Source organism: Camellia sinensis, chromosome 5 (assembly GCF_055761805.1).
Source record: "Camellia sinensis isolate YWXY chromosome 5, ASM5576180v1, whole genome shotgun sequence".
NCBI lineage: Eukaryota > Viridiplantae > Streptophyta > Magnoliopsida > Ericales > Theaceae > Camellia > Camellia sinensis.
The window spans coordinates 138119082-138191170 of record NC_138965.1 but is presented as its reverse complement, the minus strand read 5'-3'; the positions used below and the strand labels follow the sequence as shown (position 1 = coordinate 138191170).

The following is a 72089-nucleotide window of genomic DNA, read 5'->3' as shown; positions in this document are numbered from 1 at the left end:
TTAACAGCTGTAGCTTGATTGACCTAGGTAGCTCCAGGCCTCGAATGACTTGGACAAACAACAGGAAAGGGCTGGCCAACACCATGGAAAGACTAGACCGGGCAATGAGTAATGCAGAATGGAGGACCATGTTTCCGGAAGCCATTGTTCGAGTTCTCCCTAGAACCTATTCAGATCATTCTCCACTCGTGGTCTACACCCAAGGTATGCACTCTTTCAACCCTCGCAATAGGTCTTTTAGATTTGAGGCCGCTTGGATGTCTCATCCCGGTCTCATTGAAGTTGTTAAATCTTCTTGGCATTTTATGAACAATAAACTTCTTCATGCTACTGCTGAGTTTACCCATAGAGTTAATGACTGGAATAAAGAGGTTTTTGGGAATATTTTTAAACGGAAAAGGAGGCTCCTCACAAGGATTGAGGGTATCCAAAAAGTCCTTGCTGAGCAATTCACACGTAACCTCCAACATCTTGAGACTGAGCTCATTAAGGAGTATAATGAGACCATGTTTCAGGAAGAAATGCTCTGGTTTCAGAAGTCAAGATCCAAACACATTATCCTTGATGATAAAAACACTAGATGTTTCCACATATCTACCATTAATACGCGGAGAAAACTTAAAATCAATGCCCTTAAAAATGATGACGGCACTTGGATTAGTGATACTGAGGGGGTGAAGAATATCATTCTAGATTATTTTAAGAACCTCTTTAGCAAAGGGGATAACCAGCATCTAGATCATTGGAAGAATACCACTCTTGTTAAATTCACTAAGGAAGATAATGATGGCTTCTTGAAGCCTCTATCTAACCTTGAAATTTTCCAAGCTGTGAAAGATATTGGAGCCTTTAAAGCCCCAGGGAAGGATAGAATCCCGGCCATATTCTACCATAAATATTGGAGCCTTGTTGGTAAGTCTGTCTGTGATTTTATTAATAATTGCTTTCATCATAACTCTGTCCCGGAGGAGATTAATGAGACTATCATTGTCCTTATCCCTAAGATTGATAATCTTGAAAATATTAAGCAATTTAGGCCCATTAATCTTTGTAATGTCACATATAAAATCATTTCCAAAATTATTGTGGGTAGAGTTTGGTGAGTCACAACCAATGTAGTTTCATACCTGGGAGAAGCACAACGGATAACATCATAATTACTCAGGAGATTCTTCATACTCTAAGGCATAAAAAAGGTAGGAGGGGAGGTATGATTTTCAAAATAGATTTGGAAAAGGTTTATGACCGCTTGTCCTGGGAATTCATTAGAGACACACTCATTGAGTTTAATATGAATGAAAACTAGGTAAACCTTATTATGAGTTGTGTCACTAACAACAAGTCTGTTGTCCTATGGAATGGGGAGATACTTGAAGGAATCAAAAATGAGAGAGGGCTACGACAAGGCGACCCTCTCTCTCCATATCTCTTTGTGCTTTGTATGGAAAGGCTGTCTAATATGATCAATTCTAAGGTGGATAGGGGTCAGTGGCAAGGTATTAAAGCAACCTGTAATAGTCCTCCCATCTCACATTTATTCTTCGCAGATGATCTTATCTTATTTGCCACAGCAAACCAATCTAACTGTGAAGCTATAATGGGAGTTCTCTCTGAATTTTGTGATATATTCGGGGAAAAAGTCAACTATCTTAAGTCTAAGCTATTTGTTTCACCCAATCTCTCTCGCAACATGGCACTATCTCTAAGCTTCCAAAGTGGAATCCCTTTAACTCAAAACCTTGGGAAGTACTTGGGTTCCCCAATGCTCCATGGCAGAGTCAATAGAACCTTATTTAAGGACACTATGGAGAAGTTAAAAAATAGGTTGTCAGGTTGGAAGGCTAGAAATCTCTCTCTTGCTGGAAGAACCACCCTTATCCAGTCTGTGACATCTGCAATTCCTAGCCATAATATGCAGACCATGGAGCTCCCAAGGAGGATGTGTGATGATATAGACAGACTTAATAGGAACTTCTTATGGGGTGAGACTGAATATAATAAGAAAGTCCATCTTGTCAACTGGGACAATGTCTGTAAAAGCAAGGCAGAAGGGGGGCTGGAATTAGAAAAGCTAGGGAACATAATGCAGCATTATTGACTAAACTTGGGTGGAACATGCTGCGTGATAAGAACAAATTATGGTGTAAAGTGCTCCAATCCAAGTATCTGCAGAAGAATACCTTGTTTAATTGGCCTCTCCAAAAGAGATCATCTCATGTTTGGAAGAGTATATGTAAAAATAGAGATATTTTGAAGAAAGGAGTCAAATGGAATGTGGGTAATGGTGAGAATATATCCTTGCGGTGTGACTGGTGGTGTAGTAATCAACCATTAGCTACAACTTACATTTCCCAACAAGATAATGGCCTCCAAAAAGTTAGCTCAATCCTTGATGATGAGGGTAATTGGGACATTGTTGCCTTGGACAATCTGTTAAATCCTCAAGATGTCCAGGAAATACTCAAAATCCACAGGCCTAGATTTGTCACTTACACAGATGCACCTGTTTAGGTTGGTTCCAACAGTGGCAACTTCACTACCTTATCTGCGTATAAGATCATTGCAGGCCAGGATGGGGATGGCAAGAATTGGAAATGGCTCTGGAAAATCAGGGTCCCTCAAAAATTAAAATGCATTATCTGGATCATTCTTAAAGGGAAGTTGCTTACTAACCACATGAGGCTTGTGAGGAACATGACCACATCTACGCTATGCCCTCGTTGTGGTTTAACTAGTGAAGATTTGAACCACCTCCTCAGAGAGTGCATCACATCCAAAAATATTTGGACTGAAATTAAAGATATCACCTGGTGGGAGGATAGTTGTGGTAGGCCTCTACTTGAATGGATTATCTTTAATTTAAAAAATACCAGCGAGTTTTTTGGAACAAAATGGCAAACTGTGTTTATTGCTACCCTTTGGCAAATCTGGACAGATCGTAATAAACTTGTGTTTCACAATCTAAATTCCTCCATTCAAGTCAGCCTCAAGAGCATAAGAAACTATGCTCATGAGATTGAGAAAGCTTACCATTCTGGCCTCCATCCCAGGCCTTATCAGCCTCGACTAATACATTGGCTTGGTCCCTCTGCAGGTAAGATTAAACTGAATGTTGATGGCTGTTCTAAAGGTGATCCAGGTCAAGCTGGTTATGGAGGGCTGTTGCGGGACGAAACTGGCATATGGATCTGGGGATTTTATGGAAAGTTGGGCCATTGTTCAAGTCTTGAAGCCGAACTGTGGGCTATTTATCGAGGCCTCACTATCCTTTTTCAAAAAGGCACAATCTGACTCTGAACTTGCAATCAATCAAATACAGAATGGTCCAAAATTCCAATTCTCCATACAAAGCTCTGATAGAAGATGCAAGGTTCTTTCTGAAAAGATGTGATTGCCTTCTGCGACATACACCAAGGGAGGGTAACAGATGTGCTGATAAGCTTGCAAACCTAGGTGTGGAGCAAAGTGAACATGTAGTGCTGCTAGAGGACCCACCTGAAGAGGTGAAGAATCTGGTCATAGATGATATGACTGGAGTTAGTGTAATAAGAGACTAGATCTTATCTATCTGTTGTATTTGTTCTATTTTCTATTGTTGTACTCTGAATTTCCTTTGAATCAAAAAAAAAAAAACCATTCTCTAGCCAACACCTGGCCAGGCCCATATCATCCCACAAATTTGATAATAAATTCATAGATTTATACTTATCTTTAATAAATATTTAAGATAATTACATTTTGACCTAGTTTTTTAAAATAACTATATAAATAAATTAATCCCTAATTAAATTATACTTTATCGTATACCAATAGAAAATTAATTATTTATTTTACTATCACACCCATTATTATTATTATTATTATTATTATTATTATTATTATTATTATTATTATTATTATTATTATTATTATTATTATTATTATTATTATTATCTATTTAATAATATATTATCACATACAACCATAATACTAGTATAAAATTTAAGGGACAACTTAAATTTTCGGATTGTTACACATCCCTAACTTTTATAATAATGGTAGATTAACACTATAACTCTTAGACCCTGTTTTTTTAGGAGATAGAAGTAGGATTGAGATTGAGATGGAAGTGGGACCCATTATATGTTGTGTTTGTTTTGGGAGATGAAGAGGGGATTCATAATCCCATGGGATTCGGATGGGCCTTGGGGTCCGTTTGATTTTAGAGGTAGAATGGAGGGTATTGTTAGTGAGGGGATTGTTAGTGAGGGGACTGCTAGTGAGGAAACTAAGAAAAATTGTGTTTGTTTGATAACCAATGGACTAGTAATAGTTCATGTTTGTTTTGAGAGATAAGAGTGGGATTAACCATGTAAAATTACACAAATACCTTTATTGTGTTAGTATTAAATTTAAATTTATACCAACTAATAAATGCATTATCCAATTAAACAATTCAAAAACTAAAATTAGAATTACATAATTTAAAGTAATAAAGAATTCAATTATTAATCTATTTATTTATTTATTATTATTATTATTAAAGAAACCAACCAATGGTTTCTCCAAAACCAGCCTATGGTTTTGAAAAAGGAAAATCCCATTGTGGACTTGGCCTTCTTGTGCAAAATTCTTGCTCTCTGTTTCTCTCTACCTCACGTGTCTCTCTCTTGCTCAAGCTTTGCCATTGATGATCACAACTTCAAGCTGATTGGAGCTCTATTAGTGACACGATCTCAACCTTCATATTCGTTAACAACGATGTTGACCTTCAAATTCAAGGTAAGGCGAACTCAATGTAGACCAGAGTGCTGGATCAGTCTTCTCTCTTGGTGATTTTGTTGATTTTTTATATTATTTTGTTGCTTTTGAGAACTTGTTGGATGATATTTGTAATCTGTTTGTGAATTTGTTGATCTTTTTTGTTATTATTTTTTTGATATTTGTAATTTTGGAAATTTGTTCAAAAAAATTTAAAGAATTTGAATTTTTTTCTATTTGATGATCTTTTTTGGAAAAAACTTCAAAAAAGTTTATTTCTGTTTTATGATCTCTTTTGAATTTTTTGAGTGTGGATAAAGATTTGGAGGAGGGATCTGTTTTCTCTGTTTGATGATATGATGGATAGTATGGTCATTTACATTGTAATCCCAATGGCTTCTTTTTTCAATACCAAGTCCTAGAAGGGATTGTTAATCCATTGGTTTGAGGGGATTCATAGTCCGTTCGGACTATGACTCCGGTGTAACATTGCCAAAACAAACAGGAGGTATGTACACTATTCATCATTCATAGTCCACTCCGGACTGTGAAAGAGGAAAACAAACGGGGCCTTGGTGTTGGGATTGAGATGGAGGAGGTGAAGATGATATTAGGAACTTAGTCCCATGGGATTAGGTTTTTTTTATTTGTTTTTATTTTTTATTTTTTTATTTACATGTTGGGCATTTTTTTAAACATTAATGTTTAATGTTTTTGTATTTTTTGTTAAGTAAAAATTATAATTTTATTTGTTTTAATATTTTATATTTCTTTTATAGGGTAATAATTTAACAATTCCCACATTAACAATTACTATTAAAATAAACAAAATTTTACTTAATTCTCTCACTATTAATCCATTCTATTCTTCCTCTGAAAACAAACGGACCTTAAGATTATAAATTAATCTCTCCACATCTCACCTCTTCTACCTTACCGATTTGTCATGCCTCTAATATGATTCAATGTGAAGACGAGACATTATAAACCCGTCTTGACCCCCATTACCATCGTTACGCTAGACAACTAGGCAATATGAAAGACATAAAGGTTAGATAATGGCATATCATGAAATGGGAAAATAAGTTATTGGGTATGAATCAATAGTCTAGTAGTCACACATTAGGATGTGGTGAATGGATGGTCAGGAGTTTGAATTGATGGAACAACAACCAATCTTTCGATTGTAATTTAATTATACTAACATTTGAACACTATCTTTGATAAAAATAAAATAAAATAAAATAAAAAAAGAAATGGGAAAATAATAAATGAGTAATAGTGTTGGGGTGAATACATTTGGACATTTCATTCAATTTTGTCATATTTCCCATGACGCTAGTCACTTTATCACATGAATTTTCCTCTTTATCTAGTAAACACTAATACTAATTTTACAAGCCTATTCTATGATAACATGTTACTCAAATGTAATTATCATAACATTACACTAGATAAGCTAACTAAAATTTTTTTTCCTCTTTATCTAGTAAACACTAATACTAATTTTACATGCCTATCCTATGATAACATGTTACTCAAATATAATTATCATAACATTACACTAGATAAGCTAACTAAAAAAATTAAAGTAATTAGATAATAGTCAAAAGTCACAAAAAAAATTTGGGAGGAATTTTTGGGTGGAGAGGGGTCTTCACAAATTAGATGATTTTTTTTTCCCTAAACTTAAATTTGAGGCCATAAATAATTCTAGATTTAAAATATTTTGAAGTTTTGTTTATTTATCTTTTGAGTCGATTTCAAATGATAAATTCATATGAGAGGAATGAACTCCACCAACCACCATGGTTATATTAAATTCCCCCTCCCCTTCCCCCCTCTTTGAGGGGATTGTGCCAAAACTAGCCACATTCTTCCTTCCATGTCAAGGGAAGCGAATTGATCCCGTAGCATTTTGGCATAACACAAAAAATTGGCTACAGTCAAAGACCCCAAAGCATTCAGTAACAACACCAAAATTGACCATAATCAAACACTCAACCAAACTAGGATAGGAGAAGAACAGACCGAGTAATCAGTACTCATTAATTTAGAAAGGCCAAAAGGAGAAGCACAAGCCTTCATCTCAAAGCCATGAAATCTGACATCCTTACTACCACACCATCTCACAATAGGCACCAATCTAAAGCTCCAACTATGTAGTATGTTGTATAAGTTTGACTTAAAAATTTAATGAGTTTAAAAATGTGTTTAAATTTAACTTGTTTACGTAACGAATGAATCTCGATAAATTTTAGACAAAACAAACACAAATCAATGTGAAGTAATATGGGTCATTTTATAACCCTACTAAAAATTAGATCAAAACTTTAGAACTTAAAAAAATTGAGTGATGACAAAAAAAATCTTAGCTCTAAGTAGCATGCAAGAATAGAAAAAAGTGTAAGAGTATAAAAATTGATCACAAAATTGAAGATTATTTTTTTCACATGAAATGGATTTTATCAATCTCCAACTTTTAAAAGTTGGATTTGACATAGTTCACTTCGATGGTAATGTTGGAACAATCTTCTGTGTAATGGCATAAAATTGAAACAACAAAATTAAAGTACTTACAGAATTTCGTTGCACTGGAAAATAGAACACCACAATAATGATTAAGTCGAGTGTGTAACACTCTATCCTTAAGACAGATTTGCTGCCGCACAGGTGCTCATGAATTATTGGCATCTATCTCCCATAATACAATGATCGATATCATAGATTGTAGTACCACTACAAGCAATCTATCTTGCGAACCAGAACCTGAGTTCTGCAATCTCTAAATTTCTATAAACTAATATGAAGAACAGGTACAAAAAAGAAAGAAAAATGAGAAGGAAATGGATGAATGAATCTGCTGGAAAAGATCTGTATTTATAGGCATTGTGGCACCAGTTTGGAAGGGCAGAGTTTATATACTCATACAAACTCTCTTATTATTTTTTATATAGGACAACCAAAATAAGGTAACCCACTTTTGTCTCTTCAACTTCTTATTTCACGAAATCGAAAACAACGTCAACTTCCCATTCACCTATAAATAGTTTTGATGAACCGTTTTCAGCGTGTGACTTGTTATGCAACAAGGAACACATTACCAATTGGACCCATCTCAAAAGACATGTGAGCCCCACTTAAATTTGGACTCAAAGTTAATTCAAAATAAGCTTATAAAACTAAATTTTCCAATAGGTAAGAATCAAATTAAACAACATTTAATTAGGAGTGCAGCTTGGATGGGTTAAGAGTGTTGGAAATTTTGGTTTTTATAGGCTTATTTTGGACAAACTTTCAGGCCCAAATTTGAGTGGGCCCCAAACGTTTTTTGGGGTGGGTTTGAAGAGGTGACGTGTTCCTTGCCACATGGCAAGTCACACGGTGAAGACGGTTCGTCAAAACCATTTATGAGTGAATGGGAACTTGACGTCGTTTCGGATTCGTGAAATGGACATTTAAAGAAGTAAATGTAGGTTTTCTCGAAATGGGTTGTCCTACATTGAAACTGAAAGAGAACTTATGTGTGTATATAAGTTCTAGGTGACAATACTTGGGTTGGGCCCTAAGGGGCACCCTAAGTTTGTAGAAGGGATGAATTATAGACAAAGTGAACCTTAGCCCAAACCATCACATGCGAGCGCGCCGTCGCCGCCATCTGACCGGCCAAGCCTTGTCGGGATTTTAGACAAAATTTATTTGAATTTTTTCCAAATTTCTTGAGGGAAAAATTAATTTAAATTTTGCGCCAATGTAATTTGAATTTAAAATTCAAAAACTTTTTGTGCATAATGTGTGCTTCTTTTCATATCTGAATTCCATAATAGTTCAATCAATCCGAACAGTTTTCACCCAGACAGATTCAAAACTGCCAGACGGATTCAAATCTGCCAGCAGTTATCTGTTGCACCTGTTCATTCAAAAAATCCACATGTTTAGTTTGATTTTTAGGCCTGTTCGGGTCTATATATAGTAGGCCATTTTCTAGCAGTGAGGTAATCCGAAATTCTTCATTTTTCTTCTATTTTTGCTTACTTGCATGATATAATCTTCATATTAATTCTAGGAAAAATTCAAAGAGTAAGAACACAAGTTTTTGTTTGCCGAACAAGTTGTTTGGAGTGCTATTACAATTTGTGAAGATCATTGTATCATGGGAGATAGACGCCACTTAACCATAAGCACCGTAAGGGGGCGAATCTGTCTTAAGGACAAAGTGTCACACACTCGACTTGATCTTTTTATTATTCATTTGGTTCGGTAAAAAAAATTCAGTAAGTAATTTATTTTATTTGTTTGATTTAGTTTCAATTTATTTATTTGACACAGAAGATTGTTCCAACAATCTTAAGACAGATTCGAATTGTTCTGTTTGTACAAAAATTTTCGTTTATTTCCTTTTCTCTTTCTTCTTCTTACATAAATTATTTTTTGTGGTTTTACAAAATAATATTATGGTTGGAAAACAAATAGTAGTAATATACTGTTTGATAGATAGTAGTAATATACTGTCTATTTTCTTTGACAACTAATACTAATATACTGGTGCCATTAGTAATTCAAAATATTTATTTGTAGAATTTTGTCAGAAACTAATTTTGTTTTTAGAAATAATTTCTGAGTGTTCATTAATTAAAATTATGTTTCAGTATTTTAATTATTGAAGTGTTACAAAAATTTAATTTTTTGTGTGGAATTAATTTGGTTAAATAAAATTTTATTTTATTTTCAAATTAATTGAAAATAAAAGTTACAATTCTTGTTTCTTTAATTTTTACAGAATTTAATTTTGTGGCTTTGGTTTAAATTTTTTATGTAATATAAAATTTTAATTATAATTTTGTTTTATAATTTAGAATTCATGGCTATTAAAACTGGTTAAACTAATACCCAAACAAGTCCTAGTATGGTGGCTGCAATTACTCCAACCCCTCCTGCTGTGACTGTGCCAATCAATTACGATGAGAAGCCAGAAAAGTTCGCAGGAACTGATTTTAAAAGATGGGAACAGAAAATATTGTTCTATCTTACTACTCTGAACTTGGCTCATTTTCTCTGTGAGAATGCTCCTATTCTGAGTGATGATGAAACTGACCGGCAAGTGGTTATCGCAGTCAATGCTTGGAAACATGCTGATTTTTTTTGTCGGAACTACATCTTGAACAAACTTGACAACACATTATACAACGTCTACAGTCCTAACAAAACAGCAAAGGAACTTTGGGAGTCTTTGGAGAAAAAGTACAAAACAGAAGATGTTGGTTCAAAGAAATTTGTGGTTGGCAAATTCCTAGACTTTGTGATGGTTGATTCTAAGACTGTGATCAGCCAAGTTCAAGATCTTCAACTCATTCTGCATGACATTTACACAGAAGGCATGTCTCTCAGTGAATCCTTCCAAGTTGCAGCCTTAATTGAGAAATTACCACAAGGTTGGAAGGAATTCAAGAACTACCTCAAACATAAGCGCAAAGAAATGTCTTTAGAAGAATTGATTGTGCGTTTGAGGATTGAGGAGGACAACTGCAATTCAGAGAAGGGGGCTGGAAAGCATCCAACAGAGTCAAAGGCAAATGTGGTGGAACATGCTCTAAAAGCAAAGAAACAAAATTTTTTTTGAGAAAGTTCCGCACAAGGCTCTAAAAGGGGAGGGGGGAAATAAGAAGTACAAGTTTAATGGCAAATGTTACATCTGCAACAAAAAGGGATATCGGGCCAAAGATTGCTGTAGCAAAGGCAAAAGCAAAAGAAAAACAAGTAAGAAACCTGTTCAAGCCAATAGACTGAAGTGGAAAAAATTTCCAATGGTGTCGATGTCATAAATCTTTCTGCAGTTGTTTTCGAGGCAAACCTTGTCGGAAATCTGAAGGAATGATAGGTGGACACTGGTGCTACTCGCTACATCTGTGCCGACAAAAAGATGTTCACATCTTATTCTACAGTGGACAACGGTGAACAACTTTTTATGGGCAATTCCTTGACTTCTAAAGTTGAAGGATAAAGAAAGATTATTCTGAAGATGACATCTGGAAAGGAACTCACTCTCAACAATGTGATGCATGTACCGGACATTCTCAAGAATCTTGTCTCCGGATTTTTGTTGAGTAAAAATGAGTTTAGGCTAGTTTTTGAAAGTGACAAGTTTGTACTTACCAAAAATGGGATGTATGTAGGAAAATGCTACATGTCTGATGGCCTTTTCAAAATAAATGTAATGACTGTTGTACCCTCTGTTATTAATAAAAATACATCTTCTTCTTACTTGCTTGAGTCTTCAAATTTATGACATGGTAGACTTAGACATGTTAATTATGGATCGTTGCGTAGATTAATTAATATGGAATGTTTACCTAAATTTGACATTGACTCAAATCATAAATGTAAAATTTGCGTTGAGGCAAAACTATCCAAAACTCCTTTTTATTCAATTAAAAGAAGTACGGAACCACTTGAATTAATTCATAGTGACATTTGTGATTTTAAATCAGTTCAAACTAGAGGTGGGAAAAAGCATTTTATGACTTTTATAGATGACTAAACTAGATATAGTTATGTTTATTTAATTCGAACCAAGGATAAAGCTTTGGAAACTTTCATTCAATATAAGAATGAAATTGAAAATCAACTTGGTAAGAAAGTTAAGAAACTTAAAAGTGATAGAGGTGGTGAATATGAATCACCTTTTTGTGAATTTTGTAAAGAATATGGAATAATTCATCAAACCACCGCTCCTCACTCACCTCGGCAAAATAGAATTGTTGAAAGGAAAAATAAGACTTTAAAAGAAATAATAAATTTCATGTTAGTAAGTTTTAGATTACCTCAGAACTTGTGGGGGGAAACAATACTTTCTGCTAATTATATACTTAATAAAGTACCCCAAAAGAAAGTGAATCAAACACCTTATGAAATGTGACATGGGAGAGTACCATCCTACAAATACTTAAAAGTGTGGGGGTGTTTGGCTAAAGTGGTTATTCCTAGTCCTAAAAAGACTAAGATAGGTCCTGAAACCATTGATTGCATTTTCATTGGTGATGTTATGAATAGTAGTGCATATCGATTTTTGATTCATAAGTTAGAACATTCTGAAATGCATATAAATACTATTATTGAATCTCGGAATACGTCTTTCTTTGAACATGTGTTTCCAAATAAAACTGGACAAGAGACTAATACTAATAAGAGATCTTATAATGCTATTACTAGTCATGATTAAGAACATGATCAAGAACATGAGCAAGAGATAGATCAAAATGAGGAAAAGGAACCTAGGTGTAGTAAACGTGCTAGAGTTTCAAAATCTTTTGATCCAGATTTTCTAACATTTTTGTTAGAAAATAAGCATTTAACTTTTAAAGAGGTTATGTCCAGTCCCAAGGCTCCTTTATGGAAAGAAGCTATAAATAGTGAAATTGAATCCATCTTGCAAAATCACACTTGGGAATTTGTGGACTTACCATTAGGTTGTAAACCTCTTCGGTACAAGTGGATTTTCAAAAGAAAAATGAAAGCGAATGGTTCAATTGACAGATACGAGGTAAGACTTGTGATCAAAGGGTATAGGCAAAAAGAAGGTCTTGATTATTTTGACACATACTCATCGATTACTATAATAACATCCGTTATAATGCTAATTGCAATTGCGTCCTTGTGTAATCTAGAAATTCATCAAAAGGATGTGAAAACAGCTTTCTTAAATGGTGAGTTAAATAAAGAAATTTACATGGAACAACCAGAAGAATTTTCTGTTCCAGGAAAAGAAAAGAAAGTGTGTAAATTGGTTAAATCATTATATGGTTTAAAACAAGCGCCAAAGCAATGGCATGAGAAATTTGACAAGACAGTGATGTCAAATGGATTTAAAATTAATGAGGGTGATAAATGTGTTTATATTAAAAACAAAAACAAAGGTTATGTCATTGTATGTCTTTATGTAAATGATATGCTCATCATAGGTAGTAATAATGACATGATTAAAACTACCAAAAATATGTTGAATAAACATTTTGACATGAAAGACATGGGCATTGCTGATGTAATTCTTGGTATGAAAATTACCAAAACATCAGAAGGACATGCTTTGTCACAATCTCATTACATTGAGAAAATACTTGACAAATTCAGCAAAGATGATGATCATCTTGCTAGAACACCTGTGAATGTTAATTTGTTTCTTTCAAAGAATGTACAAGAAAGTATTTCTTGATGAGAGTATGCCCAAATTATTGGAAGCTTAATGTACTTGATGAACTACACTCACCTAGATATAGTTTATGCAGTAAGTAAATTAAGTAAACATACGAGTAATCTAGGAGTAGAACACTGGAAAGCAATTATAAGGGTTCTAAGATATCTCTGATTTACTAGTAACATTGGGCTTAATTATACTAGATATCCAGCAGTATTTGAAGGATACTGTGATGCAAACTGGATATCGGATACTGGAGACTCAAAGTCCACCAGTGGGTATGTCTTTACTCTTGGTGGGGCGGCTGTATGTTGGAAATCTTCTAAACAGACTTGCATAGCTAGGTCTACTATGGAATCAGAATTCATAACTTTAGATAAAGCTGGGGAATAAGTATAATGGCTTCATCACTTCCTTAAAGATATTCCAATGTGACCAAAATTGGTGCCTGCTATATGCATACATTGTGGTAGTTAATCAGTAATAGATAGAGCACAGAGTCATATGTATAACGGTAAATCAGGACACATTCGTCATTGACATAACACCGTAAGACAATTACTCTCTAATGGAATTATTTCCATTGAAATGTGAAGTCTAAAGACAACATAGCGGATTCACTAACTAAAGGGTTAGCAAAAGAGTTAGTTGAAAATTCATCGAGGGGAATGATACTTAAGCCTATTAAATAAGAGTTACCACAACGGCAACCCAACCTAGTTGACTGGAGATCCCAAGATCTAGGTTCAAAGGGACAACTGAGTTGTGTATGACTTATAAGGATCACTGGGGAGTTCAATTCCTACCAATTTCTATGATGAAATAGTGATGTCTACAGCATTTTAGGTTAAGTAAAATTTTAATGATTCTTATATCTAAGTAAACCTATTAGAATATGGCAGGATACTCTTTATACGAATCACCTATATGAGTGTGAACTGGGCCGGTTCTATGAGATTTGTGAAGGGGTACAATTCTTTAGAGCATTTATGAAAGACGAGGTTGTTCAGGGCCAAAATGAACATAATAGTGAAAACTAAACTGTATCTGGTAATATACTGTGTGAGTTCTATTGTCTTGGTTTACACAAATAGCTAAACAGTTCAAGACACCATGTTCACTGATTAGCTAGTAAATCTGAGAGTGTCTCACAAGAGAAGGTTTAAAGCCAAAAGCTACTTATCCTATGCAGAATATTTCCAATTTTTGTGCTCTATGTAATTAGATTATGTTGTTGCATTTTCTCTCCATCAAATTCCATTCATGTGGGAGATTGTTGGAAAATTTGGTTTTTATAGGCTTATTTTGGGCCAACTTTTGAGCCCAAATTTGAGTGGGTTCCAAACGTCTTTTGGAGTGGGTCCAAAGATGTGACATGTTCCTTGCCATATGGCAAGTCAAACGGTGAAGACGGTTCGTCAAAACCATTTATGAGTGAATGGGAACTTGACGTCGCTTTCGGGTTCATGGAATGGACATTTAAAGAAGTAAATGTGAGTTTCCTTGAAATAGGTTGTCCCACATTGAAACTTAAAGAAAACTTCTGTGTGTATAATAGTTCTAGGTGACAATACTTGGGTTAGGCCTTGAGAGGGAGATTAATGATATAGAGTTGAGCCGGACAGATTTGGACCGGACAGAGTTATGCCGGACAGATTTAGGCCGGACAGAGTTATGCCGGACAGGCGCTGGGCCAAGCTGTATGGCCCGGCCGTGAAGAAAGCTGTTCGGTTAAGGTAGCGCGTGGATTGAACAAAGCTGCGAGGATCCGTGGTAATGACGCCGGGGAACCTGTTTGCTCGGCAGGTTGGTTGACCGCGGACAAGCGTGAGTTGTCCCAAGCTCGGCTATGCCGAGATGCCGCCGAGTCCGGTCCCCATCTGAGCGTAGCTGTTGGAATACTTGGGCAAGAAGCGCAGCATGCTAGACGATGGCCGAGATGGTACTGACCGGCTGCCGAGCTCCCAGGAGAATGGGAGGGCAGTTGGGTTAGGTGGTGCCCAGCAAGATTTGTGCTGACAGATAGGATAGCAACGCCACGTGTCGAGAGACGAATGGGAGTAGATTTGGGGCGCAGAAGGTATATAAGCGAATCTGCGCCCCCCATGCGCGATGGATGAACATTTGGTGAGGCATACACTAAACACTCAACATTCTCCCTTCTCTCCATCTTTCCTTTGTGTGTGTGTTCTAACTTGATCGTCGGAGGGGTTTTCCGGCCACACACCGCCGGGTAGCTCACCGTTATTTGCCCGCAGGTGATCGGACAGTAACGGAGCTCGGAAGAAAGGAGTACGAGCTTGCCGGAATATTTGCTCCCCATACAATTGGCGCCGTCTGTGGAAAACTTGACAGACAAAACCTTGTCTTCCAGGCTTGTCTAATCACCGTCCATGGCGAACAACGATGAGTTTCCGTTGTCTGCCATAAACGGAGCCACCCCAGAGTTCACCCGAAGGAGAGAAGGACCTCCCGCCATCCTTTCAATGGCAGACTTGGAGACACCCACCGGAGGACAGTCAGGAGACGCGCGGGATAAGCGCGGAAGAAGTTATGGTCATTCACGAAGTCCGGACGGTCATCGGCGGCGGAGAGAATCACATGCCCGACGTCTGGAACACAAGTTGAGGGACCAAGACGCTGTCATCCGGCAAATGGCGGCAGAGATGGAGGAGCTTAGGCGGCGTGTCAAAGGGAAGGATGTAGCTGGAGTGGATGACCATAGTGAGCGCACCCCATCCCGCCATTCAGGTGGTCAGAGTCAGCGACGCACTCCATCCATTTCTATAACCAGAAGTTACCAGGTTGGTGATTCCGACGTGCATGCAGAGAAGTCTAGCACGCAAGACAGCACCTACCGGTCCTCACGTCCGGAGACGACGTCAAGGTACTCTTACTCCGCTCATTCAGCAGATTTGCGGGCAGTCTTAAAAGAGCGGGCTCGCCGGCGCGAGGCTCAGAGGATACCGGCGTTACAGCGGCTATCCTACGGGGTTCACGCCAGCGAGGAGGTCGGAATGCCTCCACCCCACCAAGGAGCGCCACTCCTAGTGGATTCAGATTTGGCCAGGTTGAGTGCCACCCCTTTCTCCCTAGAAATAGAAACTACACCGCTTCTGGCAGGCTTCCACCAGCCAAAGTTCATGCTTTACGATGGGAAAACCGATCCTTACATGCATGTGAGCCACTTCCGATAGGTTATGGCCGGACATAGGCGAAATGACGAACTTATGTGCCTGATCTTCCCGTCAAGTTTAGGCGAGCTGGGCTTGAAGTGGTTCGAGAGGTTGCCGGAAGGGAGCATGCAACGGTGGCATCAGTTGGCCGAGGCCTTTGTGACGCGCTTCAAAACCAACACAAAAACACCAAAGGAAGTCGATCATTTACTGAGTGTCAAGATGGAACCGAGCGACACATTGAAGGCATACAACTCTAGGTATTGGGAGACCTTCAATGAGATCTTGGATTGCCCGGTCAACCTTGCAATCACTCAATACAAGCGTGGTCTCCCGGTCGGATACAGACTGCGGGACTCACTTACCATGCACCAACCGACGTCCATGGGCCAGCTCATGCAGCGCATCAATGAGCACATCCGAGTCGAGGATTATGCGTCAGCATCTACCGTGAAGACAACTCCGGTAGCAACAGACAAGAAGACAGCAGGCAAAGTGCACGCAGTTGGGCAAGAGTCCAGCCGCTCAAATGACCGAGCAGAGGAATCGGACCGTGGCTCGAATCGCAAAAACCAAGGTAGAGGACGTCAGAATGACCGGGATGACTACCCCCGAGATGACGTAGCGGATGCAAACAGAAGGTTGAAGGCAAGGACGGGCATAACCACAGTCTTTAAGATTCCAATCTATCGCATACTTAGTGAAATCCGAGACGAGGAGTACGTCCGGTTTCCCGCTAAGCTGGGCGATGGACAAAAGGGCTACAACCCTCGGTATCGTTGCACGTTTCATCGGGAGCGAGGCCACCGGACTGAGGATTGTTTGCCATTGAGGCAACATCTGGAAGAGCTAGTCGCGGCCGGGCACCTGGATCTTTACATTGATGGGGGCGTTAAGGCAAATCAAGTTCCGGGCGATCCGCGGGGACCGGATGACCGAGATGCGCCTCCTCAAGGGGTTGTGAATGTCATCCACGGCATCGTGGAACCGGCGCGTGTTTGCGAGCTCCGTGGTATGATCAAGAAGGCAGAGCACATGAGGGAAGTTTTGTCAGTTCAGCCTGCGCTCAAGAAGGGGAAGACAGAAATGAAAGATGTGATCAGTTTCTCCTCAAGGGACTTGGAGCGCATTCAGACACCGCACAATGATGCCTTGGTAGTTACACTCCGCGTCAAAGACTTTGAAGTGAAACGGATCTTGATCGATAAGGGAAGCTCGGTCGAGATCATGTACTACGACGCTTTCTAACAGCTCAAGCTCCGAGATACAGATTTGACCCCGGCGACATCACCGTTGGTTGGTTTCAACTCACAACCAGAGTGGCCTTTGGGAAAGATTATCCTGCCGGTCAAAGCGGGATCCGTGGTCAAACAGGTGGAGTTCTAGGTATTGCAGGTGCCATCTACTTACAATTTAATCCTTGGAAGGGGGTGGCTTCACGCTATGCAAGCCGTGGCATCGACTTTTCACCAAGTAATGAGATTCCCCTCGGCCATGGGGGCAATCGAGGAGATTTGGGGCGATCAGGTCATGTCAAAGCAGTGCTTCGTGGCAGTCAATGGGAGCCGGGCAGCCAAAGGATTTGTCCAAATAATTGAGGGACCGGAGGACCAGGGTGTTTTGGATGATGTGGGCACCAAGGTCGAAGACAAAGCTGTCGAGGAATTGGTGGAGGTGCGAATTGATACAGAGCAGCCGGACAAGTTCTTCTTGCTCGGCTCAAGCCTTACGGCCATAGAACGGACCGAGATGGTTGAGTTTTTGATGGCCAACATCGAAGTTTTTGCATGGTCGCCTTACGACATGCCCGCCCTCGATCCTAGTTTTATTTGCCATCATCTCAATGTCTTTCCCAGTGCCAAGCCAGTCATTCAGCGAACAAGGAGATCGGCGCTGCATCACGCCGAGGTAGTTGCGGAAGAAGTCAAGAATTTGCTAGAGGCACGAGCAATTCAGGAAGTACACTATCCTCGGTGGATCTCAAATACAGTGGTGGTACCGAAGAAAAATGGGAAGTGGCGGATTTGTGTTGATTACAAGACCGTCAACCGAGCTTGTCCGAAAGAAAGCTTTCCCTTGCTTAGAATTGACCAGCTTGTGGATTTGACGGCTGGACATAACAGGCTAAGTTTCTTGGATGCCTACCGCGGCTATCATCAGATTGCCATGCATGGCCCCGACCGAGAAATTACCTCCTTTACTACACCAAGGGGACTCTTTTGCTACCGAGTCATGCCTTTTGGTTTGAAGAACGCCGGAGCGACTTTTCAGAGGATGGTGACCAAGATGTTTGCTCCTTTGCTGGGCCGGACAATGGAAGCCTACATTGATGATATGGTGGTTAAAAGCCGGCATCAGGCAGATCATTTGTCCGACTTGGCCGAGATGTTCGCCATTCTCAAAAAGCACAAGCTACGCCTGAATGCATCTAAGTGTGCCTTCGGCGTGGGATCCGGCAAATTTTTGGGATTCTTAGTCACGAACTGAGGTATCGAAGCAGACCCTACACAAATCCAAGCCGTGCAAGAGTTAAAACAGCCTAGCTTGGCAAAAGACGTGCAGCATCTGGCCGGAATGGCCGCCGCGCTTAATCGATTTATCAGCCGGTCGTCAGATCACTGCCGCCCTTTCTTTCAGTCCCTAAAATCTAAGTTCTCCTGGAATAAGGAGTGTGACCGAGCCTTGGCCGAGCTCAAGGAGTATCTGTCTTCAGTGCCACTGTTGGTCACACCGAAGCCTGGAGAAGAGCTTTATCTTTATTTGGCCGTATCACAGCATGCAGTCAGTGCGGTGCTTGTACGGGCTGAAGGAATCAAGCACCTCCCCATCTTCTATGTCAGCAAAACTTTGCTACCGGCAGAGTCGAGATACTTGCCGTTGGAGAAGCTTGCTTTGGCATTAATGATGGCTTCAAGAAAGTTGGCGCACTATTTCCATGCACATACCGTCATCGTCTTGACCGAATTCCCCTCAAAGCTTTATTTGAGCGGGCAGACTTCTCCGATCGGATTCTTAAGTGGGTGGTCGAGTTGGGACAGTTTGATGTGAAGTTCCAGCCGCGCACTGCCATCAAAGCCCAGACTTTGGCCGACTTCGTCGCTGAATTCTCACCTGGAACTCATCCGGTATGCCCGGTCGATATTACCGCGGCAGATGATGAGGTGCACGCACGTCCGTCCGAGATACAACAGCTTGGTGGAGGTAGCGACACGGAGTTTGCACCCTCAGTCTGTACGGTTTTATCACCCGGTAATGCGATGACGGAGTTGAATATCACCGACCAACCAGCTCTGTCCGGTCCCGCATCACCTAGGGGGGAAGAAATGGAACCACACAGCTCAGAGCCTGCGGCTGGCATAATACCGCAACCTGGTGATTCGCCTACGGACTTGAGCATTGAAGATCAACTTGCTGAGTCCGGTGCCGAATCATCAAGGGTGACTGAATTGGAACCGATCAACACAGAACTTGAAACCGCACAGCCGAGCAGTCGGGATCCCATCAACCTTCAAGCTTCTCAAGACCCCTCAGAATGCTGGAAGCTCTTTGTGGGGGAGATGTGGAAACTTTTTGTTGATGGAGCCTCGAACCGTCACGGCGTCGGGCTAGGTATAGTTTTGATATCCCCAGACGGGTTGACAATTGAACACTCTATCGCCCTTGGCTTTCTAGCATCCAACAACGAGGCTGAGTACGAGGCGCTTTTGGTCGGTCTCAAAAGCGCGCTTCAGATGCAAGCTTCCGAGCTAATGGTGTATTGTGATTCCCAGCTTGTGGTTAACCAAGTTGCTGGGATTTATGAAGCAAAGGATGACAGAATGGCAAAGTACCAAGCTTTGGTCAGGGAACGCATCAAGTAATTTCAGGTAATCAGAGTTCAACAGATTGGCTGAGAAGAGAACAACCGAGCTGATGAGTTGGCCGGCCTCACCTCCATGGTTGATTGCGCATCTCCTAACCCCCTGTTAATTGAATATCTTCCACGACCGAGTATTAAAGAAACCGGGCAGACAGAAGTACTCTACGCCGAGCTAGGTCCTTCCTGGATGGACCCTATCGTCATTTTTCTCAGAGAACGGACTCTTCCAACCAACAAGAAGGAAGCACACAAAGTGCGTGTAAAGTCGGAGCGGTTTTGGCTTTCTCCTTCAGGCATTTTGTATAAAAAGTCTTTCACCGGTCCATACCTGAGGTGTGTGCACCCGAGTAGCGTGGACACCTTCTTGTATGAAATTCACGAAGGCATCTGTGGCAGTCACATAGGGGGCAGGTCCTTGGTCTATCGCACTATTTCGCAAGGCTATTGGTGGCCGTGCATGCAAGCCGACGCCCAGAAATATGTTCGCAAGTGCGAGAAGTGCCAAAAGTTTGCGCACCAGATTCACCAGCCGGCCAGAGCACTTCTTCCCCTAACCAGCCCTTGGCCTTTTGCAATGTGGGGATTAGACATAGTGGGGCCGCTCCCGACAGCTCCAGGCAACCGGAAGTTCTTCATTGCGACAACCGACTACTTCACCAAGTGGGTTGAAGCCGAGCCTTTGGCAACAATCAAGGAGAAAGACGTGAAACGGTTTGTCTGGCAGAATGTGGTAACACGGTTCGGCGTCTCTAAAATTCTGATCTCTGACAACGGCACCCAGTTTGACGGTCGCCTATTTAGAGGGTTTTGTGAAGATTTGAAGATTGAATTCTACAACTCCACCCCGGCTTACCCACAGTCTAACGGTCAAGCCGAGGCGTCGAACAAGACCATTCTTGACGGGCTGAAGAAACGGCTGGAGAAAGCGAAGGGGAAGTGGGCTGAGGAACTCCCCAGCGTCCTCTAGGCATACCGTACAACCCCTCGAAGGTCGACCGGGGAAACTCCGTTTGCTTTGACTTATGGCATGGAGGCGGTCATTCCATTGGAAGTTGGCATGCCTACTATCAGAAGTGAAAATTTTGCGCCCGAGCTGAATGCCGAGGCCATTGCTCTGGAGTTGGATCTAGTGGAAGAACGCCGGGAAAAGGCTCTTATCCATGTGGCCGCCTACCAGCAAGAGCTCTCCAGGAAGTACAACAAGACGGTGCACCCCAGACCGTTCAAGGTGGGTGATTGGGTCTTGCGGAAAGTTATGGGTAACACCCTGGTGCCAGGTGAAGGCAAACTAGGGGCAAATTGGGAAGGACCCTACAAGATAACCGGTCTGGCGGGCAAGGGGGCATACCACTTGGAGGATCTCGATGGTAGAAGTATACCCCGGCCATGGAATGCGGCCAACCTCAAACTATATTATTTTTAGCTTTTGTTTTCTTTTTTGTGCAAAGGAATTTTTTGCCTTACACTTTAGAATGTAATTCTTTTTGTCAATATATAGAAGTGTCTTCTTTAACTAAGCATTTCGACTGATTGCTTCGATTACTTGAAATTCCCAGCTGAGATGAATTACTTTGGTTGAAGGAGTTGGTGGTTTGTCCAACTCAGAATTCCCAACCGAGATGAATTACTCCAGTTGAGGGAGTTAGTGGTTTGTCTAACTCAGAGATCCCAACCGAGATGAATTACTCCGGTTGAGGGAGTTGGTGGTTTGTCCAACTCAGAGATACCAACCGAGATGAATTACTCCGGTTGAGGGAGTTGGTGGTTTGTCCAACTCAGAGACCCTAACCGAGATGAATTACTCCGGTTGAGAGAGTTGGTGGTTTGTCCAACTCAGAGATCCTTACTCCAGTTGAGGGAGTTGGTGGTTTGTCCAATTCAGAGATCCCAACCGAGATAAATTACTCCGGTTGAGGGAGTTGGTGGTGTGTCCAACTCAGAGATCCCAACCGAGATGAATTACTCCGGTTGAAGGAGTTGGTGGCTTGTTCAAATTCTCAGAATTAAAACCGAGATGGTGTATTCTGGTTATACAAGATGTTGAAAGAATTAGTGAGTTGTACTTCATACTAAATTTACCGAGATGCTAACTCCGGTCTAGCCAGTTGATGATTTGTACTCCATACTTTAAACCGAGATGTTTTGCTAAAAATAATTCTAGAAAACCGTGCAAACACTTGCTGGAATTAAAGCTTTTCATTGATAGAAAGTAAATACAAAAGGAGGGGTAGGGAGCCCGGTTACATTCCCAAAGCAATAAAAAAGAAAACTAAACTAAAGGGGAGAGGTCTGGGAATTCCTCCTCAGCTTCCAGGTTGACCGTTGCTGTCTGGTCCTAGACACCGGTCAAAGTCTGGCCGGTCTGCCCCTGCTCGGTTTGGTCATCTCCCTCAGCGTCTGCCCCGACTTCTTCAAGTCCTTCCTTGGCCTCGGCCTGCAGCGCGCTGAAGACGTCATTGGCGTATGGAATAAGGTAGGTTGGTAAGAAGACAGCCGGTGGAGAGGCAAACATGTCGGTGTCAGGACCTTGACCGAGCTGTTGACAGGCAGCCTTCCATCCAGCTTTGAAGTATATGTCCTGGGTGGCGAAGACTTGTTTTTTATTGCTGTCTTCCGCTTCTTTGAAGCTGGCATTGTTGGCGTCTTCACAATCCTTCTCCCTGGACTTCTTGAGCGCGTCTAGCTCGGCCTGGAGCTCGTCCCTCTTTTTCTCGGCTTCGTTGAGTTGGCCGAGCAACCGGTTGTTGTCGGTGTTGGTAATTTCAAGCGAGGACTTTGCTCGGCCAAGCTCGGTTTGGAGGCCTTGGACTTGGCTGGCAGTATCGGCTGCCTTTTGCCAAAGTCGGTGGATGCGCTCCATAACCAGGTGCTGCTTTTCGATGGCCTACAAGGGGAAAACTGGACCAAATTAGAAACCATGCAAACACTTAATGAAAATTTCAGCAAAGGATTGAGACTTATCCTGGCCATGGACTTGACTGAAGACTTTACAAGCCGAGTGTCAGGAATGTGGTCGCTGCCAACCACGTCGCTCGGCAAGAGGAGGGCTTTGGAGAGATCAAAGGCAAGAAGATGTTCTTTGTTTCCCTTGATGGAAGCCGTCGCCGGGATCTCCTTTCCCCGGTGCTTGAGCTGCGGTCTCCATGCCGGCGTTGGGTCAGCTGTCATGGTTGGTTGCTCGATGGATAGTTCAGTAATCAGCTCGGCAGACGGGTCCGCACGAGCTCTTTTACCAGTCCAGTGTGTTGGTTGGCTTGACTCCCCGGCAGCTTGAGAAGCAAGGGCGACCACGGCTCCCCTTGACTGACCGGCGGCTGGAGAGTGGGTGACAACGCTCGGTATCTCGGCAGACGTTGCGGTGAGCAGGTTTTTGATTCGGCTTTGTTTGGCTATCTCTTGTTCTTCTGTCAACCGGATTAGTGGAACGTCTGGCAAAGTTGGATCTGGAGGAGGTGATGGAGCACGGAGGAAGTCTGTAACTTTACTCCGGCGGGGAGCGGAGTATCTGTAGGTGGGAGTGTAGCCGAGCAGCTCGTTGCAATCTCGGTGGCGATGGCGGAGCACGGTCCGTATTGCCTCTACGTTGGGAAATTGGTAGTTGGCTTGCAAGACTTGGATTGCTGTAAAAGAAACAGGAAAACCAGTTAATTACAGAATAAAGAGGTAAGTTGATCGAGCAAGTTTAAGCGGCTTACATGAGGAACTGAAGTTCTTGCTTATAAACCAGCCCGGTACCTCGGCTGTTTCGTAATTGCCCGACACCCAGAAAAAATCGTCGTCGTGTAAATCTTTATCCGAGGTGCCGGTTACAATTTTCTCCTTGCCCGGTCTGATTTTCAAGTAATAGGCTAGGCCGTCACCAGTGTGACCCATCGTGTATTGCCTCAATATCTCGGCTAGACCTAAGTTGGTGCCTAGCCGATTGTTCAGTTCATGGACGCCGTTGATAATCCGATAAGTATTGGTCGACACTTGTATGGGTTCCAGCCCGGTGCGACGGAGGAACTCGGTGATAAGTGGGTTTAGTGGGAAGCGGAGGCCTCCTTCGACGATCGACAGCACGGTGAAGGGGCATTGTTCTGTTCTACCCCAAGGCATGGTCTCTTCTTCTGCGAGCTCCAGGTGGACATCGACCGAGATGCCGTACTCCTCCCTGAACACAGCTAGGGCAGCCGGAGTATCAACGAGGAAGCGGAATTTCCCCATTGATGACCGGCTAAATTAGCTCGGCTTTGGTTTGGCACTGTCAGGTGATTGGTGGCTGCTTGGTCTTTGGGAGCCTCAGGATTGGACAGTGGTCCCCTTAGACTCTGCAGGAAAAGGAGGACAAGTGTAAGAGGGAGCGCGGTCGCGCAAAGCGAGCTTGACTTTAGCTCGGTCGTCCAGAGTGCCAAACCACCTCGGTTTTAAAGGCTGACAAGGAGCTCGGTCGCCCAAGCAGGCCAAATTTGAGCCCAGTTAGCGACCAAGGCCTTTGTTATCCCGGTTCTTGCTATGGTTATATCTAACAAGTTATTTGCTCGGTTGATTTGGTTTTTTTTGGATCAAACGAAGACCTGGAGCCCGGTCCGCCCCAGTTCTTCGAAGCTCATCAGCGAAAACGAAGAACATCATGAACAGTGGGAGGTTTGGGACGATTTCTATGGTCTACGTCCTAAGAACTATGTTATATTACCCTAATGTGTGAAATATTTAAGAAAATAGCAACAATAGAGGAGTTGAAGGACTTACCAGTGAAGGGCAGGGACTAATCCTTCGAGCACGAAGAATGGCAGACGAGGCTTGGGAAAAGGTGCTTGAGCTCTGAAGCGTCGGATTGCAGAGAGGCAATAGGAGCGAAATGAGGAAGAGGGGCTTGTATGTATAGACGAAGAAACCGCCAAGAATTCAAATTCTGGCAGACAGCTGGGTTGGCTGCTCGAGGTCTGATGGAAGCCTGCCACGTGTCCCCATTTATGACGACGTCAAAACTGAAAGGAGAGGTTGAAGAGTCGAGGAGACAACTGGGCAAGTTTTGAAGAAGAGAACGTCAACCGAGGAGTAGAAGCGAACAAATTTCGCGGACAGGAGTCAACTAGCCCGGTTGCCGTTTCGTATCTTGAGGACCGAGGAAGTGTTATCCCGGTCGGTATATGTAATCCCAGTCACGCTCTTGCGGAAGGGATTAAGGGGCAATTGAGAGGGAGATTAATGATATAGAGTTGAGTCGGACAGATTTGGACCGGACAGATTTGGGCCGGACAGAGTTATGTCGGACAGGCGCCGGGCCAAGCTGTATGGCCCGACTGTGAAGAAAGATGCTCGGTTGAGGCAGCGCGTGGATTGAACAAAGCTGCGAGGATCCGTGGTAATGACGCCGGGGAACCTGTTTGCTCGGCAGGTTGGTTGACCGCGGACAAGCGTGAGTTGTCCCAAGCTCGGCAATACCGAGATGCCGCCGAGTCCGGTCCCCATCTGAGCGTAGCTGTTGGAATACTTGGGCAAGAAGCGCAGCATGCTAGACGATGGCCGAGATGGTACTGACCGGCTGCCGAGCTCCCAGGAGAATGGGAGGGCAGTTGGGTTAGGTGGTGCCCAGCAAGATTTATGCTGACAGATGGGATAACAACGCCACGTGTCGAGAGACGAATGGGAGTAGATTTGGGGCGCAGAAGGTATATAAGCGAATCTGCACCCCCCATGCGCGATGAATGAACATTTGGTGAGGCATACACTAAACACTCAACATTCTCCCTTCTCTTCATCTTTCCCTTATGTGTGTGTTCTAACTTGATCGTTGGAGGGGTTTTCCGGCCACACACCGCCAGGTAGCTCATCGTTATTTGCTCGCAGGTGATCGGACAGTAACGGAGCTCGGAAGAAAGGAGTACGGGCTTGCCGGAATATTTGCTCCCCGTACAGGCCCCAAGGGGCACCCAAAGTTTGTAGAAGGGAGGAGTTATGGACAAAGTGTACCTTAGCTCAAACCACCACACACGCGTGCTGCCGCCGTTCGTCTGTCCATCCGTTCGACAGGCCGAGTCGTGCCGGGTGTGGGTTGTGGGTCGGGTTAGTTCTAGTGTTAATTTTTTAGACAAAATTTATTTAAATATTTTCCAAATTTCTTGCGGAAAAAATTAATTTAAATTTTGCGCTAATGTAATTTGAATTTAAAATTCAAAAACTTTTTGTCCATAATGTGTGCCTCTTTTCAGATCTGAATTCCACAATAGTTCAATCAGTCTGAACAGTTTTCACCCAGATAGATTCAAAACTGCCAGACAAATTTAAATCTGCCAGTAGTTTTCCAACAGATAAAAAATGCCTAGCAGTTATCTGTTGCACCTATTCATTCAAAAAATCCACCTGTTCAGTTTGATTTTCAGACCTGTTTGGGTCTATATATAGCAGGCCATTTTCCAGCAGTGAGGCAATTCTAAATTCTTCATTTTCGTTCTACTTTTGCTCTTTTGCATGATATAATCTTCGTATTAATTTTAGAAAAAATTCAAAGAGTAAGAACACAGGTTTTTGTTCGCCGAACAAGTTGTTTGGAGTGCTACTACAATTTGTGAAAATCATTGTATCCTAAGAGATAGACACCACTTAACCATAAGTATCGTAGCGGAGCGAATCTGTCTTAAGGATAGAGTGTCACACACTCGACTTGATTTTTTTATTATTCATTTGGTTCGGTAAAATAAATTCAGTAAGTTATTTATTTTATTTGTTTGATTTGGTTTCAATTTATTTGTTATACACAGAAGATTGTTCCAACAAAGAGGTTGTCCAAACTCGGCTCAAGTTGTACTCAAAGCTGCTCAGGCCTGTCCAAACTCGAATTGTAACACGAGGTTATTTGCCGAAGCCTGGCCTGAGTTAAATCTGAATTGCCCGAATTGTTTAAATTACACATACATTTCTTAATTTTTTTTCTTTTTTTCTAGTGCAACTAAAGTTAATTAATTTGTTAAAATTAGACTTTATTTATATATTTTTTTATAAAATCATTAATAACATTGATGGGTATGGCCCAATAGAGCCCAGCCCACGGTTGTCTTGGGTTACCCAAACAATCACTTAATTAAAGCCTAGCAGGTGAAGCCCAACAGTAGGTCTAGTAGGGAACCTGCACCGGTCCAGGCCTAGTGGCGTTTAGACATGTGTTAGGTAGATAGTTAGCCATGTGGCAGGCAAAAATCCTACAGAGTTATTGAACCTATACACCAAGCATTAAATGAGACTGTCATGACATTAAATGCAACAAGACCTCTCGCTCCAGGGCATGATGAAACCACCATGACTGACGGCAAATAGATTATAGACTTTCAGCCAAGAAGACAGTTTGAATGGACAAGGAAGTGATTAGTAAGAGATATTGTCACGACCCAAACCCGCCCCTATGGGTTTAGCACCGTAACCGGCCAGTAATCCGAGATTACCGAAGGCCTGCTTAACAGTAATACAGTAATACAGAGTACAGGGGCTGGCGGAAGCCAATACAATAAATAAACAAAGTCCAATGAGCTGTGATAATCTGAATGCAAAAAGACTTTTCATTCAAACATATACAGTCAGACAAAACAGTATGTACATATATACAATCCTTCAGTTAGGGACCTAATCCCTATTAAACAGTATGGTAACAGTCTATACAGTTATGCAAAACAGATACAGAGACAAACGGGGAAATCAAAAACACCTCTAAGCCGTAGCTTGACAGGCTCGGAACCTCGCATTGAGGCACATAGGTTGGCTTGACAAAACTGGAGTTTACCCCGGCTCTTCTAGCTGCAGTCTGGTGCCTGTACACCTACATATATATATGAGCAGTGAGCTAAAGCCCAGTGAATAACACAATGCGTAAAGGGGTTAAGAATGAATGTCCTTACAGTAATGAAAACAGTTCATTAAATCAGTATTTTAGTCGTTCAGTCGATACAGTCATATGTGGTACATCCATTAGCATAACAGTACAGTAAACAGTAGGTCTTAAAAGACTGAGCAGTAAATGATGGCCATCAGTCAGTAACAGTAGTGGTTCCAACGAGGGAACCGACAGAGATCTCTGTAACAGTATCAGTAAACAGTAGGTGCTAAGGATGCCACAATACAGTTCAGAATATAGGACATACATTCATTCAGTTAACAGTAATCAGTTCAGAAAGTAGTACAGTTCAGTTGTTCAAAAGATAATCATTTTGAACATATCTTTACACAGTTGTTACTCACAGAGTTCTGGGCTACAGTAAGCTAGAGTGCGTCCCCAGTCGCCAACCCTACACAGTTACAGATTGAACACACACTAAGCTACACAGTTGGGAAGGATAATAACTTAATCCCTAATTGCCTCGGTGTGTTCTACATCTATATCCTCATTAGGATGCCTTAAACTAGGCCTAATAATGCCTAGGATGAGATGAAGATGCAAAGATGCACTTTAAAAGCATTATCGGAAGTTTCAGAAAATAGGGGTCACGCTCGAGCGTATGTTAATCCGCTCAAGCGGACATGCAGACAAAGGTTTCCGTTCGAGCGTAGACTTACCCGCTCGAGTGTTCTGCAAAATAGTCAAAAGTGCTGGATAGGCGAAAATCACGCTCGATTGGGCGCTCGACACCCGCTCGAGCATGAGACACAACGTCCCGCTCGAGCGTCAATTATTCCGCTCGAGCGGACTGCAAAACAAAACAAAATGTTGGGAGCACGATTTCCACGCTCGAGCGCCAGTCACCCTGCTCGAGCGTGAGTCCAAATTCTGGAAATTCCAGATTTGAACCTCAAGCTCAAAGCCAAGTTTTAAACCATAAATTTCGATCCTCTTGGGCCAATTTTCCAGAAAACACATCAAAACTCATACTTTAACATGATTCAAAGCTCAATTTGTAAAATCAAAGCCCAAGGGTGTTTCAAACAAACTCAATTCAAACCAATTTCATGAATATGGAGAACATGTAAACATGCATGGATTAAAACCATTTCAAAGCTTCAATTTGATGCTCTAAGGAGCCAATTGTTCCAAAAACAAGATGAAAACATGGACTTAACATAGCCATGAGCACTCATGAGACAATTCTCCATGGAATCAACTCAAATTCAACAATTCAAACATGCATGCATGAATTAAGCTATAAATCAACATTAATGAACCAATTCTTGACTTAACTCTTCAATTAGACATGAACCATGCAAGAATCAACTTAAACACAATAATGAGGGGTTGAATTTCCTTACCTAGGTCTTCAATTACATGAGTAGAAGTTCAATTAGGCAAATCTCCTACAAACTCTCTAAGTCTCCAAGCTAGACTCTCACTTGAACTCAATTTCTCTTCCTCTAACTCTCTTGGTCAGCAAAAATGGCTGATGAATTGTGTTGATGCAATGTGTATACAAGTCTCAAAAGGGTGTGAGGTAGTGGCCACTAGTAGGGCAAGGTTGTAATTAAGTCAAGTTGTGCAATTTAACTCATTTTAATCTAATTTAGTCATACCTAATCAGTTTTCAGGTAAATATGCCATAAAATCACATAAATCACGATGGTCAAAAACACTAATCGGTTTCCGGTTCGGCCGCCGATAGGGCCTTCAATTCGCAATTTAAACACAAAAATATGAATAGATAGTCAAATAACCAAACAGATAGAATTACAATTAAACAGGTATACTCAGTCAATTCAGTTTCAATTTCAGTCGGTCAGTTCAGTCGTTTATTCAGTTCACTTATCAGTCATAATCAGTTTCAGTTTAACGGTAATCAGTGGTTAATCAGTAAACAGTGACAAGGATTGTTACAGTCTTCCCTCCTTAAAAGAGTTTAGTCCTCTAAACTCGAGTTACCTTCATTCTGGAAGAAAACAGGATTCAGTGGAAACAGTTCAGGATATCTTCTAGCCATGTCATCTTCCCTTTCCCAAGTAGCATACACGCCACCGTGGTTTTGCCAGTTGACTTTCACTAGCGGGATCTCTTTGTTTCTCAATTTCTTGATCCGTCTGTTTACAATCTGTATGGGCCGTTCCTCGTAACTGTAGTCATCACTCAGCACTACACAAGTAGGCTCTATCACATGAAAGGGATCCCGGAGGTAGTCCCTCAACATAGATATGTGGAAGACGTTGTGCATATGCTCCATTTTAGGAGGAAGCGCAACTTGATACGCCACTGGATTGATTTTCTCAATAATCTCATATGGTCCGACATATCTCGGCGCTAACTTGTCTTTGACTCCAAAACGAGTTTGGCCTTTCATCGGTGTCACTTTCACAAAAACGTGATCACCCACTTCATACTCTCTATCTCGTCTTCTAACATCAGCATAACTCTTCTGTCTGCTCTGCGCAGTTTTCAGTCTCTGTTGTATTAGTTTCACTTTCTTAGTTGTTTCATAAACAATCTCGGGCCCAAGCAAAGGCCCATCTCCAACTTCTGCCCAGCAAATCGGAGATCTACATTTTCTGCCATACAATGCCTCGAAAGGCGCCATACCAATACTTGAATGATAACTGTTGTTGTAGGCAAATTCAGCCAATGGCAAATGGCTTTCCCAGTTTCCCTGAAAATCAAGGACATACATTCTCAATAAATCCTCCAGAGTCTAGATGGTTCTTTCTGACTGGCCATCGGTCTGAGGATGATAAGCACTACTCAGTCTCAATTCAGTACCCAATGCAGTCTGTAAGCTTTGCCAAAATCTCGACGTAAACTTCGAATCCCTGTTAGAAACAATGGACACAGGTACAATTTCATCAATATAGAGTATGGCCAATTTGTCCGCGTTATAAATTGTCTTAACAGGTAAGAAGTGAGCAGATTTAGTCAGTCTATCAACAATAACCCAAATTGAGTCCATACCTTTACTAGAGCGAGGTAACCCAACGATAAAATCCATGGTAATATGTTCCCATTTCCACTCCGATATCAGTAAGGGCTACAATAAGCCTGCGGGTCGTTGATGTTCGGCTTTGACTTGTTGGCAATGAAGACATTTTGATACAAAATCAGCAATTTCTTTCTTCATTCCCGGCCACCAGAAATTTAGTTTCAGGTCTTGGTACATTTTCGTATTCCCTCGATAGATAGAAAATCTTGAATTGTGGCCCTCTTGCAGAACTCTTCTTTTCAATTCAGAGTCATTTGGTACACACAGTCTTTCTTGAAATTTCAGTACATTACTTTCAAATTTAAAACTCGGTCTTGGTCTAGTTTCCCTTTCTTCGATGATCTTCTTCAAGAAGTCATCCACTTACTGTTTCTCTTTAATCTCTTCAATCAATGCTGGTTGAGCAAAAATAGCAGCTAAGGTTCCACCTTGTTCCCGTAAAGCGATTTCAATTTCAGATTTTTTCAAGGTCACAAAGCAATTCTTTCTGCCCGGTGAGCAAACAGGCTAAATTTCCAGTCGATTTTCGACTTAGTGCATCGGCAACGGTGTTGGCTTTCCCTGGATGGTACAAAATCTGTAGGTCATAGTCTTTAATCAGTTCTAGCTATCTCCGCTGTCTCATGTTCAGTTCTTTCTATGTGAAGAAATATTTCAGACTCTTGTGGTCGGTATATACTTCACATGTTGCCCCATACAGATAGTGACGCCAGATTTTCAGTGCAAATACTACTGCAGCAAGTTCCAGATCATGGGTCGGGTAATTCTTTTCATGCGGTCTCAGTTGTCGGGAAGCATAAGCAATAACTCTCCCATTCTGCATTAAAACACATCCCAAACCCTTATGAGAAGCATCACTAAATATGGTAAAACCATCCGTACCTGAAGGTAGGGTAAGAATCGGTGCAGTCACAAGTCGAGTTTTCAACTCTTGGAAAGCAGATTCCCTTTAGTCAGTCCAGTCAAATGATATCCCCTTCTGAGTTAACTGAGTCAACGGTAAGGCAATTTTGGAGAAGTCTTTGACAAATCTTCTGTAATATCCGGCAAGTCCCAAAAAGCTTCGAACTTCTGTCACGTTTTTCGGTCTAGGCCAGTTTACTACAGCTTCAATTTTCTGTGGATCAACAGAAATTCCATCTTTGCTAACAACATGCCCCAAAAACATAACATGATCAAGCCAAAATTTGCATTTAGACAGTTTAGCATAAAGTTTCTGTTCTCTTAGGGTCTGTAGGGCAAGTCTCAGATGATGTTCATGTTCTTCTATACTTTTGGAGTAAATTAGTATGTCATTAATGAATACTACAATAAAGTCATCAAGGTATGGTTTAAAGATTCTGTTCATGAGGTCCATAAATGCAGCAGGTGCATTGGTAACTCCGAAAGGCATAACTAAAAATTCGTAATGTCCATACCTCGTTCGAAAAGTAGTTTTGTTAATGTCCTCTGGTTTAACTTTCAATTGATGGTATCCTGATCTGAGGTCGATCTTAGAGAACACTTGAGCACCTTGTAACTGATCAAATAAGTCATCAATGCGCGGTAATGAGTATTTATTTTTCACGGTTACCTTGTTCAGTTCACGGTAGTCAATACACAGTCTCAGTGAGCCGTTTTTCTTTTTCACAAATAAAGCAGGAGCGCCCCAGGGTGAAGTACTGGGCCTGATGAACTTTTTATCTAACAGTTCTTGCAGTTGCACTTTCAGTTCTTTTAGTTCAGTTGGAGCCATTCGGTAAGGAGTTTTAGATACTGGCTGCGTTCTCGGAATCACATCAACGGTAAATTCAATCTCTCTGTCAGTTAAATCCCCTGGCAGATTATCTGGGAAAACATCTAGGAATTCTTTGACTATAGGAATACTGTTCACGTTAACATTATCATCAGTAGATACAGTCAATACAAAACACAGATATCCCTTACACCCCTTTCTAATCAATTTAACAGCTTTCACAAATGAAATCAAATACGGAGGAGGTACTACTCCAACCCCATTAAACACAAATTCAGGCAGACCAGGTGGACGGAAAACTACTTGTTTCGTTACACAGTCTATGGTAACATGGTATTTTGTTAACCAGTCCATTCCCAATATTACATCAAAATGGTCAATGTTCAGAGGTAGTAAGTCAATAAACAAATGTGCATCACTAACAATAATTTCACAAGCAGGGTACGTATATGCACAGGTCATAGATTCCCCAATGGGTGATGATACAGCTAACAGATAATTCATGGGTTCTAATAGTCTATTCAGTTTTCGCGAAAAAGCATGCGACACATATGAATGCGTAGACCCCGAATCAATCAGTACATAAGCATTTTGGGTGCAAATAGAGAGGATACCTGACACAACGGTCTCCGTATTTTGTACATCTCCCGGTACTAGGGCGAACACCCAGCCCTGTCTCATAGGCTCTTTCCTAGTAGCTTTGGGGTTCGGTTTTGGTGCAACAGTTGAGGCTGCCACGCTTGGTGTAGCTTTACTACTGGCCTGTGGAGCAGAGGGGCAGTCTTTAACCATGTGGCCCACCTTGCCACACCTGTAGCAAGCTCCAAATATTTTGTAACAGACCCCTTTGTGCTTCTTGCCACACTCAGAATAGGGTGGTATGAAACCACTCCCTTGGTTAGGGCTAGTTGTTGACCCCGTATTCTGTTTCTTGTTCACTGGGTTATGTTTGCCTTTCTTGAATTTGAAACCCTGCCTTTTCCCACGCCATTCAGACGCTGGTGTTTCAGTTTTCAGTGCCTCGATGTTTGATTCAGCCATCAAGGCCCGGTCAAGAACATTTACATAGTTTGGTAGCTTCAGAACATTAATTCTGTCGAGAATTGCAACATTAAGGCCGTCTTCAAACTTTCTGGCCTTCTTGTAGTCAGTGTCCACCATATGTGGTGCATAACGGGCAAGTTCAGTAAATTTTGTTTCATATTCAGCAACAGACATTGTGCCCTGTCTCAGCTGTTCAAACTCAGTTACTTTTCTATCCCTGACACACTGAGGGAAATACTTTTCGAAGAAGGCTCCTTTGAATTGAGCCCATGTCATAACTGTATTTTCATTACGGATAAGCATCCACCACCTTCTAGCTTCTTCTTGCAGAGTAAAGGTGGCCAATAACACTTTATGTGCTTCAGAGCACGGAAAAACCTCAAATAATTTTTCAGTCTCAAAAACCCATGCTTCAGCTTTTAACAGTTCAAGGCCTCCCTGAAAGGATGGCGGTTTCATTTTGCTGAACTTGTTGGTGAGAGTAATTATGTCCCCATCATTAACGTTAGTATTCTGTTCCGGTACAGCCGGAGGAGGAGGTAGGGGCTGTTGATTCTGTTGCTGGTCTAATCTTTCAGTTATCAGTTCCATCATCCGTTCCAGTCTGGCCATTCTGGCCTCGGAGGATGAGGATTCAGTTGCAGTGTTTGCATTATCCATTTCACTATAAGTAGTTGTAACAATTATCAATATGGACAGTCATTGTTTACACAGGTTCATACTTTAGCATATATTCAGTCAGTCATATCACACACTTATCATGCTCATGTAATGCCCTAATCACTTTTCTAGGACATCCTATAGCTCATTTGGACACGTGTGTGCGGTATAACTCGTAGTAAGTATCGCTCTGATACTACTCTGTCACGACCCAAACCCGCCCCTATGGGTTTAGCACCGTAACCGGCCAGTAATCCGAGATTATCGAAGGCCTGCTTAACAGTAATACAGTAATACAGAGTACAGAGGCTGGCGGAAGCCAATACAGTAAATAAACAAAGTCCAATGAGCTGTGATAATCTGAATGCAAAAAGACTTTTCATTCAAACATATACAGTCAGACAAAACAGTATGCACATATATAAAATCCTTCAGTTAGGGACCTAATCCCTATTAAACAGTATGGTAACAGTCTATACAGTTATGCAAAACAGATATAGAGACAGACGGGGAAATCAAAAACACCCCTAAGCCGTAGCTTGACAGGCTCAGAACCTCGCATTGAGGCACATAGGTTGGCTTGACAAAACTGGAGTTTACCCCGGCTCTTCTAGCTGCGGTCTGGTGCCTATACACCTACATATATATATGAGCAGTGAGCTAAAGCCCAGTGAATAACACAATGCGTAAAGGGGTTAAGAATGAATTTCCTTACAGTAATGAAAACAGTTCATTAAATCAGTATTTCAATCGTTCATTCGATACAGTCATATGTGGTACATCCATTAGCATAACAGTACAGTAAACAGTAGGTCTTAAAAGGCCGAGCAGTAAATGATGGCCATCAGTTAGTAACAGTAGTGGTTCCAACGAGGGAACCGACAAAGATCTTTGTAACAGTATCAGTAAACAGTTGGTGCTAAGGATGCCACAATGCAGTTCAGAATATAGGACATACATTCATTCAGTTAACAGTAATCAGTTCAGAAAGTAGTACAGTTCAGTTGTTCAGAAGATAATCATTTTGAACATATCTTTACACAGTTGTTACTCACAGAGTTTTGGGCTACAGTAAGCTAGAGCGCGTCCCCAGTCGCCAACCCTACATAGTTATAGATTGAACACACACTAAGCTACACAGTTGGGAAGGATAATAACTTAATCCCTAATTGCCTCGGTGTGTTCTACATCTATATCCTCATTAGGATGCCTTAAACTAGGCCTAATAATGCCTAGGATGAGATGAGGATGCAAAGATGCACTTTAAAAGCATTATCGGAAGTTTCAGAAAACAGGGGTCATGCTCGAGCGTATGTTAATCCGCTCGAGCGGACATGCAGACAAAGGTTTCCGCTCGAGCGTAGACTTACCCACTCGAGCGTTCTGCAAAACAGTCAAAAGTGCTGGATAGGCGAAAATCACGCTCGATTGGGCGCTCGACACCCGCTCGAGCGTCAATTATTCCGCTCGAGCGGACTGCAAAACAGAACAAAATGCTAGGAGCACGATTTCCACGCTCAAGCGCCAGTCACCCCGCTCGAGCGTGAGTCCAAATTCTGGAAATTCCAGATTTGAACCTCAAGCTCAAAACCAAGTTTTAAACCATAAATTTCAATCCTCTTGGGCCAATTTTCCAGAAAACACATCAAAACTCATACTTTAACATGATTAAAAGCTCAATTTGTAAAATCAAAGCCCAAGGGTGTTTCAAACAAACTCAATTCAAACCAATTTCATGAATATGGAGAACATGTAAACATGCATGGATTAAAACCATTTCAAAGCTTCAATTTGATGCTCTAAGGAGCCAATTGTTCCAAAAACAAGATGAAAACATGGACTCAACATAGCCATGAGCATGCATGAGACAATTCTCCATGGAATCAACCCAAATTCAACAATTCAAACATGCATGCATGAATTAAGCTATAAATCAACATTAATGAACCAATTCTTGACTTAACTCTTCAATTAGACATGAACCATGCAAGAATCAACTTAAACACAATAATGAGGGGTTGAATTTCCTTACCTAGGTCTTCAATTACAAGAGTAGAAGTTCAATTAGGCAAATCTCCTACAAACTCTCCAAGACTCCAAGCTAGACTCTCACTTGAACTCAATTTCTCTTCCTCTAACTCTCTTGGTCAGCAAAAATGGCTGATGAATTGTGTTGATGCAATGTGTATACAAGTCTCAAAAGGGTGTGAGGTAGTGGCCACTAGTAGGGCAAGGTTGTAATTAAGTCAAGTTGTGCAATTTAACTCATTTTAATCTAATTTAGTCATACCTAATCAGTTTTCAGGTAAATATGCCATAAAATCACATAAATCACGATGGTCAAAAACACTAATCGGTTTCCGGTTCGGCCGCCGATAGGGCCTTCAATTCGCAATTTAAACACAAAAATATGAATAGATAGTCAAATAACCAAACAGATAGAATTACAATTAAACAGGTATACTCAGTCAATTCAGTTTCAATTTCAGTCGGTCAGTTCAGTAGTTTATTCAGTTCACTTATCAGTCATAATCAGTTTCAGTTCAACGGTAATCAGTGGTTAATCAGCAAACAGTGACGAGGGTTATTACAGATATAAGGAAGTTTCTAAAGAGCGTTTAAAAAACAAGTAACACACACTCTCTCTCTCTCTGACAACTCTCAACTTTCTCTCTAAGTTATCATTCCGACCACATTTCCATCTAACTTGATCGCTGGAGGGTCCACAAGAAGGAGCCATCCTCATTTCGGAACCTTTTTATTGGACTTGTTGCAGGTGTGACCAAGAAAACGAAGAAAAGTCGACTTGTGGAGTGCTTGGATCAGTCCGACCCATATCCTGCCGACCAAACTGCATTATCAAACATCAAAACAAATAATTTATATAACATAAGAGAGATATAGTTACGATGAACTTTACAATTTATGAGTGAGAAAAAATAAATAAATAAAATTATGTATTGTGTCACTTGTGTATATAATATTTTCAATAATATCTAACGATCAAAATTACTTTAATATCATCGAATGACTAATAGTTTATATGTATATTCAATATTTTTATATATAATTTGGGTTTTGGGTTGTTCGGATTGTTCAATGTCTCTACTCAAACCAATTCAAATTTAATTCGGATCTGAATTTTTTCCGAAACTTATATCGAATTTAAAAATATTTTATCCAAGTCCAAAAACATTTGGGCAAATTACATATACACCCCTCCAGGTTTGACAAAATTACAGATACCCCCCTGAGGTTTGAGAAATTACGAATTCCCCCCTGAATGCTATATTTGCATAAGAAATTAGGGGGTAATTTGTTATAAAATATAAACCTCAGGGGGTAAATTGTTATGAAAATACAAACCTCAGGGGGCGGGATGTAATTTCCGAAACCTCAGGGGGGTATCTGTAATTTTGTCAAACCTGGAGGGGTGTATATGTAATTTGCCCAAAACATTTCGGGTTGAGCCCACCCAAGTTGCACCCTTACATTTAATTTAACCAATTCAGGTAAAAAAAAGTCTCCAATTTTATATCTTTTAACAATTTTATCAAATTTAAGTAAAAAAAATAGTTGTTAAAAATTTAATGAAAGATTTTCTTAAGCCCTCATTTGATAAATTTTTTATTTAATATAAGTTTGATGAATAAATTGAAATTTACTTATACTAAATTTAAATTTGATGAAAATTTATTGAAAGACTGAAGATAGTAAAAATAGAATAAGTGACGGATTTATGAGAGACGAGGGCAAAGTTAAGCGGGGCTATGCAGAGTCGAGAAAGAAAATGGAGGAGGAGGAGGATGATAAGTTCAAGGCTTTTTCTAATGACCACAGTGTTAAAAATTGAATGAAAGATTTTTTTTAAGCCCTCATTTGATAAAGTTTTTATTTAATATAAGTTTGATAAATAAATTGAATTTTACTTCTATTGAATTTAAATTTAATAAAAACTTATTGAAAGACCGAAGATAATTAAATAGAATAAGTGACGGATTTATGAGAGATGACGGCAAAGTTACGCGGGGGCTACGCGGAGTCGAGAAAGAGAACGGAGGAGAAGGAGGAGGGGGATAAGTTCAAGGCTTTTTCCAATGAGCCACGTCCCTATCCCATGCCATGTTGAAAAGTACCCACTTTGTTTTGGACTTTTCTCAATAATTGAACATTATAATACTTGCGATTCCATTTGTTCTCTCCCTCGCTCATACCACCAAATTGTGGATTTGGGTTGCTGTTGTATCTTTCAGGCACAGTAATTTGTTGTCTCTTTGTGGATGGTTGTTTCAAATATTTTTAATAATTTAAATAGTTTATATTGTAAGATTTATTGAAAATATTATTTATATAAAAACTCAAATTAATCAGATATTCGTAACTCTATAATTATGTCTTAATTATTTTTAAAAACTTATGAAAGTTAGATTAACTATTAATTTTTTTAAAACAAATGTGTTTTTGTTATAGGATTGTAGATATCTAATCAACTTGATTTTTTGCATAGACGATCTACTCGATGAATCTTATAATATGAATAGTTTAGATTATCAAAAAAAAGTTATGAACCATGCTCCACAAGAGAGCGCAGCAACCTAATGTGCCTAAATCCCCAAATTATTATTATTATTTTAAATTATAAAAAAGTGGTATGATTTTAAAATAATTGTATTATACGTGGAAAAAAATTGTATAAGTCTTGACATATAAAAAAAACTTTTGTACCACTATCAAAATAAAATTATTTTTCTACTATTTAACAGAAATGCTATTTTTTTTAGTCTTCTTTTCCCCTTTCCAATCATGTCATGCTTCAAAATTCCAAATTCACCCCTCTATTGTCCATTGTTAAAGATATGAATTGTAAAATCACGTTTAAGTTTTTAAATGAAACATTGATTAACAAAAATCCTAATAATCTATAATAACTAAAAAAAACAACAATACTAGGTGATCCAAAAAATCATGACTCGAATGGTTCAAGACACCAAAAATGACGTCGTTTTAAGTGTAAAAGGACATCGTTTTGACAGATTCAAGCTATTTGAATCACAAAAATTCGGACCATCAAATATTTTCCAAAAAATTATTACAATAGTGTTACTTGCGATCAAATCAACTCAAGTGTTTTTTACTCTTAGGTTTCTCTCAATCTACTTAAAATAGCAAGCCTTTTTTTTTTTTTTTTGGACTCAAGCTCTTTTATGTTTTTACAAAATTCAACCTTAATTTTCTTAAAATATTATTATTATTATTATTATTATTGAAAAAATGCATTTTTACTCTTAGGTCACATTTGCTTGATGGATTAGGTTAGATGCGATTGTTAGTGAAAGGATGGTTAATGAAAAGATTATTAATGTGGGGATTGTTAGTGAAGGGATTAAGTAAAAATGTGTTTGTTTTGATGATAGTATGAGAGATGGTTAGTGATGAAATTGTTAAATTATTTTTATATAAAATAAATAAATAAATTATTTTTATGTTAAAAAAGACTAAAACAAATATTAAAACAAACAGGTACACTTGGTAAAAAAATAAAATTAAATTAAAAAAATAAATTTTTTTTTTATATAAAATAGACTTAATCCTCTCATTATTTTTCTAATCTCACCCAAAACCCAACCAAACTAATCCCCATACTAAGAGGGATTACTAAGCCCTTTTAGACTATCAGCATGCCCTCCCATATCATTACCAAACATGTTGTGGGTGGAACCCACAACCATGGTAGTCTAATCCAGCTAGGGCTAAGCAATGAATCCTTAAAATCTGTAATCCGATCCGGTCCAGTCCAATCCTGTAGGTTTAGATTGATTTTTTGAATTCGTGGTTCGATTTAAGATTGAAAAATTAAAAATCCGTAGTCCACAGATCGGTTCCGGATTGGAACCCCATGGTTCTGGATTAGAACCGATCTGCAATATATACAAATAGCCTATATTTATATTATACATCCTCTCACATAGTATATTCTCTTATTCTATATAAAATCTAAACCCGCATGATATCTTCTTTTATTGCTTTTGTTTGTTGGTTTTTAGTTTTAAATTGTAATGGTTTAAATACGTATGGTAGAATCAGTTTTCTCATGGTTGTTTAAATTCTAGAACAATATGTCGCTATTATGGAAATACATATTGCTATTGTGGAACTAATATGATACTATGTTTATATTTTTATGAAATTAAAATGTTTTATATATATATATATATTGTTATTTAATCGCATCTCTAGATAGAAATGTTGGGGGCCTACCCGGTCCCCTAACACTTCTATCTAGAGATGTGATGTAGCGAGGATTGATGGAAGTATTAGGGGACCTGGTAAGTTTAGATTAACATTGGCTAGCATTGTAAATAGAGATATGGATCTATTTAATTTGACTAATGAAATGGCTTTTGATAGAGTCGCATGGAGAAAAAGGATTTATGTAGTTGACCCTGTTTGATGGGACTTAAGGCTTGGATTGGTTTGGTTTAATTATATGAATCCGTGATCCTAAATCGATCCAATTCGTGTTTAAATGGTTGGTTCGGATTGGTTTTACAATTTAAACGGATTGGATTGGTTCCAATTTTTCAAGAACCGTAAATAACAGATAGGTTTTGGTTTTACTCCAATACAAACCAATCTGAACCATGTTCACCCTTAAATCCAGCCACTCAAGCGGCGAAACAAACATGGCCTTAGGATTTGTTTGATTAGATAGATTATAACATAAGATTATGATTATTAATCCAAGACTCATTCTATTCTTTGGTTACAAATTTTATTATTCAAATTAGATTTTAATGACTATTCTATTCAATAAAATTACCAGTTTTATTAATCCTATGACTAATAACGTAAAATATACATATAATTAAAATTACATATTTTCATATCAATTACAAAACAAAGGTGAACAATATATATATATATATATATAAAACTCACTAATCTAATCCTATACTAATTTCATAAATAATTAACCACTAACTATTAATCTTGGGGAGTTTTGGGTACCACCTAAATAAGTTGTTTATTAACTTATTTTTGTCATATTATTTCTTCATCTTTTTTTTTAACGTATTTTTGTAATAAATAAATAAATAAATCCAAAAAGAAAGCCATACTAGTAGCTAAACGGAAAATTATTAAATATTTTTAAAATATCACGTCTCTATATTTTTTTGACTAATCATTATTTATCATGTTTCATATATTCTTCACACACTCAAGATAAAATCATAAACTCCTCATTTTTTTAACCAATTATAATATCTAAAGCTCCACCTGACCGTACTCGTGTTGCAAGAATATCCAATAACTTCCCTAATTGAATCTGTTTTATTTTATTTTATTTCTTGGGAACACTTCCCTAATTAAACATGGCCTACGATTGGATGATAGATGGGGGTGTACTAGGCAACCAAAATTAGTCAGCGTCATTGAAGCATAGCCACGGAATTGTATGGAACGGATGACCGTTTGGGCATCCGCATCATCTTCCGGGCCCCACATTCCACCCTCGCCCCCGTTCCCTCCAGACTCCATCCCAACCCCAACACCAACACCAACAACTCCAACGCCAACTCCAACTCATCTGTCCATTGTTTTCTTCCTTTGTATTCTAAACTCTTCTCTGCGTGCAGGTTCTCTCTCTCTCTCTCTCTCTCTCTCTACATATATATCAGAAGTAGATAGAAGGGAAGCAGTTGTGGAACATTGAGTTGAATCGGACGGCGAAGGAGAGAGAGGGAGAGAATAAGCATGGCCATTCCGGGGACGAGGACGCGCGTAGGCAAGTACGAGATCGGTAAAACCCTGGGTGAGGGTAGCTTTGCCAAGGTCAAGTACGCTAAGAACACCGAAACCGGTGACAGCGTCGCCATCAAAATCATCGACCGTGACCGTGTCCTCCGTCACAAGATGGTCGAACAGGTTCTCTCTCTCTCTCTCTTGTTTAATACTCTTATAATAAGCGTATTTTTATGGAATAATCGTTCTTTTTTAATTTATCTATGACCTTATGTTTGGTAGAAAAGAATAGAAATGATTGTGTAAAAAAAAAAAATTGTAATTTCTCTCCTCTTGTTTGTTTGGTTAAGCTCTACAAAAAAATAAATAAATAAAATGATACAATGTTGGTCTTTGGTCATCGGAATGAGGTATGACTTAATTATTGATTTTGGCTTGGTTATGATATTATAACTCATTGTCATTGTGATGTTATTTGGTTATAATTTAAAAAAATTTGGTTATATTATAACTCCTCTTTTTTTTTTTTTTTCTTTTTATATATATATATATATATATAAATTATGACTTGTAAAAGATTTAGTTATAGTTATGATTACTTGCATATGATACTATAAAGTACTACTGCTTTTTTATTAAGAATAATTTTTTGTGAATAATTTTTTTTTTTTTTTTTTTTGGAGGGATAATTATTGATAGTTTTATTTTTTTTGTTTTCAGATTAAGAGAGAAATTTCTACGATGAAGTTGATCAAGCATCCTAATGTTTTAAAACTCATCGAGGTATCAATGCAATTCGATTTTATGCAATCACTGCAGTTTATATTTGCAGTACAATATTTTCTTATCAATGTGAATTTAAAAAGGTATGTTCATAGTTCACATAGCATATGTGCACTCCCAAAATTTATGCTCAAATAATGATCTCATTACAATGAAATGGTTCTGCAGGAACAGGACAGTTATTGATAAAATTCTCATAGTATTTTTCTAGGCTAAACCGCATTCAAGATTCGTGTGATGCCCTATTCAAAATTAACACACCTTTATTGTATAATTTGATTGTCCATAATGGTACTCCCTTATTTTAAGATCATGAAAACAAAAATAAGTTTGAGATTTTGAGGCTAAACTAAAAGTGAAATGCTTGCATTTTCAGTATGTATCTCTGGTTTATTTTATGAAATCTGAATAGTGCGCTTACTCAGGCTTGGGAAGGAACAAATCGATGTGTCAATTGAAAAAAATGCATTAATTGATATGAATGTGGATGCTTGTGACCCTTCATACTTTTTGTTTTTTTGTTTTTTTTTTTAAACTGTACAATATAATCAGTTCACCAGCTTGTACTTATATTTGTCCATTTCACAAATATGATGGTTTAAGTGCTTCATGCTTTCCATGTTAATGCATCCTTTTTCTATGCTTGAAAATAGGTTATGGCAAGCAAGACAAAGATCTACATTGTGCTCGAGTATGTTGGCGGGGGCGAGCTTTTTGACAAAATAGTAAGGCATTGTTTTTTGAGCTTCTACTCTTTGAGCACCTGTAATTTCATTCATAATATAATCAATTGTGTAATGCATTACATCTTAATTTAGGCATTTGCTTATGTCATGCTTACCATTTTGTTGTGGCAATGTGTTCTATTGAGGCTCATTTATGTAAATCATGTGGGTATCGAGTCTTGTTTTTGTATGATAATATTCCCTTGTTGACCCTTTTATGACTAGGCCAAACTAGGGAGGCTAAAAGAGGATGAAGCTAGGAGATATTTTCAGCAGCTCATCAATGCTGTAGACTACTGCCACAGTAGAGGCGTGTACCATAGAGACTTAAAGGTTTAACAAACTTTCTTGCATATTTCATTAATTAATTAATATATTTGTTCTAATTTTTTCCTATAAAAAAGAATTTATTATCAAACAGTAATTTGGTTTCTTTGGCTATCTATCAGAAATTTGCATTAACCTTCATCTTTTGCAGCCCGAAAATCTGCTTCTAGACTCATTTGGTGTTCTCAAAGTTTCAGACTTTGGATTGAGTGCATTTTCCCAGCAAGTGCGGGTAAGTATTATGTGAGTTTGCAACAATTTCCTCATCTAAGAGCAGATTTTTAGCAGGTGGGTGTTAATAAACTGAACGTTAACTTTTTAAAAGTGGTTGCAGCACTGAGTCAATTTTTCAGTCTATCTGGTTTACTAAAATCACCTAGTCCGGAAGCTACCTTTCCAGCCAAGAGCAGTGCCCTTTTCTGAAAGGAATCCATTAGTTTTTCTTCTGTCCTTCAGTGGCTTGTTCATTTCTTGTTTCTATTAATTTGGAAATTAACTTTTTCTTATGTTTTGTGTCTTTCCCTTCCCTCTTTTTATATTAGTTTCCCCAAATGAAGGAGGCAGTTTAGTTTTATTAGTTGACTTCTTCATAAGATTCTGTATCATGCATCACCTAGATTTTGACACTTTGAAAACATTCAGTGACCATTTTTTAAGACTTGATCTAATCCACATTGAGGTTATATGACCTCAATGTCATTCAGACACATAAGTTATGGATTGCCTTAAACATAACCCTCATTCATCAATATAAGGTAGTGTTGTGGCTTTGCTTAATCAAAGACTGACTGCCTTTTTTACTGTAGGAAGACGGGCTGCTTCACACTGCCTGTGGAACCCCAAATTATGTTGCTCCTGAGGTATCAATTATGATGTCATGGAAATGGATGGTCGCTTTGATGCAATTTTTTTCTCCTTTTCTTATTAGTTTCTTGCATTTGTGATACTTCTTTCTTCTTTTTTTATTTTTTATTTGATTTTCTCTTTTGTATTAGGTGCTCACCGATAAAGGTTATGATGGTACAGCAGCTGATATATGGTCTTGCGGGGTCATTCTGTTTGTTCTTATGGCTGGATACTTACCTTTTGACGAGCCGAACCTCATGGCTTTGTACAGGAAAGTAGGTTTCAAGAACTCTGCTACCTGTTTTCTGATGCTTTGAAATTTATTAATCACATTATGAATGGACTAACTGTTTTTCAGATCCACAAGGCCGATTTCTCTTGTCCATCGTGGTTTTCATCGAGTGGAAAAAAATTGATTATGCGTATTTTGGACCCCAATCCATTGACTGTGAGCTCCACATCCTTTCCTGGTTTAAACTTCAATGAAGATGCACATATGAAATCTTTTATTTTCTTGTTAAACTTTGGCTGTTCTGTTGCAGCGAATAACAATTCCTCAAATCTTAGAAAATGATTGGTTCAAGAAAAGTTACAAGCCACCACAATTCGAGCAGGGAGAGAATGTGAACCTTGATGATATAGATGCTGTTTTCAATGACACAGAGGTAGGACGTTCACGTTTCTTTTTTGAGTTAGCTTCACTGAGAAAGTTTATTTTAAAGCTAGATCCCAGTTTGTCTTTTTTCCCCAGTGTAGATCCCTTTGCAAATGATATCATGACAACAGATGTTATTAAGTTTGTTAGATGCCTAGGTGGTTTTAACTGGCAATATTGCCAACTTAAAACGAAACAATGATAGTGAGTGTGAGTCCTATTTTTGAAGCTATCTGTTTAATTTAACGCAGGAACAACACCTTGTAACAGAAAGGAAAGAGAAACCTGTATCCATGAATGCTTTTGAGCTTATTTCCAGGTCCCAGGGTTTCAGTCTTGATAACCTGTTTGAAAAGCAGATGGTATGTTAGATGAGGTTTCTTTGTTTTTGAATGATAATATTGCTTTCTTCTCTTTATGTATGATTAATTAGATGGTTCTGTATTTTTCTTTCAATTTAAGGTAGAAATTAGAAACTAGTATTGCTGGCTTAATTTCTCTCCAATGCCCAAACTCCAGGGTCTTGTTAAGCGAGAAACGCGCTTTGCTTCCAAGTGCCCTGCAAATGAGATTATGTCTAAAATAGAGGAAGCTGCAAAACCTTTGGGTTTCAATTGTCACAAGCGAAACTACAAGGTCTTTCTTTGTGCATCTTGATCTGGTTTCATCAAATTTTTATGACTTTTTTTATGCTAACATCTTCAAACAGGTGCTAGTTTGTTTATTTAATCTGGACCAAAAAAGTATGAAGTTTGTGTGTTTATATCATTTGAACTCATGTGACATCTCATTATTCCAACTATTCCAGATGAAGTTACAAGGTGATAGCACTGGCAGGAAAGGCCACCTTTCAGTAGCCACAGAGGTAATGATTAATAACTGGTGAATTTAATTTTTGCTCTATTTTAGTTTTCACCAATAGCACGATACACGGTTGCCATTTGTCTGTTTGGTTGGTTCAGGGATATTTTTTCAACTCAACATCTGAGATCTATATATACTTCAAATTTTACATCACGTTAACTTGATGTGAACATTTGATTTTGTTCTAGTGTTTTACAATTTTAATTTAGGACAACAAAGCCCCCCCCCCCCCCCCCCCCCCCCCCCCCCCCCCCCCCCCGGGGCGGCTTTTTTCTCCCCAAAATAAACTTATAACCGTACTCTTCTGAAAAGAAAAGCATTAGAGGTCTTTGGCCATATGACAGACGATAAAATCATCTCAGTTTGTTGCACATTGGATGAATTGAGTGCATTTTGTTTTTTCATAGTATTTCATTTGAGTTTTTATAGCATTCATTTTAATTCATGAAAAAATACTTGATTCATGCCCACATGGAATGACATTAATTTGATGGCCATTTCCTTACTGTCTTTTGCTTGTCATTGTGAATCTTTTTTGTTTTGGAATCTTTGAATATAGTTTTCTTTTGCTAAGCACTTCTAGATTGCTGTTATTGGTAAACAAAAATGTTTTCTCATTGATGCTTCCAATATGAATCGCTATCCTGTTTTTCAACTTCAGGTATTTGAAGTAGCTCCGTCGCTACACATGGTGGAACTACGCAAAACAGGAGGTGACACACTGGAGTTTCACAAGGCATGCCAAGACTTTTATTATAATACTTTGCAACACATTTATGTGAAGGAACTTTTTATTTTATTTCCAGGGTTATTAGTTTGTGTTGACTGTTTTTGGTTTTCTGATTTTCCAATCGAATGACAGTTCTACAAGAACTTCTCTTCTGGATTAAAAGATATTGTGTGGCACTCTGAAACAATTGCTGAAAAGCCAAGGTTATCTCTCTCTCTCTCTCTCTCTCTCTCTCTCTCTGTGTTTTAGTTTGTTGTTATGGATACAGCATCATTTAACTCTGGTTTACTTGCACAGGTCATAATGAAAGCTTGCCATTTGGGGTCCATCTCTTAATTTATTTACCAAATCTGTTTTTAGCCCATTTTACACCCCCAACCTGTGAATTGTCAATGAGAAGGTGGTCCATGGAAGTCATGGATATGCATGAAAGATATTATTAGCAAAATGTGTGGTTGTGATAGATTTTAGAGGTTTGTGCAAAGGGCCAGAAACATTTAGGCTATGTTTGGTTGTGTTAATAGAAACAGATATGGTTCATAGATTAATCTTCCAATGTGGACATCTCAGTTTTACACCTTTGTAAAATATCAATTTGCAGGAGATCATCTTGTGTGTCATTTATGTTTAACCTTGAGTTGTAAAATAAATTCCCTTCCGCTGTATACATTTCTATATTTTATTTTGTGGGCTCTAGATCGAGTTCACAATAAGAATCGTTCATATTATAAGCTCAACAATAAAAATAAATTGTGCAAAAAATCAGTTTCATTAGACATCATTAGATTCATAAATAAATTATATTTTATATTTTTAAATAAATTACAACTATAAAGCTAAATTTTTCATTTTATAAAATAAAATATGATTTATTTATTTATTCATTAATATCTAATAAAGTTAATTTTTTATACAAATAATTTTTACTATAAAATTTACGAAAAGAACTGTTCAATTATTGTTGAGAGCATAGAGTGAGACCCATAAGACCCATAAAGTTAAATATGAAGTATAATAGGACAACCCTGCACTGCATGAACTTAAATGGCAAGCCGACGTTTCGGTTCGACCTAAAGTCTAAAATATTAATCGTTATAATTGAAAGTAAAGATATCAAAGTAAAATTTTGTAAAACTATAAGGTTGACAAATATAATTAACACTTTAGTTTGAATAAAAAAATAATTAACACTTTAGTAAATGATAATGTTACTGTAATCATATTTTTGTAAATATATTTTGTTTAGTATTTTATGTATTACTATTGTATTAATTTAATAAATCCTACAAATATCTATTAAGAAAAATTGCATTTAAATAGAACCAATTTAAAACAATTACATTTAAAAAAAAAAAGGGGTAAATTACACTAATACACTTTGAGATTTGGTCCAATTACATTTCATCCTTGATATTTTGGAAATTACATTCACACTCTTGTGATTAATAGTCTCATTCTACAAATTCTCTGCTTATATAAAAATCAACAATTTCTAATAAAAAAAATAGCAAAAATTACATTGGAAAAAAAAAGTAAAGGAAAGAAAAAAAAAAAAAAAGAGAAAGTAAAATAAAGCAAGAAAAGAGAGAAGTTCAATATCTTCATTCCGTCTAAATAATTATAATGATAAGAGATTAGTGTAATTTTCCAAACGTTAGAGGGTGATATGTATTAAATTCAAATCTCAGAAGGTGTAAGTGTAATTTACCCATTAAAAAATATAAGTGAGTTTGTGTCCGGTGAGAGTGAAAGTTTTTGTATTTACACTTTTATAAATGTGTAATTATTTTCAATTGTTGTTTAAATTAATTTTTTTTATTTGTCATTAGTACAATAATAATACATGCAGAACAAATAAGGAAAAATTATAACAAAAAAAAAAAAATCTCAACGTTTTACCTTTGTAACAAAATAAATCATAAATTTTTAATTTTTAATTATCAACGAAACATAGGTATTTTAGTTTAAACACAATGAAAATAGCCATTTTAGATGTTTTATGTATATTTATATTAAATTTAATAATTAAAATACTATTTTTTATTAATTTTAAGTAACGAAAATAAATAAATAATTTAGATTAAAAATAAATCAAAATATTAAAATTTAAATTGATAAAATAAAAAATAAAAATTTATTTTCTTATACGGTGAAACTCTATATATTTTTTTTGGTGGTAATTATCTTAATAAATAATATATAACATATATATATATATATATATATAATCATAATAATATTACTATTCAAATATAAAGGTGACTATGACATGAATGATGAAACAAAAAGGTTGCATTCAGGCTACAGCTACCTTTGCACGTGTTTCATGTGAATTGAAAAATAATAATGCTACGTAATTCTAAAAAATATAATTATCATAATTTTTAATTAATTGTGATTGATTTAGAAAGAAAAAAAAATAATAATAATAAAAATTCATGATTAATTAATATTATTTTGAAGGTCATGAGCTCTCTAGCTTTGGGAATACTAAGTATTTTTAATTAAAAAATAATAAATTAATTAATCAAGAAAGAATAAGAAAATGTTGCATTAGTAAGTGGTGGGGACCGTAGATTCCCCTGTCCCAAGTCGTTCCAAGGGACCACCCTCTCCCAAAAGCTCAACCAAAGCCCATTTTAATGAAATTGAATTTTGGCCACAAATAGGAATCCGACAAAAATATGATATCTTCGGAACAGTAATAATGATATCCTGGATAGCATTATTATAAATAAAAAATATTAATATAATTCTAATTAAAAAACTCAATCAAAAAACTGATTATTATTTTCATAATGTTTCATTTTGTTTTTTGAATTTAGGTTTGAGGGTTGTTGTGTCATATTTTGGGAGATTTTCTCGGGTCTATTTTGATTATCTAAATAATTCATATTTTAAGATTTATCGATTTTGTCATTCATGAAAAGAATCAAATTAATCGGATATATGCAGCCTCGTGATCAAGTCTTAATTATTTTTTACAAAAAATATTAAAATCATGTTAATTGTTTATTTTACGAAAAATAAATGTGCTTTTGTTATGAAATTACAGGTTTTCAATCAATTTGATTTTTTACATGGATGATTTACTTGATGAACCTTACAATATGCATGATTTGATTCATTAAAAAATGCCCAGAACAAAACTTCATAGCCTTAGAGTAGCCTGTTGTGCCCTATTCCATGAATTTAGGATGACAACAATATACATATATGTACAAATTGTAAACATAAATTTTAGAACATAAACCTTACACTTTGGATCATTTACCATGTGTATTATCAAGAAATCAAGACAAAATGACATACCTGAATCCATTGATGAACGGTTAAACCGAAACGTGATTATCAATGAACTCTTTGTTATTGATTATGTTATTGCCTTCTAATCCTTTCCCCTTTGGTGCCTTATGTTTCTCCTTGAGAGGATTTAGGAAAAAAAATGGCAGTGTTCTTATTTCCACCTGAGAAGGAATAGGGACCATAACCTTTTAAAGGTTGTAATTGGTTTTCAAAACTGAAAGGTTGTGGAAATTCAAAATGAATGAAAACCAACTTTAACCATTATTGGTTTTAATTTCTATTTATTGGTTTTCAAAACTGAAAGGTTGTGGAAGTTCAAAAGGAATGAAAACCAACTTTAACCAATATGTTTTAATTTCTATTTCTGCCCCTCATAGAAATAGAAATTATACAACTAGTATCTACACATTAGGTCCATAACACATATACCCTTAAGCCTATTAACTAAATTGAATCACTTAAATTGTAGGCTTCTTATAAATGATAACACCACATTTAATTATGTGGTCCCATTGAGACATTATCTAACAATCTCCCACTGGACCACATATGTATCCTGAAAAATGTGCTTAACTTTAGTGAGTTCAGAAATTTGTTATCATAACTTGAGGGTATCCAAACAATCTTGTCCATTAACTATATTAATATAGGATCAAAGCGGTCTTCGTTACATCAATCGTAACTCGACCCACCAATGGTCACGTATACTAATACAGCTAAATGACATAGATCAATCATGGATGCGTAGCATGGAAATTACATGTAATGTGATCCATACATGCCTATTTCCAACTGGTCCTACTTAACTTTATTGAGATCAATACTTCACAATACGTAACAGAGCGTAATAAACTGAATATTTCATTTCTGCAGAAATTAATCTAATTACATAGATAAAACTCAAGACTGACATAAAGCAGTAATATAAATACAAACTCCCACTAAACCAGAATGTTCTCAAATAGAACAACACCCATCTGAGCAGTGTGCTCATGAAAGACCTTGGGTGGTAGTCCCTTCGTCAGTGGATCCGCTATCATGGAGTTTGTCCCAATGTGCTCTATGGAAATCTGTCCACTCTGCACTCTTTCTTTTACAACTAGGAACTTAATATCAATATGCTTTGATTTTGTCGAGCTCCTGTTGTTATTGGAATATAAAACTGCAGACTTATTGTCACAATATAACTTAAGTGGTCTTGCAGTGCCTTATATTCTTCATTCATGGCTTCTATCCACTTATGAGAGTTGGAACTTTCCATGGCTTGACGAAAGTTGATTGGATCATCTTTCGACATTCCATTTTCTACCTCATGTTCCTGGAGATATACAATATAATCATCTGAAAATGCAAATCTCCTTTCTCTGGTGGATCGCCTTAATGACACAGATTCTTGAGGTTGAGGTTGTAGAGTTTGTTCCTCAGGAACAATTACCTCATCTTGAATGGGGGTTTGAACTATATTATCTTGAACAACATTGTCTGGTTGAGGATCCGAAATTACTTATCGAGCAATGACAGGTATAGGAACCTGTGATTGGTCAAAAGTAGTAATAGGAAGTGGGATTACTCCTGCTTCCTCCTCAAAGACAATGTCTCTAACTGGATTTCTCCTCCCAAACTCAACATCCTCAAAATACCTAGCACAACATTAATACCAAGCCTTTGGGTAGTGATATTAACTGTAAGTGGTATTCTTGTTGTAATGATCAAACATTGACAATAAGTTATGTCAAATAACAAATCTATCTTTTGATGGATTTATTATTCACATTAGGTTTTCTTGACAATTGGCACATGTTTATCACCACAAAATGTGTGTGTAATTCTGCCAAGTCTTAATCATGTCTTTGAACCGATAAATACCCGCATGAGATACACAGACATGAACTTCAAAACATTCCATATAAAACAATCTAGACAAGAGAGATCACTTTTGTGACATTTTGTTTGAATTGACTTATATTGAGAATGTTAGAAAATTAAATTTCTGTAGACGTTGTATGAAATTACATTAAATTTAAAGATTTCTAAATTTGTGACCCTGTATATGTTATATAATCTGCAGCAATTCCAATTATATATATACATATATAAATAGAATTGACGGGTCCAAAAAACAAATAGTTTTTATTTTTTATTTTTATGATGTTCAAAATTAAACCGATCAAATCGCAAGATATATCTATATATATATAAATACATGATGTTCATCCATTTGAGAGAAAAAAAAAACTGCCCACCGAATCATTTTACAATTCCAGAAAACAAATTGCCATTTTTACAGAACAAAACAGGAAAAAACATAATTTACATCCATAAGAAAATTCAGAATTTGATTCTAGGAAACTAAATAAAATGAATAAAGCATATCAATTCTGATAAGACACATGATATGCATGCTTTGATACCAATTGTCAACATAAATTTCAGAATATAAACCTTACACTTTGGATCATTTACCATGTGTATTATCAAGAAATCAAGACAAAATGACATACCTGAATCTATTGATGAACGGTTAAACGGAAGCGTGATTATCAATGAACTCTTTGTTATTGATTATGTTATTGCCTTCTAATCCTTTCCCCTTTGGTGCCTTATGTTTCTCCTTGAGAGGATTTAGGAAAAAAAAATGACAGTGTTCTTATTTCCACCTGGAAAGGAATAGGGACCATAACCTTTTAAAGGTTGTAATTGGTTTTCAAAACTGAAAGGTTGTGGAAGTTCAAAATGAATGAAAACCAATTTTAACCATTATTGGTTTTAATTTCTATTTATTGGTTTTCAAAACTGAAAGGTTGTGGAAGTTCAAAAGGAATGAAAACCAACTTTAACCAATATGTTTTAATTTCTATTTTTGCCCCTCATAGAAATAGAAATTATACAACTAGTATCTACACATTAGGTCCATAACACATATACCCTTAAGCCTATTAACTAAATTGAATCACTTAAATTGTAGGCTTTTTATAAATGATAACACCACATTTAATTATGTGGTCCCATTGAGACATTATCTAACACAAACACCAAATATTCGTCCAATGCGTACTCCTCATGATCAAGTTTAACCTCCTTCAAATGGTGTCGTATACCTGAAAACACAATTCAGGTGAGCTTACCGGCGAGTGTGTGCCAGAAAACCCTTCCGATACTTAAGTTAGCTTTTAAGATCAATATGAGAAAAATTTCTCTAAGAATTATGTTGGATTAGGTTAACTCCAAGCCTTTTATATGTTCTGCAAAGCAGAATTCTAATGACTTTAATTCTTATTCGTAGAATCCCACTAAGAATCAATCTCTTAAAGGACAGTGTCCATCCTTTAACACCCTGATCGCCTAAGTTCAAGTGAAATGGCCTAGCTCCCAGGTTGTTAACTTGATCAAGCACACCATTGGCTCGGTTGCACATCAATCGTGTAACCGCTTATGGCTAATGACTGACTAGTAGAACCGGGCTAAAATCGAACATTGACATCGTGTTAAGTTTGTTCGGTTCATGCCAAGGTTGAAACCACCTTACCAGTCAAAAACTTAACTAGACCAGTCTATCTTGTGTTAGTCCACCCGAAGTTTGTATTCCAAACAATTGGATCTTCCTACACGACAAACATCTCAAGATCAATTCTGCTCGGTCAACACGATACCAAGCTGTCTGTTTGGTCGACGGTAACAAGCCGTTTCTCCGGTCCAACATCTTTTGTCTGGTCTAAACTTTCATCCCGACTAGCCTTCAGTATAGCCCAAACCTTCAAGTCCTTTAGTCATCAAACTAGCCCAAAACTATGTCTCATACTAATTTAGCCCGGCCCACTAGCTTAGTGTAAATTACCCTCTCAATATGCATTAAAGTTTAAATTAACTTGAAAGATTATTAAAGTTACCAATTGATTGAAGCATTTCCGTGCCATGAAACCAGGGAACACAAATGAGTAGCATGTGCAAATGTCACTCCAAATTAAGCCTAGACATTGCTTGCAACTTTCGTTACCCAAAATAAATAAATAAAAGTTCTCAATACAGCACAACTGGTACTCACCAACATGACACCTAAGAATCTAAATTCAAAATTATTACAAACATACTCTACTACTATTACACACACACACACACACACACATTTATATAAATATATACACAAAGAGGTAATTACTATTACTATTACAATTCCTGTTCCTATTATTGGTATTCCTAACAAGTCTGTCCTACCCCCAACCTCCTAATCAGAGCAGCTTTAATTCCATCCTCACTTGTCAACCCTTGTTGATTGGGAGCCCTAATCACCACATCTTGAAGCATGAGATCATTAACGCTAGACATGTTAGCATGGTGGACCTCCAATTCCAGATCACGAATCGCGTCCATTAATCTTGCTGATGGATAATTTGTATTCTCTGATTGAACCCTTATCAAGGCATCTGACCCCACAATCTTCACCTCAACTTCAACCCCTAGGGCCACTACCCCACCAAATGGGTTATTATTATTATTATTATTAGCCCTTGTTTGGTCCACCGAAGTGGTGGTGGTGGTGGTGGTGTTGGTGGCAGTGGTGGTGGTGCTCTGATTGTCAGTGGCGTCCGCCATTTCCATCTTCATCTTCTTACTGTTGCTACAATTATTAGAGTCTTGAATTTGAAGCTGTGATTTCAAATCTTCCACTTTATTTTTGAGCTCGTTGATGTAAGACACGGCGTCCGACAGCAGAGACGCCTTGTCCATCCTCGACACGTTGGGAACCACTGCCCGGAGGGCATAAAACCGGTGGTTGAGCTTCTCCCGCCTCTGCCTCTCTGCCTCCACGTGGTTCAGCGGCGTTTCTCTACCAACTCCCGGCTTTCTCCCCCTCTTCTTGGGGGCTCTCTGCTGCGGCTGCGGCTGCGGCTGCGGCTGCGGCTCTAGGATTGGAGTAACAAAAGGACAATCCGAATCAGAATGAGAATGCTCTGATTCTACATAAGAGCGTTTTTTTGTGTCTCCTTTGTTGTCTCGTTCGTACTCTTCTTGTTGAAATCCAGTAACTAAACCGATGTCAGCGAAAGAAATGTTGCGATCAAGAAACTGTATTGAATGATTTGGTTGCTTTGGGATGATGAGATCTGACCCAAACAGAGACTTGGCCTGGTTCACCAAACCCCAATTCTCTTTGATCATTTCGCTGGAACCCATTTCAAGAACACCACAAGAAGTGGGAATACAAACCAGAGTCACAATTCCATGGATCTGAGCTTCTTTAGCTCTCTCACAGTTATAAAACTGAAGTTGATGACCACCGGTTAACCAAACCAGAGACCCAGAACTAAAAGCCTTCCCGGGAACTCCATCTCCGGCCGAGAAAGACCTTGTCAAAGACATGACATAGAACCATTCCGCATCCGTGACATCATCATCTTCACTGCAGTCGATGGTTGTTTCGTTGACATTTTCATTGATCATCATGGAAGCTTGTAAGCCTCTCATGAGTTCTTTCCTTCGCTCGGCAACGGAGTTTTTATTAGTAACTTTGTCTTTGTTATTGCTTCTGGTTCCTTGGAAATGGCCGTCTCCCCAGCTGAGGAAGAGGCGGCGGCCATTGTGGTCGTTTGAGGATTGCCAGAAAATGGAATAAGACCACCACTCTGGCTGATTTTGGACGATGAATTGAAGCCTTTGTTGGAGGGTTGGTGGGCTTTCATGGGATGATGAGACAACTGAAGAGGATGAGGATGATGATATGATTAATTCATCCATGGTTTGTGTTTATGTTTATGGAGAGAGACAGAGAGAAAGGGGTGAATTTTGATGACGAAGAGAAAACAGTGTTTTTGGAGAGTGGAAGGAGTGAGATGAAGAACAAAAGATTCTATAAGAGTATCATGGCAAAAGTAGTGGTTTTGGTTTGTGTAGGGGGTATGATATTGTCTTGTGTTGGGGGGTGAAGTGAATGGTGATATCCCCACTTTATGTTTTGCTTTTATTTTATTTTTTCTAAGTAAAAATTCAGTGTTGGTTGGGGATACTTATAGATGTGTATGTTGCTTAAATACACAGATAGAAGGAACAGAGTAAACACAATCAGGGAGAGAGAGGTGTGGTCCTAGTATGGAGCATCCATACTTTCTTGGCAAAATTAGAAATCAGTGTATATTTTTAAAAATAATATTAAATTAGTGAGAAATTGTATCAATTTTAATAATTAAAATTTTAATTTTTTTCTATGAATTTATATATAAAAAAATTATGAAATTACCATTGATTTATAATTTTTTCCTTTGTTCCTCTCTGTTTTAAATATTATTTTAAAGCTTTGATATGATAATTACAAATGTTTTATAATAAAAAGACAAGACAAACATAATAAGAAAGAAACTTTAGTTTGAATGATATATAAGTTTACATTTTTAGATTCACTTTCTAGATTTAGTAATGTATCAAGAGGATGATTGATTAATAATTAAAAAATATTTAACTATTAGCTAATTATTTTCTTAATATATTACTAGGTCTAAGGTGTTTCAAATCAATCACATAAGAAAAGAAAAAAAAATTAAAAAATGAATATTTTTTTTAAATTATTGAGAGACCAAAAAAAATCTACATAATGAAAATATAATTTTCTATTTAATAAAAATATCACATAAATAATACTACATAATACTTTAAAAATATTTAATAATTTTTGTATCAATTAATAAACTTCAAAATATTTCTGATGCAGACGTCACCTATCACCTTATTGACATAACAATTAATAATAAAAAAATTTATAAAATTGATTAATTTAAAGTGTGGAGGGTCCAATTGATGTGTCTTTTGTTGTTTGTTGGGCAGCAGAGAGGGCACGTGAAGGGAAAGGGATGGGCCAGAGACTGACGGGCCAGACCGTATACCAGTGGGATCGGGTCTCCTTTTCTGTTTGCCTTAAGCACACCATTTCACCTCACATGTACATATCAGCAATGCTATGGGGAAAAAAATAAGACAAATTAAGATTTGATTTTTATAATAAAATAATTTTTTTATTTTTATTTTTATTTTATTAATTTAAATATTTAAATTTTAAATTATTTTAAATTTAAGTTATTTATCTATTTTTGTTAAATAAAATTAATAAAAAATAAGTATTTTAGTCATTAAATTTAATGAATAAGGGTATTTTATATCTTATATATATATATTTATATATTTACATTGAGTTTAATAATAAAAAATATACTTTTTTTTTGTCAATTTTAATTAACAAAAATAGGTGAATGGTTTATGTTGAAAATAAATCAAAATATTATTATTTAAATTGACAAAATTGAAACTCATGATTTATTTTATTAGAAGGCTCAAATCTTGAATTTATTTTTTATTATTTTTTTTTGTAATTATCTGAAAACAATTACGCAAATTATCTCAAAGCCTTTTCTGCTCGAGATTCGATGGATCCTAAAAACTTTCCGATTATTTGATCGATTGTTTAGCAATAATTTTAAAATATTTTTGTAACACCCTTTTTTGTAACTTCCAATATTTTCGTATACATATGTTAGTAAAATTTTAGTTTCAATGACATCGACATAAGTCAATTGACAAGTTGTTTCAAAATTCCACAAAAGTATAGTTAAAAAATGTTGAAATACAAAATATTGTATATTTAGGAGATCTCATAATTTCTATAAATTACGGTTAGTTAGGAATTTGATTTTTAAAATTTGGTTATGTAATTATGTAATTCCTTTTTCCTATGTATCTTATATTGATTATAAATAGATATGGTCTCACCCAAATTAGGGTAAGCCAATATTGTATAATTCTCTTCTTGGTATTTGAGCCAAAGAAATCCTAGCCACACCTACCTATCATCATTGCTAGCCTCTCCTTCATTTCCTAATAGCTGACTCACCTATCCAGCCTCCTTCAACCACCTTATGCCACTCGAAACCCTTTCTCTCTCCCTCGGCAGTCCTTTCCAGTCATTGCTAGGGTTCCTACAGTAGCCGACTAGGCTTTGTCTTGGTTCTGTGCAGATCGGCATCCTTCTAGGGTGGTTCGGGCTGGTTTTTAACCCTTTTAGGGTTGTGTGTTCCTTTATTACTTGGACCGTCAGTTTGTTCGGTAGCATTTCTTTTGTGTGACACCGTTACTTTGGCTTAAGCTGGGTTTGGTTGACATCTTTGATCTAGCTTGAGGGGGAGTGTTGGAATACAAAATATTGTATATTTAGGAGATCCCATGATTTCTATAAATTACAGTTATTTAGAAATTTGATTCTTAAGATTTGATTGTGTAATTATTTAAATCTTTTTTCCTGTGTATCTTATATTGATTATAAATAGACACGGTCTTACCCAAATTAGGGTAAGCCAATATTGTACAACTCTCTTCTAAAAATCAAGTAGTTGAATTTTATGTCTCAATAAATTCAATGATTTCTTTAGAGTAAATTGATGAAAAGAAATAAACTAAAATTTGTAATAAACAACAAAAATTGTTATTGATTACAAAATCAGAAACAAGATCAAGAACAAGAATAAAGAACAAGTCACAAGCTAAATTCGTGATTACAAAAAAAACTATTCCTAAAAAAATTAATTGCAACTACTCCTAAATTCATAAGTGTTGTGAATGGGTTTGATGATATCCTCTACATTAGCCATAAGATGCTATTTATAAGAAATGTAAGAAATATTCTGTTGGAAAAATAGTTTGGAAATCATTAATAGATGAATGAGAAATTAACTCCAAAGTGTACCATTTGAGAATGGTTTTAAAACGAAACTTATTCAATTTAAAATTTGATTTTATTTGGATAAATTTGTTAATTTTTTGAGTCAAAATTAAACACAATTCCATTCAGAATTCGAATTCTTTTGAAAAAGCAATTATGTCTTTTTCAATTGCACATTTTCATGGAAAATAGGTGACTCTTTTGAAAAGTCACCATGACCATTTGAAGAGTCACCAATTCACCCATATAAATAGGCCCCCATTGCATTCATTTTGCACGGAATTCATCTTGCGTTTCTTTCCTCTTGCACTTTGTCTTTCTTGTAAGAGAATTTTGTACAGTAAGGTTCAGTAGATGTGCCGTGGTAGTACTGCTTTTGCAAGGCTCGATCAGTGTATCCTAGGAGACGAACGTTCGATAAAAACTCGTGAGCACCATAGCAAAGGACAAATTAATCTTAAGGAAATTGTGTCAAACACAAGCCTCGATCACATTTGGTTTTGTTTCCAGATTTTACAATCTATTTGTAAATTTTCTACATCTTCGCAAGTCTTTCTGGTTCTTTGTATATTGTTTGGTTTAGTTTTATCCAAATAATTTACGTTATGTTCAACTTATATTTTTTTAAAAATATAATTTGGTAATATATTTGATGCAATGATTACATATTTCACACCGTACACATAAGAGATTATTCTTACAATCTTAAGACAAATTCGAGTTCTATTTTATATAGAATTGTCTTATTTATTAGTCTACTGTATTTGTTGGTTCAATTTGTTTTATCCAGAATTTATATGATTCTGTAAAATCTCACTATTTTAATTTGTATAGAAATAATTTGTTTTAAATTATAATCTCTGTTCGATTAAATACAGGTTTTTTCTTGTATTTTGTTTAAATCGATGAGCACTTTTCAATATAAGTTTTTTTTTACCTAAATCTATGTTTGAGTCCGATTCTATTTCTTATTATTTGTTATTACAGTATTATTTTTTTTTTATAATTTTGTGTATCTATTAGAAAATAGTTAAGAAATAATCTGATTTTGTTTCAGATTCTCCTTTAAAAGGGTTCATCCCTTTTGTTACTTCAGAAATCGATTTTTACAAAAAAAAATTTAAAGTGATTTAAGATTTTTGTATTAATCATAATAATCTGCAGAGTAAATTGATTAATGTATCAGATACCGAGGTTTTGTGTTTGTTTGTTTTTGTTAATACTTCCTTTGTTTATTATAAAAAGGTAATGGCATGAAGTTTGAGCCACACTATCTTTTTCACTGCATAAGGATTTTTCTTAGTTGGTTTGAATTTTTTGAATTAAGTTTTTTAGAAATTAAATTTTTTAATTTTTTAATTTTTAGTGAATATTTTTAAAATTTTAAATATTTTTTTTATTTTTTTAGATGCACCTTACTTAAATGTATTTAAAAAGTAAAAAATTTATGAAAAAATATTTTTAAAAATTAATAAATACATAAAAATATAAAAAATGTATTAAATTCTCGTATTTTTTTTATATTTTTGGTATTTAGTGAATTTTTAAAAGGTTTTTTTTTTAATTTTTTTTACTTTTTAAGTATATTTATATTAGGTATGTCTAAAAATTAAAAAAATTGTTCAAAATATTAAAAAAATTCAGTAAAAATAAAAAAATACAAGAAATAAAAAAATAAAATTTTCTAAAAAATATTTTTAAAAATGATAGCAAGCACAGTGATTTTTTATAGTTTCCAAATTTTAAAACCTTGAACCGTCATGTAGAATGCTTACCATGTGAATGCGTCTATAGTCATTAGTTTGCTTGACATTAGTTAGATACTTTATTCAGTCAAAATTGGCACTTCGATCGTTGGAACTCAATTTTATATTGTGTTTATGTAACACTAGCCTATTACCTAATTATACATATTTATATTTGTTTTAGATTTTTTTTAATATATAAATTATATTTTTAAAGATTTTTTATAAAAATAATTTAACAATCTTATCACTAACCATAGTGTATGGGAGAAGTTGAAAAGGGTATTGCAGTAACTATATACGGATTGTATCTATAATTATTTGTATGAGGGGATTTTAAATGTTGATCAGAGAATTTTGACTAAATCAATAAATGCAGGCATGTGGAAAGACATGTGGATTGAAAAAAGTTAATAAACGCTGATCAAGGGGATTTTGACCAAATCAATAAATGCTGAGTTTTGTTTTTAATAAAAAATTTAGAAAATTCAGATTTGAATATTGAAACTCCCACAGACCTTGAGGTTAAAAACCCCCTTTTACTTAATATATAGTATAGATGTGTATTTAATTTCTTCAATTAAATTGTTTTGTCAAATCGTAGTTTTAGTGGTTTCTAGATAGAATTCTATTGGGAATGTTCTGCATTTTGCAATTTAGCATTCTATTGCATTATTTGTAAGATATAATAATACATGTAACCATAATAATAATGCGGAATTAAACTTAACAGGATCTTGAATTCAATACAACTCAAGAATAAAACGAACATACCTTTGTCAGACATTGAATTAGAGAAGTTGAAAACAATACCCCTTAGAGTTGAACCTTTAATTCTTGGCTCACCTTCTTCTCTCTGTCTCTCTTAATTAGGATGACTATAAAACTTAGAATGATGGAAAAATACTCATGACATTAAAGGAGAGTCACTCATCCTTATATAGAGGAGAGAAGAGGGCCATATAAACTCTATCAGAAGAATTCCTAATCCATCAAGGTTACTTTCTTATCTTAGAAGAGTGATTATATTAAAATTCTAATTACTGAATTTTATATATAATATTGGCTTTATCTAATTGTGGAGTCCAAATAAAATAAAACATGTAAAAAATTTGTAGGCTATTGGGTCATACTAGAAAATAAATCCAACATTCTCCCACTTGGCCCATTAAGCCGATTATGATGCAATTATGAGTTTTTCCAAAAAATATGCAACTTATAAAAAATTTTGACTCATTGGATTCCACACTAAAAACTTTGACATGTGATCACGAATTTTTAAAAATAGTCAATAAGTTCAGATATATTAGAAACTATAATACTGTGATTACTTCAGATCACCAATGTGAGTCATAGCAGTTATATAACATTTATGTCATATTTCCTTCTATGCACTACACCATTGATAACCTTCACCAACCCAGTCCATTATCGGAATATATAATTATTTGCCTGAAAGGCCCATGTAATTTGTCTTGTTAAGACATTCCTTGTTTATCAATATTCAAATTAACATGTACACACACTTTTAGAATAGGAAAAACAGAAACAAAATTATTATTGAGCAAATAGTGTCAAACAAAAATAAGCACTCAGAATTAACCATACACATCAAGGGTTGCTTAAAAGACCTATCCTGATAACATGCTCTTTGTATGTCTTTGGTGGCAATCCCTTGTGAATAGATCGGCAATCATAAGAGAGGTGCTTAAGTTTTCAATTTACACTAGTTGTTTTTGGACTCTTTCTCTAATAACTAAGTACTTTACTTCCATGTGTTTGGAACCACTAGTGTACTTTCCATTCTTAGAGAAGAAAACTGCTGCGATATTGTCACAATATATCTTCAGCGGCTTGGCAATTGAGTCAGCAACACCAAGTCCTGAGATGAAATTTCACAACCACAAAGCATGATTTGTAACCTCAAAGCATATGGGATGTCCTTCATTTGTTTTCTTTTCAAGTCATTCCTTGGACACTGTTTTTCACTTAATTTATCACCCTTCGTGATGGGTGTATCACCGGCTGAACAAAACTGCATATTGAATCTCTCCAAAACACGATCAATATATCCTTTTTGAGATAGTTCTAGCAATCCTCGAAATCGATCCCTAAAGATCTCTATGCCAATAACATAGTTTGCCTCACTCATATTGACCATTTTAAAGTTCTTGGAGAGATATTCCTTGGTTTCGTGCAATAAGCCAAGGTCATTACTAGCTAACAAATGTCATCCACATATAGCACAAAAATAATGAACTTGCTCCCACTAACCTTCAAATATATGCACTGATCAACTGCATTTTCCTTAAATTCGAAAAAGATAATGGTATCATTAAACCGTAAATACTATTGCTTGGAAGTTTGTTTAAGGCCATATATAGATTTCTTTAATTTATAAGCTAAATTTTCTTTACCTTTATTTGCAAATCCTTCTGGCTGCTCCATATAAATTTCTTCATCCAAATTCCCATTTAAAAAAGCAGTTTTCACATCCATTTGACGCAACTCTAAGTCATAATGAGCTACCAATGCTAGGATGATTTTAAGCGAATCCTTCTTAGATACTGGAGAGAAGGTCTCTGTATAATCTATGCCTTCTTTTTGAGTAAAACCTTTGGCAACAAGTCTGGCTTTAAATCGTTCGATATTGCTTTTTGCGTCACGCTTGGTCTTGAAGACCCATTTACACCCGACCTTTTTGCAGTTATTAGGCAATTCGACGAGATCCCAAACACTATTCTGTTCCATGGATTTTAACTCTTCATTTATAGCATTGACCCATTTAGAAGAATCATCACTATTCATGGCTAGTGAAAATGAGACTGGATCTTTGTTAATCCCAATATCAAAATCAGATTCCTGTAGATACACCATGTAATCATCTGGAATGGCAAGCTTTCTTTCCCTCTGAGATCTTCTCAGAACTGCCGGTTGTGGTGGTTCTACAATATTTTCAATGGTGGTATCTTCATGAAGTGGTGAACACATGAGGTGGTGAAGGATTTTCATTATGTTGTTCGTTTCCCTCAGTTTGTGGAATAGTCTGAGGAATAACAATTTTTCGATAAGGGTCAAATGTTGGCACATCTACCCTAATTTCCTCGAAATTCACCACTCGTGTTTTCTCACTCCTACTAATTTCACCATTCTCTAGGAATCTAGCATTACCAGTCTCCACTATTCTCATACTGTGATTAGGACAATAAAATTTGTACCCTTTAGACTTGTCTGGATAACCAATGAAATATCCAGATATTGTTCTTGAGTCCAACTTTTTCTCTTGTGGGTTGAAGATTCTTGCCTCTGTTGGACAACCCAAAATATGTAAGTGTCTTAAACTAGGTTTCCTACCAGTCTACAACTCAAAAGGAGTTGTTGGGATTGCCTTACTAGGAACCTTATTTAAGATATACATTGCAGTCTTTAAAGCTTCACCCCACATTGAAATAGGTACAATTGAGTAACTTAACATACTCCTAACCATATCTTTAAGTGTATGATTACGCCTTTCAGCAACTCCATTTTGCTGTGGCATACCAGGCATTGTATATTGAGCACAAATGCCTTTCTTTTCTAAGAATTTGGCATATGGGCCAGGATTTTGGCCTGACTCATCATATTTACCATAATATTCACCACCCCTGTCTGATCTCACTATTTTAACCTTTCTATCTAATTGTCTCTCGACTTCAGTTATGTACACCTCAAGGATGTCAACAGCCTGAGACTTTTCATGAATTAGATACACATATCCATAACATGAGAAGTCATCTATAAATGTGATAAAATATTTTTCACCACTAAGACATGGGATGTTGAGTGGCCCGCAAATATCTGTATGAATTATCTCAAGAAGCTCATTACTTCTTGTGGCACCTTTCTTGGTGTGTTTGGTTTGCCTTCCTTTAATGCAATCCACACATATCTAAAAATCAGTGAAGTCTAGGTTTTTCAAAATCCCATTCTTCACCAATTTTTCAATTCTATTTCTAGAGATATGCCCCAGCCGTCTATGCCACAAGATTGAGGATTTTTCATTAATTAGGCCACGTTTTAAACCAATATTCGAATGCAAAGTTACTAATGATTGTGCAAACTCATGATTTAAGGTAATTTTATATAAACCATCACATAAATTACCAGAACCAATCACTTTTGAATTAAATATTAAATTGAGTTTTCCACAATTAAATAAAACTGAATATCCAGCACGATCTAATTTGGATAACGAAACTAAATTCCTAGAAATTAAAAGAACATAAAAAGTGTCTTCTAGATCCATCTGATGACCCGTCTCTAAGATCAGTTGATAGGTTCCTACAACTATGACTTCAGCTTTGAGACGGTTCCCTATATAGACAAATCTTTCACTTTCCTTCGGTTTCCTGGTTGAGAGGTATCCCTGCATGTCATTTGTAATGTGGGTCGTGGCCCCAGAGTCAATCCACCACGTATTAGAAGGTACTTCAGTAAGATTTGATTCATAACAAATAAAAGAAAATTTCTTACCTTTCTTTTCGAACCAAGCCTTTCGCTTGCTGCAGTCTTTCTTCACATGCCCCTTCTTGCCACAAAAGTAGCACTTGACAGTGAAACCATTCTGAGCCTGATTTTCTTCCCCAAGTTCATTCTTTTTCTTTGGTGGATTTTTCTTTGATTTTACAAACTTACCCTTCTTTTTCTTTATAGCTCCATGAGTTGCACCCAATGCAGTTTGACGTCCTTCCTCCCTCAACCTCACTTCCTCCTGAACACACATATTAGTCAGCTCATTCAAACTCCACTTATCTTTATTGGTGTTATAGTGAATTTTGAATGCCCCGAACAGTAATGAAAGTGAGTTGAGAATAAACTGCACGAGGAAAGTTTCATCAACTTGCATCCCTAAAGTTTTAAGTTTTGCAGCTTTGTCGCCATATTGAGGATGTGATCCTAAACTCCTCGGTGGCCATTATATTTCATTGTTGTCAATTCAGCCATAATAGTGCCAGCAAGTGGCTTGTCGATCTTTAACAGTCTTTAACCAAATTTTACTTTAAGCGTTAGGGTAACGTCACTAAAGAGTCCTTTGGTCAAAAACCAAGTAAGATCCCAGGAAGGTCGGATGAGTCAATATAGCCTCCCTTCTAAGTCCAACCACCTTAGATAGCAAGCTATCTTTTTGACAGATCTTAAGAGGTATTAAGACTAGATCTCATAAGTAATGCGGAAAAAGGCATAAACAATATACTTATTAAAGCTTTGAGAATTATGATGAACTATTGATATCACATAAGTCTCTTCTTTGGGAAAAACTTAGATATATCTATTGTCCACTCGTCAAGAATCACTTATGTCGGTCTAAAGTAATTTATGCAATTTTTCAGCTAGTCATGTTACCTTTGGGTATTCAATTCTAATATGTCAAATTACATAAGTTACATTATCCTACCCAGTTCATAATTATTTGAAAGTGACTCTCCTTTGGGCTAGTCTCAATTTCCTAATTATAACTGCAATTGAGAATATTATCGACCTTAATGTTACCCTTTTAACAATTCTTTTATATAGTTCTATATTCATAAGTTTTACAAATCTAGGTCACTTTGGCAGCTACTAAATTAGTAAACCCTATGAATACGGGACTAACCAACAATATTCTCTATTCATTAGTTTTGAGTCATTTAATTATCATTAATTCAATCACAATTTTAATGAAATCACTATTCTATGATTTCTAAATTTTCTTTTATGTGATTGCAATTACCAATATAATAATAATGATAACTCTGGACGAACATGAAAATTTATATATCCAAATCATGTAATATAACAATCATGAATATCTCATATAATGGTTAATAAGAATTACACCTAATATGAAGTAATCACTTTAATATTTAATGTTCAATGTCAAAAAATTATATCATGATATCAAATTTAAATCATGAAAATATATAAATATCAACAAAAATAATAAGTGTATATAATCAGATGAGGTAAAATCATAATTCTTTAATGTAATACAATCAAATAAATATATTTATTTAATAGATCGAACGATTCAACAAAATTCTAAGATTGCATTTAATCTATGCACTTTATCATAACGGCAAACAATACACTTAATTCAATATCATATTATGATGATTATAACAATAATTATTATTACTAAAATTAATAATAAATCAAAACATGCATATTCACATTTACATGCCATTCATCACTCGTAACGTGGCTTGTATTACTCACCACTTGTTTCCAAGGCCGTATCTCTGCGGAAAGAGGCCTGAAGACTTTCCTGCCTAACGTAAATAGGAGCACTATGTAAAGATCATTTAAATAAAAGCAAAAGTATGTTTTATGAATAATTATAATAATAATATTCATAAATATATATTATTCCAAGATGTATCGATTCATAAAACTATGGCTCTGATATCACATGTAAGATTTAATAATACATGCAACCATAGTAATAATGCGGAATTAAACTTAACAGGATCTTGAATTCAATACAACTCAAGAATAAAACGAACATACCTTTGTCAGCCATTGAATTAGAGAAGTTGAGAAAAATACCCCTTAGAGTTGAACCTTTAATTCTTGGCTCACCCTCTTCTCTCTGTCTCTCTTAATTAGGATGACTATAAAACTTAGAGTGATGGAAAAATACTCATGACATTAAAGGGGAGTCACCCATCCTTATATAGAGGAGAGAAGAGGGCCATATAAACTCTATCAGAAGAATTTCTAATCCATCAAGGTTTCCTTCTTATCTTAGAAGAGTGATTATATTAAAATTCTAATTACTGAACTTTATATATAATATTGGCTTTATCTAATTGTGGAGTCCAAATAAAATAAAACATGTAAAAAATATGTAGGCTATTGCGCCATACTAGAAAATAAATCCGACATTATTTACTTATCAGTTCAATTGATTTTCAATATGTAGCGCATGTTCATGGGCTACCATTAATTTTATCTGAATAAAATTTTGAATGCCATTGTATATTCTTCTGTTTGAAGTTCTGGTTTTTTTTATGAATGTATCGATGTCAACTTGTGTTACTTTTGTTTAAAAATAATTTTATATCATTAGAAATAAAAATGATATACAGACATATTGGCTCTTATTAATAATTGTTTATCATATTATTGATATAATTTACATATTAATTTTAGTATTTCTAATTAATTTGGAATGAATTTGTATGGCATCATAACTTTTTATAGAATATTGTGTGGTATGTGTTATTTTCAGACTAATTTAATTTCAGTGTTGGATCTAGATTTTAAATAAAGTTTTATCTAAAAGGTTGTGAACTTTTAAATATTTTTATTTTTATTTTTATTGGTTATATGTCAGAAATAATGGCTTCTAAAACTAAAAATATTAGTTCTGGTACTACTGTTATTGTTCCTGCTCCGACTCCTGTTCATGCAACAGTTCTGGTTAACCATGGCGAGAAACTAGAAAAGTTTAATGAAGCGGAGTTTAAAGATGGTAACAGAAAATGTTATTCTATATCACAACTTTGAATCTGACAAGGTTCATTTGTGAAAATGCTCCCGTTTTAAATGAAAATGAGGTTAATCAGCAAATAGTTGTTGTAGTGGAAGCATGGATGCATGCCGATTTCCTGTATAAGAACTATATCCTTAATGGGCTGGATAACACTTTGTATAATGTGTATAGTTCATTGAAGACGGCAAAACAATTATGGAAATCTTTGAACAAAAAGTATAAGACAGAAGATGCTGGCATAAAAAAATTTATTGTCGGTAAATTTCTTGAATACTTAATGGTAAATTCTAAAACCATCATCAGTCAAGTACAAGAACTTCAAGTGATATTTCATAACATTCATGTTGAAGGAATGATTCTAAATGAGTCTTTCCATGTGGTTGTTATCATTGAGAAGCTACCACCATCATGGAAGGAATTCAAAAATTATATGAATCATAAATGCAAAGAAATGTCGCTTGAAGACTTGATTGTAAGGTTAAGGATAGAAGAAGACAATCGGGCTTCTGAGAAGAAAGTAAGGGATTATACTAAAGAGGCTAGGGCTAATGTGGTGGAACAATCATAGAGAACCAAGAAAACAAAGTTTATTGGAAATGGACCTAATGGTGGTGACAATAAAAAGTTCAATGGCAAATGCTACAATTGTAGTATACAAGGACACCATGCTAAAGATTGTCGCCGACCACGTAAGGACAATAAGAACTCTAGTAAAAGGTCTTTTCAGGCCAATGTAACTGAGATGAAGATTATTTCTGATGAGGTCTTTGAATTAAATCTACGTTGTTAGGTAAAAATAATTGTAGTCTATTGTTAGTTTTGTAACAATGAACAATAAGCTCTGCACATAGTTTTGTACATGAGTTATTGGTTTTTAATAATATCATCCTCTTTAATCATATTTCGTGATACGGAATGATATGATTGTGATGTTATTCACTTAATTATGACTTGTGTAGTCATAATTATTCTAAGTTTTCTATTTTATATATTTGATGTAGAATTTTATTATGTAAGCGTGTATCATTGTCAATAAGTAATGAATGTTATATTCTATTTTATATTAGAATTGTGGGGGTGTGTTAATATTTTCATGTGGTAATATCTTAACAAGAAAATTAATTTTTCTTAGAGTACTTAAAATATGGGGGTGCTTAAAGGATTTTACCAAAGTAATGGTTTCGATAGTAGGTCCACAAAGAATCTCAATTCTTTCTATAGGAAAAAGTTAGAATAGAAGCAAAAATGGTTTCATTAACTCCTAAGGAATACCTTTATGTTTATTATTTGATTTGAAAAATGGGAGTGACATAGAGTAATGGTAAGTCTCAACATATTTAAATACTTAAAGACATTTGCTTTTAGATGTGAGTATTGTTTGAGAACAATATAGTGGATCTACAAATTACTCAATGATATAAAAAGGTGAAGGTCAAACAGGAAAATAGTGGCCTCTAACAAAAGGTTTGACCAAAGAGAAAATGAGGGAAAGTTCATCAAAGGGAATGTGATTAAAACCTATTAATTTCGAGTTGCCATAATGGCAATCCAACCTAACTGACTGGAGATTCCAAGATTTAGGTTCAAAGGTGTTAGGACCCTACTTGTTGTCAAATTGTGTGGACAAACTTGGATTTAAATTGAGTTGTAATTTTCTTGCTTTTGGCCTTCCCACTTGAGTGGGGAAAATGGCACTTGAGCGAAGATTCCACCCTCACAGTATTTTGCTTGTCTGCAAAATATACTGAGTGGTGTGTATTTACGCTCGAGCATAGGATCTTACGCTTGAGGGTGAACCCTAGTTTGGAACACGTGATATAAAGTCCCCGCTCGAGTGTTCATTCCTACGCTCGAGCCGACCTTGCGATCTCAGCCTCTATAAAACCTCAAGTTGCTCCAAATCTAGGGTTATGTTTTCTAGATCTTCTTTAAGGGTTTTAGGGTTTTCTTTTGGGGATATTTTTCTGGTTTTCCTTGATGTTTGATTGAGTTTGAACTCATGTTCTTATAAGCACATATCAAGGAGTTTGTTTGATCTTCTTTGAGAGTATTCTTCTTTGGTGGAATCTGAAGATTCAAACACAGAGTAATCAAAGGAGTTTGATGCTGTGTGCAGTTGTTGATTCAACAATAGATGTTATGGATTCAACATCAATCTAAAGAATTCCGAGATGAAGGTTATGGTGAAAGATATACAAAAGATTTGAAGACAAATTGGAAGCGTTTGGGTAATTTGTTTGGTATCTTTGTAATCTTTCTTACTTCAGTAGTGGATTGATTTGTGGCGTTTTGCCCATGGTTTTTTTTATCACAATTGAAGGTGCTTCAATTGTGATTTTTCCATGTAAAAATCGTTTGTGTCGATTTATTATTTTCTGAAACAACAATCTATATCACTTTCGTACATACTTGATGGTTTAGATTGTGAGTTTTAATTGGTTGGGAATTTGAGCAATTAAATCTTGATCTAATCATGAATCACTTAGGTGTTTCAATTGGTATCAGAGCAGGTCACTCTTTGTTTTTATCAAAACTATAGAAGTGTGATTTTATGTGATTGGTGATATGGATTCAATTCGCGAAGGTAACTCGACCCATAGACCTCCGTTACTTGATGGTACAAACTATTGTTATTGGAAAGCTCGTATGAGAGCGTTTTTAAAATGTATCAATGAGAAAATTTGGCACTGTGTGATCTATGGGTGGAGTGAACCTATTATCACCATTGATGGTGTTGATATTCCTAAATCCCTTGATAAATGGGACGCATTCGACTATCAAAACTCGAGTTGGAACAGTAAGGCTCTCAATCCCCTTTTTTGCTCTATCATAGATGAAGAGTTTCATCGTATTTGCACGTGTGACGTAGCAAAACAGGCTTGGGACATTCTTGAAACGATTCACGAGGGTACTACTTCTGTTAAAATGTCAAAACTTTAACATCTCGCCTCTGCCTTTGAAACTCTTTTTATGCGTGATGATGAGAAGTTTGAGGATTTCTATGCTAAACTTAGTGACTTCATGAATTCCTGTTTCACACTCGGTGAAAAAATCCCTGAAGCTAAGGTTGTTGGAAAATTTTTGAGGTCTTTACCCGAGAGGTTCCAATCACAAGTGACAGCTATTGAGAGGCTCAGAATGTTGATACCCTCAAGCTTGATCAGTTGGTTGAAAACTTGTAGACTTATGAAGGCTACCAGATTTCTAAGAATAAACAAAAAGATAGTATGGCTTTCACTAGTACTCATGAGACTGCAAAAACTCTTGAGACAGAGTTTGATCTAGAGTCCAAGATGACAGCTATGTTTACTAAACAGTTCAAAAATGTTTTGAAGAAAAAAAAGCCTAATTTCAGAGATCCTATTTCAAAAGATAAGAGTAATGATAAACCCAAAACTTTTCAACCAAAACTTGCTCCAAAAATCGAAAAGAAGATTGTAAAGGGGCAAGGGGTCAAGTGTTATGAATGTCAAGGGTTTGGACATATTGCTTTTGAATGTCCATCGAAAAAGAATCGGAAGAAAGTCTATACAGTGACTTGGGATGATGAAAGCGGGTTAGAGCAAGAACCTGAAGAAACTGAATCCGATGAAGACGGGGATAGTGCTTTCATGGCATTCTGGTCCACTTTCAGTCAACCTCCTCTAAAGCTAGTGGAATTTTCTCGTGGCCAGAATCAGCACCGTGCTCCTACCTTTGATAAGAGTAATTACTTGTACTGGAAGATCAGAATGAGGGCGTTTCTGAGAGCTTTCGACCCTGAAGGCTGGCAAGTCATTGAAGAGGATGTTGAAAGTATTGACAATTTGAGCAATCATAGAGTTCTGATTACTATTCGTGAAGCAATTTATGATGAAGAATAGCAACGGGCTGCTCACTGCACAAAGGCC

The 72089-nt window shown here is 36.9% G+C and overlaps 2 protein-coding genes across 2 annotated transcripts; one reads left to right on the top strand and one right to left on the bottom strand.

The window, feature by feature from the left end:
* The first annotated feature begins 41481 nt into the window (after window positions 1-41481).
* CIPK9 (CBL-interacting protein kinase 9) lies at window positions 41482-47602 on the top strand. Its single transcript, XM_028266420.2, has 15 exons — window positions 41482-42190; window positions 42728-42790; window positions 43444-43515; window positions 43741-43848; window positions 43994-44074; window positions 44649-44702; window positions 44838-44963; window positions 45047-45136; window positions 45231-45353; window positions 45595-45705; window positions 45863-45979; window positions 46152-46208; window positions 46869-46943; window positions 47070-47140; window positions 47235-47602. The coding sequence occupies exons 1-15, from the start codon at window positions 42020-42022 to the stop codon at window positions 47239-47241; spliced, it is 1326 nt and encodes a 441-aa protein (XP_028122221.1). The 5' UTR covers window positions 41482-42019; the 3' UTR covers window positions 47242-47602.
* A 6615-nt stretch (window positions 47603-54217) lies between these two features.
* LOC114319413 (transcription factor bHLH14) lies at window positions 54218-56432 on the bottom strand. Its single transcript, XM_028266421.2, has one exon. It carries the CDS (start codon window positions 55974-55976, stop codon window positions 54438-54440), a length of 1539 nt encoding a protein of 512 aa, XP_028122222.2. The 5' UTR covers window positions 55977-56432; the 3' UTR covers window positions 54218-54437.
* Window positions 56433-72089: the final 15657 nt, after the last annotated feature.

Excerpts from the sequence above, each read along its gene's own strand:
- CIPK9 (XM_028266420.2), top strand. The coding sequence starts at position 42,020 with ATGGCCATTCCGGGGACGAGGACGCGCGTAGGCAAGTACGAGATCGGT. Across the intron at positions 43,516-43,740 it reads GCGAGCTTTTTGACAAAATA|GCCAAACTAGGGAGGCTAAA; the intron begins GTAAGGCATTGT and ends TTTTATGACTAG. Across the intron at positions 46,209-46,868 it reads ACCTTTCAGTAGCCACAGAG|GTATTTGAAGTAGCTCCGTC; the intron begins GTAATGATTAAT and ends TTTCAACTTCAG.
- LOC114319413 (XM_028266421.2), bottom strand. The coding sequence starts at position 55,976 with ATGGATGAATTAATCATATCATCATCCTCATCCTCTTCAGTTGTCTCA.